The sequence below is a fragment of the Zingiber officinale genome, chromosome 4B (assembly GCF_018446385.1).
Source record: "Zingiber officinale cultivar Zhangliang chromosome 4B, Zo_v1.1, whole genome shotgun sequence".
NCBI classification, from domain to species: domain Eukaryota; kingdom Viridiplantae; phylum Streptophyta; class Magnoliopsida; order Zingiberales; family Zingiberaceae; genus Zingiber; species Zingiber officinale.
Window position 1 is genome coordinate 114,956,026 of NC_055993.1, and position 72,089 is coordinate 115,028,114.

At 40.5% G+C, this 72,089-nt stretch overlaps 3 protein-coding genes, 1 long non-coding RNA gene and 1 other non-coding gene across 9 annotated transcripts; all 5 read left to right on the plus strand.

Moving 5' to 3' along the window:
- The first annotated feature begins 3,937 nt into the window (after nucleotides 1-3,937).
- On the plus strand, nucleotides 3,938-4,423 carry LOC121978573 (probable calcium-binding protein CML29). Its single transcript, XM_042530901.1, has one exon. It carries the CDS (start codon nucleotides 3,938-3,940, stop codon nucleotides 4,421-4,423), a length of 486 nt encoding a protein of 161 aa, XP_042386835.1.
- Nucleotides 4,424-7,875: 3,452 nt separating this feature from the next.
- On the plus strand, nucleotides 7,876-8,470 carry LOC121977864. Its single transcript, XR_006111069.1, has 3 exons — nucleotides 7,876-7,995; nucleotides 8,149-8,214; nucleotides 8,310-8,470. It is a non-coding gene; the product is annotated as an uncharacterized LOC121977864 (long non-coding RNA).
- A 22,315-nt stretch (nucleotides 8,471-30,785) lies between these two features.
- LOC121978927 lies at nucleotides 30,786-30,891 on the plus strand. The gene has a single exon (XR_006111249.1). It is a non-coding gene; the product is annotated as a small nucleolar RNA R71 (small nucleolar RNA).
- A 5,666-nt stretch (nucleotides 30,892-36,557) lies between these two features.
- On the plus strand, nucleotides 36,558-39,592 carry LOC121976119 (2-succinylbenzoate--CoA ligase, chloroplastic/peroxisomal-like). 5 transcript variants are annotated; one of them, XM_042528123.1, is made up of 10 exons: nucleotides 36,560-36,815; nucleotides 36,895-36,967; nucleotides 37,041-37,215; nucleotides 37,289-37,387; nucleotides 37,691-37,788; nucleotides 38,000-38,193; nucleotides 38,333-38,460; nucleotides 38,550-38,947; nucleotides 39,021-39,229; nucleotides 39,347-39,592. In XM_042528123.1, the coding sequence occupies exons 1-10, from the start codon at nucleotides 36,616-36,618 to the stop codon at nucleotides 39,471-39,473; spliced, it is 1,701 nt and encodes a 566-aa protein (XP_042384057.1). In that variant the 5' UTR covers nucleotides 36,560-36,615; the 3' UTR covers nucleotides 39,474-39,592. The 5 variants fall into 5 exon arrangements, with proteins under 5 accessions (XP_042384056.1, XP_042384057.1, XP_042384060.1 ...); XM_042528124.1 differs by having other exon boundaries at nucleotides 36,747-36,815; nucleotides 37,037-37,215; XM_042528122.1 differs by having other exon boundaries at nucleotides 36,558-36,900.
- Nucleotides 39,593-43,801: 4,209 nt separating this feature from the next.
- On the plus strand, nucleotides 43,802-46,994 carry LOC121976120 (nitrate reductase [NADH]-like). Its single transcript, XM_042528127.1, has 4 exons — nucleotides 43,802-44,830; nucleotides 44,927-45,067; nucleotides 45,259-45,491; nucleotides 45,574-46,994. Exons 1-4 carry the CDS (start codon nucleotides 43,834-43,836, stop codon nucleotides 46,891-46,893), a joined length of 2,691 nt encoding a protein of 896 aa, XP_042384061.1. The 5' UTR covers nucleotides 43,802-43,833; the 3' UTR covers nucleotides 46,894-46,994.
- The last annotated feature ends 25,095 nt before the right edge of the window (nucleotides 46,995-72,089 follow it).

A 72,089-nucleotide genomic window follows, 5' to 3' on the forward strand; every position in this document is an offset into this window, starting at 1 on the left:
ATAACCATTGGGGAGGAGAATCGATGACATATTCAAGCACTCCATCGGCCACAAAACAACTACGGTGGAGCGAGTTCAGGGTATATTTTCTTGAGTTTAATTCAAATTTAAAGTGCATAAATCATAAATTATTTTTTTCCAACACAGCGGCTAAATAACTGGGACCTGAATGATGAAATGGAGATTTGCAGAATATTTAAAAAGAAATGTGGCGATCACATCAGACATGTGTTAAGTCACACCAAAAGTCGGGGAAAAAAACTAAACTTCATCACCGAAGAAAATTGGGAGAGGATCACCAATTTTTGGGCAATGGAGGAGAGTAAGCAAAGGAGTAACTTATCTATATCAAATTATTTCATTATTTGTAATAATGTTTTTTCAGACCAAAGAGATGGGGAGGAGTCCTCTTTCATTAATACTTTCTCCCGTACTTTTAGAAAAAAAGATAAGACTTGGAGTGGGGCAAGAGCAAAAGCAGTAAATGTTGGAATTTTTATTTATTTGATCTTAATATATGATTTATATTTTATTAGTTAAGTACCTTTGCTATCTTAATATTATATGTGATTCTATTATATCTAATTAATATCTTATGTGTTTTAAAAAATAGGAAAAATATGATGAACTCGAGCTAGCCCAAACATGCTCACAAGTTGGTGCCGATACTCAGGGGTCTGAGGACTCTGTTGACAATAATTTGAGTTTATAGTTGGAGGCCAGTGGAGGACCAAAAGGGGGACGGATATTGGGGATGCGTTCCTTGAGCATAACCCAAAGAATAGTTGGACCATCTTCCTCCTCATCAGCACTGACTACCCAAGTAAATAACTTGACTGAAGAGGTTAGCAATTTGAAGGAAATATTATCACAAAGAGACCAAGAAAGGGTGCAAAGAGATCTAGAAAGGGCGCAAATGGAGCAAGATATGAGAGAGTTGCGCTGACAACAAAATTTTATCATGCGACACCTTCAGTTGAGCTCCGCTCTAAGTCAGATTTCTCCGCATAATGATGATGATGATGGCGACGATGATAATGATGATAGTGGTGATGGTTGTTCATGATTTTAATTATGTATGATGATTATTTGTCTCATAATTAGTGTTTTAAACATTAATCCATGGCTTGTTAACTTTTCTAATTTTTATTTTAATCAATATTGTTAATTTATTTTTAACAAGGTTGGTGAAGCGAAATATATGTCGGAGAAAAAAAGTAAGTATTAAATAACATTTTATACTTTTAATTTTAGTTATTTATTTATTTTTTTATCAGTTGCATTTACAAAGTTAAATAAGGGTATCATTCTTTTTATAAATTTGTTGAAATTTGATACTACTGTATTATTAGTTCAAATTCCAAATTATGATTAGAGTTTGCCTACCAACCAAGTAACCATAAGTATTAAAAGACTAATATCAACTAATTGGTCTTGACTAGTTTGTGTTTTCTTCATTTGAGACATTTTTCATATAATAGGAATTTTAAGAATACATCTCATGCTCTCCATGTCAGATGAAAATAGTATATTTGTAGCTATTGTTTAATATGATGATTTTTTTTTATATCATAACAATTTGATATAGTAAAATAGATTGTATCATATTTAGGATACTTGTAGTTAGCTTCAAGGTATTACAAAGAATCTGCAAGCAAACTAATTATGAGCATATTAGAATTTAAGTAATTATCTTTCTGGTTACAAATAATCTAGTATATTTGTTTGTTTTTTATGCAGGAAAAAATATTTGATGGGGAAGAAAGCTTTTGTGGCACAAGAAGATGAGTTGATGTAATTTAATTGTTTTTTTTTAATTTAAATCCTTGTTTAACTTCTTGGATTGTTGGACTTGTATAACTTTTGGAGTGTTAAACTTGTATAATATTTTGGAGTAGCTTGAAGAAAAAAAAACTTCTATATCTTGTTAAGACCTTTGAATTTGTTGTATCAAATCAATTTGATTTGATTTCAATTATTAATAGATGTATGTGAAATAGGATGTGATATTGTTAATTAGGATGTGATGTATGTGAAAATAGGATGTGATATTGTTAATTAGGATGTGTTGAATGTATATGTTTATTTGAATTTGTTGTATATATGTATGTATGGATTGAACTGCAGGAATAAATTGTTGCTAAATTTTTTTTGGGATTTAGGAACGAATTTGGCAACGAAAAAAATTTGTCGCCAAATTATCGTAACTACTATACAACGATAATTTCGCAACAAAATAATTTCCGTTCCAAATTTTGTCCCAAATTCTAAGACGATTTGACAGATTCGTCCTAGAATTTGTGACGAATCCATAGATTCGTCCCAAAATTTAGGACGAATCCACGGATTCATCCCAGAATTTGGGATGAAAAATGGGACAAAAATTATTTATTTAAGAATGAATTTGGCAACGAAAACAATTTGTCACCAAATTATAGTAATTATAATTTCGCAACAAAATAATTTTTTTCCAAATTTCATCCCAAATTCTGGGACGAATCTGTGGATTGGTTCCAGAATCTGGGACGAATCCACAGATTCGTTCCAAATCTGGGACGAATCCACAGATTCGTTCCAGAATCGGGGACGAATCTGAACGAATTTGGTAACGAAAATAATTTATCGCCAATTTTCATAATTATAATTTCGTAACAAAATAATTTTTGTTCCAAATTTTGTCACAGAATTTGGGACCAAATTTGGAAAAAAAATTATTTTGTTTCGTTGCAAAATTTTGTAGCCAAATTAGAGACAAACTTGGCAACCAAAACAAATTTGGGACAAAAATATTATAATTCGTTGCTAAATTTGCAACAAAACATATATTTGTCCCAAAATAGTTTACAATTTGACGACAAATTTGGGACAAAAATATTATTTGTCGCCAATTTCATCCCCAAATTCGTTGCCAAATTTGCAACGGAAAATTTTTCGTTCCAAAAGTTGGCAACAAGATTTTTGGGACGAAAATTTTTCGTCCCAAAATTCGTCCCAAAATATGTTGTAACAAAATTTTTTTATAAATTCGTTCCTAAATTCATCCCAGAATACAGTATTTTTTGTAGTGTGAGAACAGACTTAGTGGAGATCATGAACACTTTAACTAATACTTCTAATAAATTAATAAATTGAGGAATGTATACGAGTTTAGATTAGGACAAAGAGTGCATGAAAGAGCAAGATGATTTTGGGTTAGGGCTTAAAAAGGATTGGGTAGCTGTAGAGTTTTCGAGAAGAGGAAAGGAGAAAAAAAAAAATCAAGGAGGGGGAGTCAGCCATGGATGGGACGTTGACAAGCTTGAGGTGTGGGGAGGAGTGGCTTGGATTGCTGTCAAAGCGGGAGACGATGGAGAACGGGGTTGGGGAAGGAGGAACCCTGAAATTAGCTAAAGACTCATACAAACTTTTAGGCCGTAATTAAAAAATTAAATACTTTATAACAAATTTATTCAGTATTTTGGTATATACCAAAATACCAAAAAGAGTAAAGTCCATATTGTTGCTGAAAAGTTTGGTACAATATAATATTATACCGAAAAGGCTACAATATAGTTCTGTATTAAAATTGTTGGTATATTGAATGTGAATAATATATATTGGTATGATATACATGGTATCAAAATTTTTGATATTTTTTTTGACTTCTAAATGTACAACCCTAGAGATAGCTCGGGCGATAAAGAGTGAAGGCTACCCGTTGGAACCCACGCGAAGTAGCGGCATCAACCCATATTCTCTATTTGATCACTATATATCTTGATAGAATTCATCAACTCTCAAAGGATAAGCAAGAATATTCCCCTTATCATTGTTGACAATAATTCCTTCATCTATCCTTTATGTCGACATAAAGCCGCCAAGAACATATTCACTTACTTGTGCAATATTTAACCCCATGAATTCACCATTCTTTCATAACCAACCTAGCTAACTAACAATGTCTCCTCCTCCTCCGGCGGCGCCATCAAATCTGGCTGGCGACATCGAGACGTTGGGCTACGTGAACAGCATGGTGGAGGCCTTCCGGGCCTTCGACGCAGACGACGATGGCTTGATCAACCGCGACGAGCTGAAGGGCATCATGGCGTCGTTGGGCAACAGCGCCAGCGCGTCTGAGGTGGCGGAGATGATGAAGCAGGGGGACGCGGACGGCGATGGGTTCCTGAGCCTGGAGGAATTCTTGGAACTGAACACCGCGGAGCTGGAGCTGGGGGACCTGGCGGGGCTGCTGCAGACGGCTGCGGCTGCGTGGGACGATGATGACGACGAGGGAGAGGTGACGGCGGCGGAGCTGTACCAGCTGCTGCTGGGCGGAGCCACCATGCAGGACTGCGTGGACATCATATCCAGCTTGGACGTCGATGGGGATGGAGCGGCCGACGTTGAGGATATCAAGATCATAGCGCAAGCCTTCCTCGACTAAATATACAGTGGATCCGAAGAACAATAAACCCTAATTAGTATTTACATACATGGAACTTATTCAAATATATAACTCTGAATGCAGTTATCAGAGACAGTCCGTACGTGTAGAATAAAAGTGATATCTACGTGGCTCATGTTCTTTTAAAAGCGTAGAAGGTTGAGGATGAGAAACTTAAATCCAAGTGCTGCTTTAATTTAAAGTTTAATGACGCGTATATGATTAAATATGTTAAAAAAGAGACAATGAAATTTGATTACAAACTTATGTAGTTATATTCCTAAGGAATTTATCAAATATATTTGAATATAAAGAGCTTTTTCTAAATGAAGAGAAAAAAAATTAATAAATCCAAGTTTCTCATTGGCCAATAGGATAAATCGGGAAGCATGTATGATGATCGACTTAAAAATCTAGCATCCTTTGATTGACCTCCTCATTTAGAGAAAATATTTCTACAAATAACGGATGACAACCTGGATGTCCTACCGCGGCCATAGCTATGGGGACAAAATGAAGAGGCTTATTTAGTTTGTGTGACCTTATACTTAATTTGTCAAATTTCTAATCAGTTTATATACAGACTTATTGGATAAGCACTAATCTCAAATATATTGAATTTAGACTTTTTTCTCTTTATTCTATCTCCACAAAACTCTTATTCTTATCAAGATTGTCACTTCTTTAAATTCTATTTCTATTCTATCATGAACTCTCATCAAGAATTGTCACTTTATCTTATAATATTCTATCAACACTTTTATCTCCATTAATAAAAATAAAGTTTAATTTCAACACCCCCTCTTACACTTAATTTTGTGACTCCAAGCAAATATCGCATCTTGATGAAGTCTTCAAATTTGAGAGACTTAGTAAAAATATCTGTAACTTGATCTTGAGACTTTATGTATTCCATTTGCATCTCTTTTCTTGTAATACATTCTCTGATATAGTGATAATGCGTATCGATGTGCTTGCTTCTATCATAGAAAATTGGATTCTTTGCTAGTGCTATTGCAGACTTATTATCAACTCAAATCTTGGTTACCTCTTCTTGAGGTAAACTTAGCTCATTCAATAAATTTTTTAGCCAAATAGCATGACAAACACACGAGGTCGCAACCACGTACTCCACTTCACAAGTAGAAAGTGTGATAATAGGTTGTTTCTTCGACATCTAAGTGAAAGTTGTATCTCCCATAAAGAACACAAATCCTCTAGTACTCTTTCTATCATCCATATCTCTACCCCAATTACTGTCGCTGTCACGCCCCAGAGGAGTCCCTGCCAAAGGAAATTCCGGCAGCATCTCCCCTGTACGGGTGACAATCTGAATCATTTCTATAGGATCGAAAAGAATTTAGATATCTCCACAATAGCATGATATTGTCCACTTTGGGCCTAAGCCCTCATGGTTTTGCTCTTGGGCTATACCCAAAAGGCCTCATGCTAATGGAGATATCTTTCTCTTATAAATCCATGATCTTTTCCATGTGTTTTCAATATGGGACTATGTTTGCAACCTTGCAACCCCAACAATCCCCCCCTCAAACAAAGGACCATGGGCTTCCCACGTCCGATCCTTGACCCACCAGGTCTTCCTGCCCCTCGGTCTACCCGACCTACTAGGACTTCCTGCCCCTCGGTCTACCCGACCTACTAGGACTTCCTGCCCCTCGGTCTACCCGACCTACTAGGACTTCCTGCCTGGTGTCTGGTCCTCTTGATCGAACATAGGAGCCCCCACTTTCTTTGTTCGAGGTCAATATTGTACTCACATGGTTCAATCAGACCATAGCTCTTGTGCACAGTCGGCGGTTAAACCTTCTGGCAGTTCGGGCTCTGATACCAATTGTAGGATCGAAAAGAATTTAGATATTTCCACAATAGCATGATATTGTCCACTTTGGGCCTAAGCCCTCATAGTTTTGCTCTTGGGCTATACCCAAAAGGCCTCATGCTAATGGAGATATCTTTCTCTTATAAACCCATGATCTTTTCCATGTGTTTTCAATATGGGACTATGTTTGCAACCTTGCAACCCCAACAATTTCTACATGCACAATATACCTCAGCCACAGGCGGCTGGAATATACACACAACCACGCAGTTTATATGCAAAACTAACAGCCAACTCGGCTGACCAGAACCAAACACAGCGGAAATACAATGGACACACATACAAACTAAAAACGAAGACTGCTAGCCAGCTAGACTTACACCACACAACAAAACAACACTACAGAAACAAAATCGGAGCACAAAGCTAAATACACTGATACATAAAACAAATAAAACATAAATAGAAACGGTAAGTCTTCTGATGTGACGTGGGAACCAGCAGACAGGATACTCCAAGCGACTCCATAAACAACCTGGTACCTGAAAAAGATAGTATCCATAGGGGTGAGTTCAACAACTCAGCAGATACCTAGTTGACATGTATAGTAAACTATAACAAATAGTAATAACTATGGAGTACAGTCTCCTAGACAAAAGCTGGAAGTGCACAATAGAAAAGGGCTGAAAAGAACTGTACTCACCAGGGCCTCCTATCAGAATAGTCAGGTCGTCAGACCGAGAGTATCATGAATCATGTATACATGTCAAACATATGCATCCATCCAAATGCAGCATATAAGTGCAACAAACACAATCAGTAAATACATCAATGCATATGATGCCAATGACATGGTCACCCTTGACGCTAGTCAGTCATCTCACACACAATGGTGAGACCGAGTGGGTATGGCTGTGACAACCGTGCACTCTGCCGTCACTGCTCCTGATGAGTGACCGAGTGGACGGGATGCTGTCGGAGTACACCTATCCTCCTACCCCAAATCATAAATGGGGGAGCTCAATGCTCTCATCTCTCGGTACACAATGACGGGGAAGAATCTCTGCCGGCTACCACGCTGCGTCGCACTACCCATGAGCCGACCAACGGAGCCAAACAAAGTCCAACCGTCTGCCGGCTACCACGTTGCCACACTAAACCAATGGATCCTAACAGAGCAGAACCGTCTGCCGGCTACCACGCTGAGTCACCGAACCAGCGGAGCCAAATAGCAGAACTGCCACACACCTGTCTGATATGCCACTAACCCATGAGTGGTGGTGTGCGCAGATCCATGTAACTGGCGATGTGCTCAACAATAATGGAGCTGACAATCGCGCAGCATGCAATCATGCGAATGATGCATGACAATACATATCAAATATAACAATAAATCTAACTTAAACCTTTGCTTAAAAATCAAAATCTAGGGTCACATAGATTATTCCAACAGAATCATCAATGTCTCATTCTCAATGTCAAATCTTCTCCAAGGAATAATCTGACAACTACTTCTTCGTAGATTAGACTGTTAAGAAACTGACTCATACAGTAAAAAATTACTACCACTAGGTTAACTAGATTCAGGCATCTCTTGATTTGTTAGTAGACACTAGTTCCTATTCTCCTTGGAAAATGATTTAAGCCTATTCTGTTTGATCAGATTACGATTATTGGAGATAAGGTTGAAGAGAAAAAGCTTGTTATTTCAGATCTACAAAAGAAATCTCAGGTGCTTTAGTTCTGATAACTTAGTGATGTCATGAAGCTGTCAATTTATCTTTTCCTAAATTTATATATTTATTTTTTGATTTACCAGTCGAATCTACTTTAAATTACTTGCCTAATCAATTTATTGCCTGATCAATACTCTTCCCAAGAACAGAAACTAGAGGATGCTGTGGCGGCTGCTAAGAAGCTCACTTCTCAGCGGCAGTCGATGCTAATAAAGGTAAATTTTTTTAATCCTATTGTCCATATTTGAAACTTCTCCACTTATTTTTTTGATTTAACAAATGGGAGAATCTTTTTATGACTTGATTCCAGCTGCAGAGTTGCTATCTTCGATCTCAAGACTTTGCTGACAGACTCAAGAGCTCTGAGCAGGAACTCCAGGCTAGTTTTTCTTGGATCACCATCTTTTCAAACTTTTCAAGAACAGAATTTTCGTCACGGACTTGAGCTTATTATAGATAAACAGAAATAGGAAATTATCAGAAAAATATTGGAAGTTTAGAAATTAATGAACTACAGATAAAAGAACAGCTTAGTTATCTCAATTGGTTAGTTGTTTTTACAAGTGGATAAAGGCATAAAGCCAGTAAAAGGTATGGAATCTTGTACATGCTAATTGGTATTCTCATGTTCATTCCACACTGTTAACAGAAGACTCTACTTGGAGTTGAAAAGTTCCAACTTCTACAGAGTAGGGAGTTAATAAATTCTAACTTCTAGATTTTCTGCTATTAACAGAATACCCCTGTAGATCTACATGGAGTTAATAAGTTCTGTGTCCAGATTTTCTACCATTCATTACCCCCTGTTCACTTGGAAAGAAAGTAGGGAGGATAGAAAAGTTATTTTGAGGTAAAACAGATTTAAGGAATTTTGATTACTAATTACTTGGAGAGTAAGTAAACCGGAAGATCATAACATTTGACTTTCTTTCCAAAACTTTATTGTTTAAATTTTCTTACCCACCATAAATTGAAATGGTATGAGAAAAAACCAATATATAAAATTTAGAAGAGTCATCTACTAGAGTGGAAGCCTGGAAGGGGTAAGGGGGTGAAGGGCGATCAAAGAAAATATTAGTCAATATAATAAAAAAAATTAATTAATTTGAATATTCATTGGTGCTATTGCTTTGCATAGATCTCAATGGAGGGATAAGAAGGAGGCGTACAACGTTTCCGAGGGAAGAGAAATTAGAGCAGAAGGTTGCTCGAGAAGGCTAGAAGATGAGTTCGGGTGAGCCCTATTCTAGATGACCAAAATCACCCAAGCGAGCAGAACTGGAGCAAGAGCACGAACCTAAAAGTCAATAGGATGTTGACTCATGGTCCAGGCGCCTTGCCCTGGGGGGCTGTATCGGCACTGTTCGGGCACCAGAACCATTCCAGATGCCCGTAATAAAAAGTTTATCAAAACACACGTTATTGCGATCCGGTACAACGTGGATAAAATTCTATCCACGTCTAGGTACCTAGAACCCTTCCAGACACCCCAATCAGGGCTATAAATACAGTCCTAATTCCATAAACTAAAGAGAACACTTATAATCGATCCTATTTGAGTTAGCTTTGTAGTTGTGAACTTTGACTGCTATAAGAGGCTTCTCCACCTGAAGGAAATATTAGTGAACTTTCAATCGTCTTGGATTAGCAATCCTCTGATTACAAACTAAGTAAATTGTTGTGCCTCTTTTTCTTGTCCATTAATCATTTTCTTTTTATACAAGTGCTTTATTTCTAAAGTTTCGAGAAAGGTGTTTATTTTTATTGTGCATGGCTATTCACCCCCCTCTTGTCGGTCTCAAGGGACCAATAATTGGTATCAGAGCAAGAATGCTTTAGAAGGACTAACCGTTGACTAAAGCACAAGAGATGGCTGGCTAAGTGTCTACCCACCGAAGTTCGAGGGGGAATTTGCAAAGTAGAAGAAAAAGATGGAGGTATTCTTTAAGACGGATTTTGATTTATTAATAATTATGAAATTTAGTTTTGTAGCATCAGAGGGCAAAGAAGAATATCAATGGACGAAAAAGGAGCAAGTCGACTTCGTGGCAATCGACAAAGTAGAGTTTCATCTGCTTAGCGTTTTACCACCTCAAGAAGTCAACCGGATCGGAGCTTATGAGTCAACCAAGGAGTTTTGGAAGAAATTCCTGGAATGACACGAAGGGACCTCGGAGTCAAAACTAGCGAGACAGGATCTGCTCTAAAACGAGATCAGCAACCTTCGATTAGAAGAAGGCGAAACCATTGCACACCTTCACTCAAGGATCAAGGAACTCATCATCGGACTCACGAATCTTGAAGAAAAGGTAACCAACCGAGATTCTCTACGGTACGCGCTTAACGCCTTTCCTAGGACTTCTGAATGGGTATCCTTAGTAGATGCATATTACAAGAGGTAAGTACTTTAGAAGAGTTATTTTCTATATTTAAAGTTCATGAAACTAGATGTGCAGATCTGAAGAAGGAGCCAAAGTACAAGATTATCTTAAAAGAAAAAAATGGATGAATTGGAATCCGAAACTTCTCTTGATGATGACGAAATGACATTCATGGTAAGGAAATTTAAAAAGTTATTTAAAACTAATAAATTTAATCAAGTGTAGGATAAAAGAAGAAGAAGAAAGGTAAGATGTTACCACTGCAATGAAGAAAGGCATGTGAAAGATAACTGTCCTAAATTAAAGAGCAAGGACAAGGACAAGAGCAAGGACAAACGCCCATTCCAGACAAAGCATTTAAATCTAAAGACAACATGGGACGAAAGGTCTTCGAGTCAGAGATCGAAGCCATCGTCGGACTTCCACTAGTGGCAAGTCACCAAGAAGATGAAGATGGAGCAAGCTCATCCGAAATGAGTATCGAAAGCATCGATGAAGGAGGAGTAACATTAGAAGGAAGTAGCACTTCAGGGGGAGCTTTAGATTACGGGATCGACAAGGTAAGTTAAGTACGGTCTCTACCTCCTAATAAATTATTTCAATTTATAAAAATATTATCAAAAATGCCTATAAATTAGAAAAAGGAAATGAAGAGTTAAAATTAAACTTAGCAATATCTTGTCGACTAAAGGATTTCGACAACATAAAAATTAAAAATTAAAAATAGAAATAAAGAATCTAAAGAATTCTGCATGTTCGAATATAGCTATTTCTAACTTTAAAAATTATCAAGGACTAAATTGACACTTTAGATATCATAAGGGCCAAATAAAAAACTTATCAACAAAATATATCCCTAAGAAATTTTTGATTAACCCAATTGGAAGGAATCTATGTTGGGTTCCAAAATCATACTTAAATTGAAAAATCATTATGCATATTTTATTTTTAATTTGATTTCATATTCTTGCTTAGAATTATCAAATAAATTGTTCTACGTAATTTTATTTAGAAATTAATTAAAATCAATTTTTTTAGAAAGAAAATTTTATTACTCATCTATAGAAAAAATTTAAAGTTTTTTAACCGTTGTATTATTTTTCTATAAATATTTTAATAAAATTTTTATTCTTCGAATTAAAAATATCTTGCAGTATTATTTTTTGCAAAATTTATTTTTCTATAAAATTATATCCTTTTCTCTATCTATTTTTTTTAAAAAAATTTTTTTGACCATTGGTGAATTTTCTATGAATTATTTATCCAAATATAAATTGTTAACATTAAAATTTTTTGAAAAATTCAATTCTTTAAAATTTATTTTTTTTGAAAAATTACTTACTATTATACATTCTTAGAAAATATTTTCACTATTTTTTGAAGTTAATAACTATTTTTAATTATTTTTTTTGAAAATATGTATTTATGTCGAAAATAATTTATTTTCACTTAAAATAATTTTGATCTTTTGTAAAAAAATTTATATATGCTTTAAATATGTTTATTCAACCGTTATAAAGCTTTCAGAAATATTGAAATCTAAAAAATATTTTTTAAATTATCTTTTTTTAAAAGAAATTATAAATTTAAAAAAATATGTCTTTATCCAAAATTTAAAAGTTCAGTTTTTTAGATATTAGTCCACGTTTTTTTTATCCCTTGGTCGTTACTTTTTCAAAGTTTTATTCTTACTTTACTCCTATTTTTAATATGATCAAAGGGGGAGAATTAAAGGTTAAGTCTACGGGAGGGTAACATTGATTTTTTTTTTTTTTTTGCATATTATTAAACATTACAAAAGTTATACTTATTACCTTACTGTTATTTATGTTTGATTTATCTTAACTTAAACTTGGGTTGCTCACATAAAAGGGGAGAGATTGTAAGTACCCCATGGTAGTTTTGATGTGATCAACCAAGTCAAGTTAGGTCATGTTGTGTTTTGATATCCTTGTGTCTAAGTGTGCAGGAACTTAGGAGAATAGAAAGTCGAGCGAAAGACGCAGCTAACAAGAAGGACGACACGAGAGAGAGTCAACGGGCTTAGTGTGTCCGAGGGACAAGGCGCTGCGGAAGAGTACGTTGGCGGAGAAAAAGGAGGTGCGTAGCGTTTCCGAGGGATGAGAAGCCGGAGCAGAAGGTTGCTCGAGAAGGTCGAAAGATGGGTTCGAGTGTGCCCTATTCTGAATGGCCGAAATCACCCAAGCGAGCAGAACCAGAGCAAGAGCCCCGACCAAAAAGTCAATAGGATGTTGACTCGTGGTCCGAGCGCCCGAATCACTTGGGCCTCACCCTGGGGTGCTGTATCAGCACCGATCATGCGCCCGGAACCATTCTAAGTGTCCGGAACAGAAAGTTTATCGAAACACACGCTATCATGTGACAAAAAGGTGAAATCGCTTGTCCCCAACGCCCCCACCGCACCCGACCCTAGGCCATCACGAGGGAGGTAAATCACAGTAGCCGAGAGGGCAAGTGGTGGTGGGGTGAGTTGCACAGGGTCTAGGGATTTACGCTCCGACAGCCTTGCAGTTCGACCCCGTGATCTCATGTGGCAATCATGCCACCACTTACCACACACTATCATGATCCGATGCGATGTGGATAAAATTCTATCCACGTCCAGGCGCCTAGAACCCTTCCAGGCTCCCCGATTAGAGTTATAAATATAGCCTTGATCCCAGAAGCTAAAGAGAACACTTATAATTTGTTGGTGCAGCCCCAGCTTCTCATCAAGGGCGCTGATACTAATTGTAAGTACTCCATGGTAGTTTTAATATGATCAACCAAGTCAGATTAGGTCATGTTATGTTTTGATGCCTTGTGTCTAAGTGTGCAAGAACTTAGGAGCACAGGAAGTTGAGCGAAAGATGCAGCCAGTAAGAAATATGGCACAAAAGAGATTCGACAGACTCGATGCGTCCAAGGGACGAAGTGTTGCGGAAGAGTATGTTGGTGAACGAGAAGGGAGTGGACGACATTTTCGAGGGATGAGAAGCCGGAGCGGAAGCTTGCTCGAGGAGAAGGCCGGAAGATGGGTCTGGGTGAGTCCAATTCTGGATGGCTAAAATCACCCAGGCGATCGACGTTACGGAAGAGCCAATGGGGAGCTGTGGAGCTGCTGGAGGTACCCTCAATGTGGTTGGAGGCGCCTCCAAGCCTTTCTATCGGAAGACACCTTCAACCCTTTGAAGGCGCCTTAGACTGAGCAAAATTAATTATTAGCGAAGATAAAACCTTATCATCGCTTGCCTCGTTAGAGGCGCCTTGCACCTTATTGGAGGCACCTTGCACCTTATTGGAGGCGCCTTTCAGCCTCAGATAAGGTTTTTCAGGGGCTATAAAAAGACCTCTGGACCTAAGAAATAAAGAACAATACTTGTGTTGGTATCCCAAGATGGTTTTGATGTGATCAACCAAGTCAGGTTAGGTCCTGTTGGTGTTTAACCCTGCGTCTAAGTGTGTAGGAGTTTAGGAGCACAGGAAGTCGATCAAAAGACGCAGCTAGTGAGAAGGACGGTACAGGAGAGATCCGACGGGCTTGGTGCGTTCGAGGGGTGAGCTGCTGCGGAAGAGTACACGGGCGAATGAGAAGGAGGCACATGACGTTTCCGAGGGACGAGAAGCCAGAGCGGAAGTTTGCTCGAAGGTTGGAAGTTGGGTTCGGGTGAACCCTATTCCAAAAGGACGAGATCACTCAAGTGGAGTCAGAGCCAGAGGTGAAGACCCGGACCTAAGTGAGTGGAGTCGGAGCAAGAACCCAGAACAAATAAGTTAACAAGTTGTTAACTTGGGTTCGGGCACCTGGACCTTAAATCTTATCCGGATCACATCAAATGCGATCTGTTGCAACGGAGAAAAAGTTTTATCCCCCTCCAAGCACCAAGAACTCTTCCAGGCGCCCTGATCAGGGCTATAAATACAGCCCTGGTCCTAGAAGCTAAACACAAGTGAAAAAGAGAGAAACAACATTTGTAATCGTTTACTTGTCCATTTAGCTTCGTGATTGTAAGCTTTGATTGCTGTAAGAGGATTCTCTGCCCGAAGGAGACAATATTGAGCTTTTCATCATCCTTGGATTAACAACCTCTCCGGTTGTAACCAAGTAAATAGTTGTGCCTTTTCTTTTCTCTATTTAGTTTTTATTTGTTTTATACAAGTGTTAATATTAGTAAAGTTATAAGTCGAGAAAGGATTTTTTTTTTGTTTTCTTATTGTGCAGGCTATTCACCCTGCTCTAGCTGGCTGCCCGCGATCCAGCAAGTGGTATCAGAGCGAGGTCGCTTTAGGAGGACTAATCGCCAAATGAAGCACATGAGATGATCGGACCGACCATCTACCCACCAAAATTCGAGGGGGAATTCATAAGCCGGAAGAAAAGGATGGAGGTATTTTTTAAGACAGATTTTGATTTACTCTTGATAATAGAATTTGGTTTTGTAGCACCCGAAGGAAAAGAAAAACACCAATGGACCAAGAAGGAGCAAGATGACTTCTTAAGGATCAAGGAGCTCATCACCAGACTCACGAATCTTGATGAAAAGGTAAGCAACCGAGATTCGCTAAGGTACGTGCTTAATGCATTCCCTAGAAATATTGAATGGATATCATTAGTAGATGCTTATTATATATCTAATAAACTAGTACTTTAGAACAATTATTTTCAACTTTTGAAGTCCATGAAATAAAATGTGTAGATCTGAAGAAGGAGCCAAAGCACAACATTGCCTTTAAGGCAAAGATGGATGAACAAGATTTAGAATCTTCTCTCGATGACGATGAAACAACACTGATGGTAAGTAAATTTAAAAAATTATTTAAATCTAAGCAATTTAATCAAGTGCAGGGTAGAAGAAAAAGAAGGATAAGATACTACCACTACGATGAAGAAGGGCATGTAAAAGACATCTGCCCTAAATTGAAGAACAAAGACAAGAGCAAAAACAAGAAGCCAACCCAAATGAATAAGTACAAGAACCTAAAAGCGACGTGGGATGAAACGTCATCCGAATCAGAGATCGAAGCAATCGCCGAACTTCCACTAGTAGCAAGTCACCAAGAAGATGAAGACGAAGCAAGCTCATCCGAAATGAGCATCGAGAGCATCAATCAAGGGGGAGCGACAACAGAAGAAAGCTGCACTTCAGGGGAAGCTTCAAATTGTGGGGTCAACAAGGTAAGTCAGGTATGATCTCTTCCCCCTGACAAGTTATTTAAGTTTGTTAAATTATTATCAAAGAATTGTTGTATGTTAGAAAAAGAAATTAAAATGTTAAAATCAACTTTTGCCATTTCTTGTCGATTAGAAGATTTCGATAAGTTGAAATTAGAAAATGAAAAATTGAATAAAGAAATAGAAAAATTGAAACATTATACATGCTCAAATGTTCAACAAACTCAAAATTATAATGGACTAAGTTGGTATCTTAGATATCATAGGGGCCAAATCAAAAAATTATCAATAAAATATATTTCTAAGAAATTTCTGATTAACCCAGTTGGAAGGAATCTATATTGGGTTCCAAAATTTTGCATAAATTAAAATTGGACTTAGAGCTTTCAGAGAGGAAATTAAATGTTTAATTTCTTTAAGAAGCTTTGTCTATAAAGTGGTTGTTGTTCCAATAACCAAGAATGTCTAGTGCCTCGCCATAATATCAAACTAGAAGAAAGTGAAACAGTTGCACACCTTCACTCAAGGATCAAAGAGCTCATCACCGGACTCACGAATCTTGGTGAAAAAGTAAGCAACCGAGATTCGCTAAGGTACGCGCTTAATGCATTCCCTAGAAATACTGAATGGGCATCATTAGGAGATGCCTATTATATATCTAAGGATCTAGAAACTAGTACTTTAGAAGAATTATTTTCAACTTTTGAAGTCCATGAAACAAGATGTGTAGATCTGAAGAAGGTGCCAAAGCGCAACATTGCTTTTAAGGCAAAGATGGACGAACAAGATTCAGAATCTTCTCTCGATGATGACAAAATGACACTGATGGTAAGTATATTTAAAAAAATATTTAAATCTAAGAAATTTAATCAAGTGCAGGGTAGAAGAAAAAGAAGGATAAGATGCTACCACTGTAATGAAGAAGGGCACATAAAAGACAACTGCCCTAAATTAAAGAACAAGGACAAGAGCAAGAACAAGAAGTCATCCCAAATAAACAAGTACAAGAATCTAAAAGCGACGTGGGATGAAACATCATCCGAATCAGAGATCGAAGCAATCGTCGGACATGCACTAGTAGCAAGTCACCAAGAAGATGAAGACGAAGCAAGCTCGTTCGAAATGAGCATCGAGAGCATTAATCAAGGGGGAGCGACAACGGAAGAAAGTTGCACTTTAGGGGGAGCTTTAGATTGCGAGGTCGACAAGGTAAGTCAGGTACAATCTCTTCCCCTTGACAAATTATTTAAGTTTGTTAAATTATTATCAAAGAATTGCTGTATGTTAGAAAAAGAAAATAAAACGTTAAAATCAACTTTAGCCATTTCTTGTCGATTAGAAGATTTCGATAAGTTGAAATTAGAAAATGAAAAATTGAATAAAGAAATAGAAAAATTGAAATATCATACATGCTCAAATGTTCAACAAACTCGAAATTATGATGGACTAAGCTGGTATCTTAGATATCATAGGGGACAAATCAGAAAATTATCAACAAAATATATTCCTAAGAAATTTCTGATTAACCTAGTTGGAAGGAACCTATATTGGGTTCTAAAATCTTGAATAAATTAAAATTGGACTTAGGGCTTTCAGAAAGAAAATTAAATGTTTAATTTCTTTAAGAGGTTTTGTCTAGAAAATGCTTATTGCTTCAATAACCAAGAAGGCCTAGTGTCTCGCCACAGCTTGGAAGTCAATTACTGAAATTAATGTTTAATTGGTTAACTATTAAGCATTTATTAGATAATGCTTTTAATGTTTGTCAAAATTCCACAAGAAATTAGTTATATTTTTTTTTTTACTTATCACTCATCAATAAAAAATTAAATTATGAATTGTTTATCTCACATGATGTTTTTAAATTTTTTCGTAAACAGTTAGAGAATTTTCAAGTCCCTGTTAAAAATTCTTCTTGCAAAACATTTCAAAGTTTTTTTAAAACTCAGAGTTGTTTTTAAAACTTTCATATTTTTTAAGTAACCCTTAGACTTTTTATCATTGTTAAGTAGAATTTTTTTAATACCCTATTTTTAATGTGCTCAATTAATACAGATTAAGTCTAGGGGGAGGGTAATATTTCAAATTTTAATTTTTGCACTTAATTTTTGTACTTGCATTTTTTAAAATTATAACTACTATTTATTTACCCTAACTTAACTTAGATTTGATCACATCAAAAAGGAAAATATTGTTGGTACCCCAAGGTGATTTTGATGTGATCAGCCAAGTCAAGTTAGGTCATGTTGGTGTTTAACCCTGTGTCTAAGTGTGCATGAGCTTAGAAGCATAAGAAATCGAGCAAAAGACGCTGCTAGTGAGAAGGACAACACGGGAGAGAGCCAACGGGCTTAGTGCATTTGAGGGACAAGGTGTTGCGGAAGAGTACACGGGCGGACGAGAAGGAGGCGCGCGGCATTTCTGGGGGACGAGAAGTTGGAGCGAAAGCTTGCTCGAAGGAAAAAAGTTGAGTTCGGATGAACCCTATTCTGAAAGGCCGAGATCACCCAAGTGGAGCCGAAGTCGGAGCGGAAGATCTAGACCTAAGCGAGTGGAGCCTGAGCAAGAATCCAAACCAAACAAGTTAACAAGTTGTTAACTTGGGTCCAGGTGCCTGGACTGAATCCAGATGCCTGGACTTGGTTTGGGTGCTCAGACCTTGAATCTTATCTAGATCACGTCAAACGCGATCTATTATAGCGGGGATAAAGTTTTATTCCCCTCCAGATGCCTGGAACCCTTCTAGGTGCCCCGACCAAGGCTATAAATATAGCCCTGGTCCCAGAAGCTAAACACAAGTGAAAAAGAGAGAAACAACACTTGTAATCTTTTACTTGTCCATTTAGTTTCGTGATTGTGAGTTTTGATTGTTGTAAGAGGCTTCTCTACCTGAAGGAGACAAAATTGAGCTTTTCATCATCCTTGGATTAATAACCTCTCCAGTTCTAACCAAATAAATAGTTGTGCCTCTTCTTTTCTCTATTTAGTTTTTATTTGTTTTATACAAGTGTTAATATTGGTAAAGTTATAGGTTGAGAAAGGATTTTTTTTGTTTTCTTATTGTGCAGGCTATTCACCCCCCTCTAGCCAGTCGCATGAGATCCAACAACTTATAATAGATTCTAATTGAGTTTAGCTTTGTAATTGAGTGCTTCAACTGCTGTAAGAGGCTTCTCTGTTTGAAGGATACTTTTAGTGAGCTTTACTTGCCTTGGATTAACAACCACCTATGTTGTAATCAAGTAAACGATCTGCCTCTTTCTTTCTTTAATTAAGTTTCTTTTATGCAAGTATTTCTTAATTTAGCTTGAAAAGACGAGAAATGTTTTATTTTTATTTTAGGCTATTCACCCCCCTCCCTCTAGCCGGTTGTCAAAGGACCAATAATTAGTATCAGAGCTTTGGGATCAAACGTTGCACACACCCTTCTCATCCACCAGTGTAATCTTTCGCAGCACCTCGTCCCTCTGATACACTGAGCCCGTCGGCTCCTTTCCCGTGTTATCCTTCTCACTAGCCACGTCTTCCACTCAACTTCTTGTATTCCTAAGCTCCTGCACACTTAGATACAAGGATCAAACACACACAGGACCTATCTTAACTTGGTTGACCACATCAAAACTACCACGGGGTACTTATAATCCCCCCTTTTTGATGTGCATCAATCCAAGTTCAAGTTAGGGTTGAAAATACAACAACATAACTTATGTAAAGAAGTTACAATTCAAATCAAATATTGTAATGAATTAAGCAATAAAATTCGTAATGAATTAAGAAATAAAATTCTTACTCCCCCTTAACTTGTACTTACTTCTCTTCCTTTAATCACATCAAAATAAAATTTGGGAAAAATAAAATAAACGGTTAGAAAATTTGAAATATTTAGAAATTTTTTGTAAGCTAACAAGTTTTAGATATAATTTTTAAAAATATTCTATCTTTAATAATTATTCTTCTATTTTGAAAATAATTTAGAAATTCGTTATCTATTTCAGAAATTTTTTGTCAGACTTAAATAGAATAAGTTTATATATATATATATATATATATTTAAAATATCATTTTTCAAAAAAAAAACAAACTCAATGGAAAAAATTTTGAGAATATTTTCATTTTGTACAGATAAAATTTTGAGAAAAAAAAATTTGACCAGAACAAAAATGATTAATTTTATCGATAAGAATAAATCAGGTAAATTAAATTTCTAGCATGTATTACTTTGTCTAATAAGATAAAGATAATTTAGGTATGCAAACAAAAATTTATTTAATTATCTAAGTAATATTTAGGAACCCAAAATAAATTATGTTCTATTAGGTTAACCAAATATTTTCTAGGAATTAATGGTCTTTCCATTTTTATAATTTGGCCCTTATGGTATTTAAAATATTAGTTAAGCTTTCGATAATATTTGTAATTTCTTTCTAGAGCATGTAAAGAATTTGAGCATGAATTGTCTTTTTCTAGCCATTCTATTTTATCTTTTAATTTATCATTTTCAAATTTTAATTTATCAAAGTCTTCCAAACGACATACATTTATTAAAGTCAATTTTAACTTTGCATTCTCTTTTTCTAAATCCACCATATTTTTATAAAGTATTTTAATGAATTTAAATAATTCCTCAGGAGGTCGGGAACGTATCTTACTTACTGTTACTATTTCATTGTTTGATACTCCTCCTCGTTGCTACTTTCTTCCGAAGACTCTCCCCCTTTATCAATAATTATCTTAGATGAGCTTTCTTTGTCTTTAGGTAGGTATTTGGCTATAAATGTTGTTCCGGTAATTTCCTCGGTCTTGGGTTCTTCGAATGATGACTCAGTGTCCATCAAGGAATTAGATTCGGTTTCTTTTGGTTCTTCATAGAGCTACAAGAACTTTCCCCAAGTTCTTTTGCACTTTTGTAGTTGCCAATTCTATGAGTTTCTCAACCAGTAGTATGCTTATAATGTGAAATTCAGTCTTACTGTTTGCCATAAATTCGTCGCACTGCTTTCTAGTCCAGAGGTGTTCTTCGAGTTATTCTCCATTCGTGTTCTTTGGTATTTTAAAACCATATTTCATTATTAATAAAATATTAAAATCTATCTTAAAGAATACCTCCATTCGTCGCTTCCAAAATGCAAACTCCCCCTCAAACACTGGTGGGTGGATGCTAGGTCCGTCCATTATCTTTGTACTTCAGTCGGCGGTTAGTCCTTCTGAAGCGGTTGGACTCTGATACCAAAGTATTGGTGCAATGAGGTCAGCAAGAGGGGGGTGAATTGTCTATAAAATAAAAATACCCCCTTTCTTCTTCTTTTGAAGACTTAGATTAGTAGCATAAGTTAATTAATAGAAAACAATTGACATAAAGAAATAACAACTTAAAAGAGTAGGTAAAAGTCTAGGATTTACTTGGTTATAACCTAAATGGTTGTTAATACAAGTTAGATAAAAGCTCACTAAAATTCTCCTTCGTTGAAGGTGGAGAAGCCTTTTAGACACGTTGACAGCTTAGAAATGACTAGGAAAGTTAATACAAAAGTTGTTGTTCGGTTATACTTTCTTTCCTAAGTCCACGGGTCTTTTTATAACCTCTGGAAAATCTTATCCGAGGTTGGAAGGTGCCTCCAACAAGGTGGAAGGCGCCTCTAGCGAGGCAAGTGAAGATAAAGTTTTATCTTCACTAACGGTTAATTATGCCCAGTCTAAGGCGCCTTCAAAGGATTGAGGTGTCTTCCATGGGTGGTTAAAGGTGCCTTCAACCTTGTTGAAGGTGCCTTCCCATAGCAAGGCACGGAGGCACCTCCAACCACATTGAGGGCGCCTGCAACAGCTCTACAGCTCTCTGTTTGCTCTTCCGTTGCTTCGATCGCTAGGGTGATATCGTCCATCTGGAATTGGGCTCACCTGGACCCATCTTTCAGTCTTCTCCTCGAGCAGGCTTCCTCCCCGGCTTCTCATCCCTCGAACATCGCGTACATCCTTCTCATTCATCGGTGTACTCTTCCACAGCACTTTGCCCCTTGGATGCACTGAGTCCGTCGACTCCTTTCCTGTGTCATCCTTCTCGCTAGCTGCATCTTCTGCTCGACTCTTTGTATTCCTAAGCTCCTACATACTTAGACACAAGGATCAAACACACACAGGACCTAACTTAACTTGGTTCGCCACATCAAAACTACCATGGGGTACTTACATAATCGATCCTAATTGAGTTTAGCTTTGTAGTTATGAGCTTTGACTGCTATAAGAGGCTTCTCCACTTGAAGGAGACATTAGTGAGCTTTCAAACATCTTGGATTAGCAATCCCCTAATTGCAAACCAAGTAAATTGTTGTGCCTCTTTTTCTTGTCTTTTAATTAGTTTCTTTATATACAAGTGCTTTATTTTCAAAGTTCTGAGAAAGGTGTTTATTTTTATTGTGCGGGGCTATTCACCCCTCTCTTGCTAGCCGCAAGGGACCAACATATCCTCCTCCTCTATTGCATATAGAGGAATTATATTATCAACTCTACCTCAAGTTGGGAACTCAGTTTCGAGAAAAGTAGCATCTCTTGATTTTATTTCAGAGATGATTCCATCTTGTCGCTCACCAATGAAGACATAACCCTTAGAAGTTTTAGAATACCTTATAGAGATACACTTCTTACCTCTGAGTCCTAATTTTTCATATTCGTGAGTCTTATCATAAATGTAGGCAACTGACCACCAAGGTTTCAGATTTCTTAAATTCGACTTTCTGCTAGTCCGACGTTCATATGAGGTAGATGAAACTGACTTTGAAGACACTTTCTTAAATATATAGGTCACAACTAATAATGTATCTTCCCAATAGGAGATCAGTAAATTAGTCTGCACCATCATAGACCTAACCATTTTAAGAAGAGTTCTATTTCTTATTTCAGCAACCTCATTTTGCTGTGGAGTTTTAGGGATAGTTAGCAGTCTAATAATCCCTTTATCATTACACATTATTTTGAATTGATCAGATAAATATTCACCTCTATGGTCATTGTGCAAGGTTTTAACCTTACATTTCAATTGATTCTCAACTTCGTTCAAATAACTATTGAAGCAATCTAATGCTTCAGATTTGTGAGAAATTAAATACACATGACCAAAACATGAGAAGTCATCAATAAATGTAATGAAATAAGAACTCCCATTTCTAGCCTTCACATTTATTGGACCACAAATATCCAAATAAATTAACTACAATGGTGATTCAGCTCTAATAGTCTTACCAAATGATTTCTTAGTTGCCTTTCCAACAAGACAATGCTCACATATAGACAAGTTAATCTTAGTATGAGTGCCTAGAAGTCTCTCTTTAATTAATCTATTCATTCGTTCTTTCTTATATATCCTAGTCTAGCATGCCAAATTTCATCATTAACATCAGCATTACTAGTAAGAGCAATGTCTAAAAAATAACCATTATTATTATTTGGTTCTACATCAAGAACCATAAAATCATTTGTTATATAACTACGCCCAATTAACACAGAGTTAATGTAAAGTTCCACACAACGACTATAAAAATTTACACAATATCCTAAATCAAGAAGACAAGTGACGGAAACCAGATTCTGTCAAATCTCAGGAGCATACAGGACATCATGTAGAAATAAGGTACGTCCACCATGTAGGTTGAGCTTGCAAGTGTCAATTCCTTTGGCTTCAATTCTTTCATTATTTCCCACATATATCCATTTGTTGCCAACTGGTACCCAACGGTATACCACAATTGTAGCTCGATCACGAGCTACATGGTTCGTTACTCTTGAATCTACAATCCACAAAGGATAAGAATCAGCTAACAACACTATACTTGTAACATGATGCTCATGGAAAGAAGATAAAGATGGATCTACCTTTTTAGACTTAGTACAATCTTGAGCAAAATGACCCTTCTTGCCACAGTTATAACAAATCAACTTGCTCTTAGGTTTTTGTCCATATTTATTTCCTTTCTTCTTGATTTAGTTTTTCGCAGCAACAACACTAGCCTCCTTTCCTTTTCCCTTTTCTTTCTTAAACCATCTTTTTTTATTCTTGAAATCCAAAACTTCAGCTATAAATGCTTGACTAGAAATCCTTGCGGATTTAATCCTTACGGATTAAATCCGTAAGGATTATTTCTATATGACATGAGACATCAGTAAAAGTCTTGATACTCTCACTGTGGGTAAGGTTCTGTTTCATCATTGCCCAAGAATCAGGAGGGGAACGGATTACTGCTTGAACCTATTTTTTATCGGTCAACTCATGACCAACAATCTTAAGCTCTCGTATCATATTACCCATTTCCCTCAGATGTTGGGTCATGGTAACATTTGAATGCTTTTTATAGTTGTCAAACTTAATTATTAGTTGACAAAACTTACTGAGACTTACTCCATTGTACTTCTCTTTAAGGGCTGCCTAGACAACATGAGTCGATGGTAATGGCTCATACTCAAATACCAAGTCACCCACTATTTAACTAATCAATATTCCCATAGCAGTGGAGTCCTTCCTTTTCCATTCCTTATAGGCATCAAGGTTACGTCTGTGTTGTGCTGTAGAACCATTAGTCGATTCTTCTGTCACGCTCCGCAAGTGTACTAAAATGTCGCAAGTAATATAAAAGATTATCGTATCGAATAAGCACTAGAAATGTCTCAATGCGAATTAGCTAAACAACTATCCAATCGTTTCAAATGCAAAGTGAAGGTAAACAAATCTAATATTATAGATCAGCAAACAAGAGTTTAGTGTTTTGGGTTATGATAAAGAGAGATTCTAGGAGTTTCGGTTTCTTTGTAAGATTTCTTGAATGTAAATGGTTCACCAATTCTTATCCCTCAATTGCCAAACACTTGTAGAAAGTTGTCGGTTCTCTCTTGCAATAGATAACCGGCTAAGGACTGAGAAATGTATCTAAATATGATCAATTAGACGTGAACATACGTTGTCCTTACACAGAAGCGCACCTATTACTATGCCTTCCTCGGATATCAACACAGAAGCCCACAACTTATTAATCTATCAAGATACAAGAAACTAATCACAAAATCCATCTTACTCTCTTGAATATTCCTATTTCCTCTTCAAGATTATCTCTCAAACGTCCTTACACGGGCTTGCACCTGTCACGTGGATCCCTCGGATGATCGAGTGAGAGTTTATCTTTACAAAGTCCACAAGAAATCCAAACAATCAATCAAGAATGAGAATTAAGCACAAATCACCATTAATCATTCAAGATCTAATTGATACAAGCAAGACAATGTCATTGAAACAAGAAAATGGCAAATCCATAAGAGATTACATCAATCCATCATACAAATACTCCCTTAATCCTAGAATACAAGATCTACTCCATGAATCGAGGAAGAATATCCGAAGAAATGAAGATTACAAGCATTTCTTAAATCCCCAATCCAAGAAACCAAGAAAAGGGGGAAAGAGAAAACTTATCTACGAAGAAGCCTCATCTTCGGATCCAATCCTCGCTCCGGAGTCGAAATCGTCAAGAACTCCCTTAGAATCGCCCAGAAATCCTCCCAAGAATGGGAGGAAACCACCAAATCTTGCCTTCTCCCAAAGGGGGAGAGATCCCCTTTCAATTCATGAAGGAGGGTTTAAATAGAGGAGAGAATTGGGCGCCACACGGCCCCGTGACACGGCCGTGTGAGATTCACACGGCCACGTCCAGTTCCTTCTCTGCCAAAGCTGCACGACCGTGTGACTCACACGGCCAGGACCCTTCTGCTCTCTAGAAATGCTACACAGCCGTGTGGTTCACACGGCCACAGCCTGCTTGGTCTCTGGAAACCTCACACGGCCGTGTAGATCCACACGGCCATGTAAGGCTTCTGCTCTGGTTGGCTTCAAATCTTGACACGGCCGTGTGAGGTTCACACGACCATGTCATCTTCCTCTTCTGTTGGTGCCAAACTCCACACGGCCCGAGCTCCATACCAGTGCAAGGCCGTGTGAGGTACACGGTCTGGTGCTTTCTCCCTTTGTTTCCTCCAAGGCTTGCCTGAAGATGTAGATTATTCACCAAATCGACTCCTGTGTACAGAAAATGCACAAAAAACAGATCTCCGAACCAAAAGAGTAAATATGCTAAAAGGAAAGCTGGAAGTATAAAAATGCATAGATCAAGCATGCTCAAAGTATGTAAATGTGCGTAAAAATATGCATAAAAGAGTATATAATCTACGCACATCACACCCCCAGACTTAAACCTTTGCTTGTCCTCAAGCAAAATGCCGCAGTCTAAATTCATATGTTCTACAACACATTCATAAAACCTAGTGCACTTTCCTAACTCTATCAAAAAGTTTCATTAACAAGCATGATCATGGAAACAAGTAAAGTATGGTTCAAGCATAAGAATCTTGTGCACAGTGTAAAAGTAACTCAACACCCTTCAAGTTTCAATCCATGTCCTAGTCAAGTCGTCATCAAATTTGAATTCCTAGTGTTTCCAGTGAAAGACAAGTAACCAGTGATAGGCACTTACTCATCATTCACTTGGTTCATATTTCTCAACTAACCCAAGGTCTCAAAGGTGTGCTCAATCTCAAGGGAAGCTAAGCAGTCATTTCCCCAGTAACCTAACTCGGTCTCAAAGGGGTGACTTGCTAGATTCCACTCATGACAACTGTTTTTTATATCCCTTATTTTTTTTTTTAATAAGTGCTTGCATTGTGCAAAACTTATTCACAAATATACTTTTAGCACACATGTTGGGATATTTTGATTTTTCCAAATGAGCTTTAATGATTTGAGCTTCATCCAGTAACCAAAATGAAAGTTGAGAAATCACCATGGAAACCAAGTACTAAGCAAACAAGATGAATCATGACTATTTCAATGACATCAACTATTCAAGCATCAAGCACAAGTGTAGTGAAGATAAAATCCTTAAGGTTGAACCAAAACTAAAACTCATCACCATAAGATTCTCAACTTATTAATGCTTCCCAAGATAGAAAAAAGAACTACACAAAGTTTACTACTAGCATCATTCGAACACCATGAATCAAGACAATAATCGTGCTAACATTTCACTTGAATCCAAGAAAGCATATAAGTGAAGATTAATGTTCTCAATTTTTTTTTTTTTGCCATGATTATTTCAAAAACAAATTTCAAAAACAAGCAAAAAAAACAACAAGAACCAACATGAAAAACTAACAAAAACTAAAAACTGAAAATGAAAACCAAACTAAACAGTACATGACACCCCCCCAGACTTAAACTTTTCATCGTCCCGATGAAATCAATATGGTGGAGGAGGTGGAGGTGGACGAGGGAAAGGAGGTCTACGACGTGGTTGGCCAATAGGAAAACTAGGAAAACCTGGAATCTCACCCAAAGATTTATGATACTCATATAAAGCATCTACTTGTTGGCTAGTAAGCATCATGCTCTGCATAAAATCTCTCATCCTAGCCTGATCAGTATCATAATCCTGCACAAACTCAGCCACTTGACCTTGAAAATTTCTCGTAAACTGAAAATGATTTTGTACCTCCCTAAACTGATCATCAGATAAAGAGAAGCGCCCCTCCAACATTTTTCGTTGGGAATCTTGCTTCTCATGAAGTGATTCTAGAGACGTACGAAAATCTGAAAAATCAAACCTAGAAGATCCCGTGCCATATGCAAAAGAATGCCTAGCGGGCTCCATAAAACTAGAAGGCTGCGGGTGTCCATATGACGAGGGCTCATGATGTGGCTCAGTGTCTCCAGGTATAGAAGGGTTATCCTCGAAATCTAACTCAGAAATTACCCAATTAGTCGGGTTACGAATAGTAGTTCGTTCAGGAAAAGGAAGGGGTAAAGGAGAACCACTCCTCCTAGGAAACGCGAAATCATTCTCATCCCGAACGATCATTTTCATAGCAAGACATGCATCAATGTCAATCATGTCATTACCATGAATTATTTTCAACCCATCAACATCAAGATTTAAATTATAAGCTACTTGGGTAATCAAACCACCAAAAACAATTGATCCCGATGATGCCCTAGCAGATCTTAATAAGGTTTGAATAAAATGAAAACCAGAATCAAATTCAACCTTATAAAGCATAGCCCATAAAGCATAAAGCTCTATCTTTTTAACCACCTCATCACTCTCTTCTCTACCAAAAATAGTTTTACCCATGACTCTATGTAGATACCTAAAGATGGGGTTTTGCATATGGGAGGCCTTAGCTCTTGAAGGCTCATAAGGTTGATCCAACCCAGTTATTGCATTCCAAAAATGATTCCAATTAAACCTTGGATCAAACCTACGAGGGCTACCGGTGGTTAATCCAAAACAAGAATTAAAGTCACTAAATGCCCATAGAAATTCTTGATTCATTAGTCTAAAAGAGATTTTTCCAAAATAATCATCTTCATTAGTAAAATGGACATCCAATGAACTTAAAAATTCCAAAACAAGACGAGGATATGTAGGCAAATGTGTGTACATAATATCACTCCAATCCAAAAACCTAATCATCAAATCTACATCTTCCCTAATTCCAAGCATATCAAGAACAGTTGGGTCCATATATCTAGTACACACTATCTTTCTATTGACAAGAATTGCAAATCTAGTTACTTGATCATCATTTCTAAACACAATATTGAATTCATTGTCATTACCTTCGTTGCGTGAAGTCCTTTTGCCTTTGCCCTTCACTGGTTGTTTTCCTTTGTCCCTTGATGGCTCCTTCTCTTTGTCTCCACTGGATCCACCACCTCCTTTGCGAAGTTTCTTCAAAATATTGGACATCTTGATGAGTTAAGATAGGGGAAGAATTATCTAGAGTTGGAAAAATGGAACTCAAAGAACAAAACTTCAAAAACAAAGATCTTAGGTTAGGAGAACAAAAAGTCCAAGTCTTAGAGAGGAGGAGAATCGGATCTAAGAGATCTTGAGAGATTAGAGAGGAGTTTTTAAGAGATTGGGAGAGAAAGATATGTTTTGGAGAGTTGGGGGTGTGTGGAACACGGCCAAGATCTGGCCGTGTAAGGTAGAAAGAAGACTTTAATAACTCTCCTACACGGTCGTGCAGATCCACACGGCCTCCTCCTCTTCCCTCTTTGGATTCTTCGCACGGCCGTGTCTGGGACACGGCCTCTCCATCCTTCTTCTCGGGATTCTTTACACGGCCGTGTCTGGGACACGGCCTATACCTTTTTCTCCTCGGAAGATCCCACACGGCCGTGTCTGGATGACACGGCCCAAGCACTTCCCTTCTCTGTAACCTTTACCTGGCCGTGTATAGCACACGGTCTGGCTCTGTTTTGCACCTAACCTGAAAACAAAATCAAAAGAATGCATCAAACTAAAAGAAATTAAAATACAAATCAAAACTAACTAAAAGAACCCTTGGGTTGCCTCCCAAGAAGCGCTTGTTTAAGGTCTTTAGCTCGACCAAACTTGATCATTCACTTCTTTTCCTCGCCCTTGGAGGACAGATATACTTTTCGTTTTTGTTGGGAGATCTTCTCCCAACATCTTCCACCACATTGTCTCCTTCGTTTGGTGGCCTTCCATGAGGATGGAAATTCCATTCCTCAAGTTTATAAATGCTTGTCCTGCTACAAGCATTTAAAAGAGACGAGACATGGTTAGAGATATTAGATAGATCATATTCCAACCTTTCCTTACCAATTACCAAAGAAAGCTTATGATTTTTGACATCAATTATAGCTCCAGCTGAAGCAAGGAAAGGTCTTCCTAATATGATAGGAATCCTGAGGTCCTCTTCCATGTCCAACACGACAAAATCTGTGGGAATAACATTCCCATCCACCTCTACTGGCACATCTTCTATAATACCCAAAGGGTACCAGCAGGAATGATCAACAAGTTGAAGTGCCATAGTAGTAAGTTTAATGTTTTTGAGACCTAATTTATTACAAATCGAATAGGGAATGAGGCTAACACTTGCCCCCAAATCACAAAAAGCTTTTTCAAAAAATTCTTTTCCTATGTTGCAAGGAATATAAAAGCTCCCTGGGTCCTTTAGTTTTGGGGAAGTGTTCTTCTCCAAAATAGCACTACATTCCTCACTAAGCGCAATTGTCTCAACCTCTCCCCTTCTTCTCTTGTTTGACATGAGATCCTTCAGGAATTTGGAAAATCTAGGCATTTGAAGAATAGCATCAATAAGAGGTACCTCTACACAAATTTCCTTAACTTTTTCTAAAAACTTGCCAAATTCTTCATCTTTCTTGAGCATTGTAAGTCTCTGAGGAAAAGGGACAGCTTTGCTCTGATGGTTCAGTGGAAGAGTCTCTTCAACCTCAATGGTACTCTCCTCATTAGCTTGAATCTGATTTGGTATAAGAGGAGAGAGCTCTTCTTCTTTTTGTATCCCTTTTGAAGCGGTCACTTGGGAGTCTCCCAAGATCCGTCCGCTCCTAAGCTCAATTCTATTGCAATGCTCCATAGGATTCACATCAGGTTTTCCTGAAAGTTGTCCTGGTGCTCTGGATGATGAAGAAGCTAGTTGGGCAATTTGACTATCCTGGATCTTTTAATGCTTATCAGAATTATCCATTCTCTGAATGAGCTTTGCTAAATCTTGCTTCATTTCATTCTGACTTGAGATAATTTCTTCAAGCATCTTTTCAATATTTGACTTTGGTAAGCCTTGAGAAGATAGATGTTGAAAATTTTGTTGCCCAGCTTGAAAATTTGGTCTTACCCCCATAGATGGTCCTTGATCTTGATTATTTCTGTAAGAAAAATTGGGATGGCTCTTCCATCCAGGGTTATAAGTATTTGAGTATGGGTTGTTCTGCCTTTGATTGTAACTCATGATTGCATCACATTGTTCCAGTTGATTGATTTGTGCAGTGATAGCTCCCAATGGACATGAGTCATTTGAATGCTCTGAACTCCCACATACTTCACAAGATGTACTAATAGCATTGACCATATTAGCACTAGTCCCCATATTTTCAAATTTCTTTGTAAGAGCGTCCAATTTTGCAGACAAAAGAGTGACTGCATCTACATCAAACTTCCCTGATGCTTTAATTGTTGGGTTTACAGAAGAATAGCCACCACTTCTTTCATTTGCCCATTGATGATGATTTTGTGCTACACTGTCAATAATTTCTTCAGCTTCATCTAAACTTTTATTCATAAGTGCCCCTCCAGCAGCTGAATCAAGGGACACTTTGGTATGATAGTTGATACCATTGTAAAAAGTGTGCAACACTAACCATCTTTCCAACCCATGATGTGGGCATTGTCTGAGCATACTATTATATCTATCCCATGCTTCAAAAAGAGATTCTGAGTCAGTTTGCTTGAAGCTTGCAATTAAATTCCTCATATGAGCTGTTTTGCTGGTGGATAGAATTTATCAAGAAACTGTTGCTCACACTGCTCCCAAGTGGTGATGCTATTAGGGGCCAAAGAATTCAGCCATTGCTTTGCCCTATCTCTTAAGGGAAACCCAAATAATAACAATCTAACTGCTTCTAAAGGAACTCCATTCATTTTCATGGTACCACATATTTCATAAAAGACCTCTAAGTGTTGATTGGAGTCTTCATGAGGTCCTCCACCAAATTGGTTCTGCTGCACCATAGATATAATTGCGGGTTTGATCTCAAAGTTATTAGCTTCCACTGGAGGTTTTGAAATACTAGATCGAAAACCTCTTGCATAAGGTGCTGCATAATCCTTGAGTGGTCTATTCGCCATGTTCAAATGTTCCTGTTCTTCAATTTGCCTTTGCAGAATTCTTCTTTTATGGAAAGTTCTGTCAATCTCAGGGTCAAAAGGAAAGAATTCCCCTGCAAAGTTAGATCTTCGCATACACAAGAACAAGACAGCAAATGACAATTCAACAGAAAAAGAAAAATAAAAGAATCAAAAATACAGAATTGAATTTGTACAAAAAGAATTAACAAGAAGTAAAAGTTATACAAGAAAGTAAAAACAAAAATCTAATGATTAGTTACAACTATGCAATATGAAAGGAAAACAAATGTTATGTTTAGTCTAACTCAATTGATAATTCCTAATGTTATAGCGCAGTCCCCGGCAACGGCGCCAAAAACTTGTCACGCTCCGCAAGTGTACGGAAATGTCGCAAGTAATATAAAAGATTATCGTATCCACAGGGACTGGAATAAGCACTAGAAATGTCTCAATGCGAATTAGCTAAACAACTATCCAATCGTTTCAAATGCAAAGTGAAGGTAAACAAATCTAATATTATAGATCAGCAAACAAGAGTTTAGTGTTTTGGGTTATGATAAAGGGAGATTCTAGGAGTTTCGATTTCTTTGTAAGATTTCTTGAATGTAAATGGTTCACCAATTCTTATCCCTCAATTGCCAAACACTTGTAGAAAGTTGTCGTTTCTCTCTTGCAATAGATAACCGGCTAAGGACTGAGAAATGTATCTAAATATGATCAATTAGACGTGAACCTACATTGTCCTTACACAGAAGCGCACCTATTACTATGCCTTCCTCGGATATCAACACAGAAGCCCACAACTTATTAATCTATCAAGATACAAGAAACTAATCACAAAATCCATCCTACTCTCTTGAATATTCCTATTTCCTCTTCAAGATTATCTCTCAAACGTCCTTACACGGGCTTGCACCTGTCACGTGGATCCCTCGGATGATCGAGTGAGAGTTTATCTTTACAAAGTCCACAAGAAATCCAAACAATCAATCAAGAATGAGAATTAAGCACAAATCACCATTAATCATTCAAGATCTAATTGATACAAGCAAGACAATGTCATTGAAACAAGAAAATGGCAAATCCATAAGAGATTACATCAATCCATCATACAAATACTCCCTTAATCCTAGAATACAAGATCTACTCCATGAATCGAGGAAGAATATCCGAAGAAATGAAGATTACAAGCATTTCTTAAATCCCCAATCCAAGAAACCAAGAAAAGGGGGAAAGAGAAAACTTATCTACGAAGAAGCCTCATCTTCGGATCCAATCCTCGCTCCGGAGTCGAAATTGTCAAGAACTCCCTTATAATCGCCCAGAAATCCTCCCAAGAATGGGAGGAAACCACCAAATCTTGCCTTCTCCCAAAGGGGGAGGGTTTAAATAGAGGAGGGAATTGGGCGCCACACGGTCCCGTGACACGGCCGTGTGAGATTCACACGGCCACGTCCAATTCCTTCTCTGCCAAAGCTGCACGGCCGTGTGACTCACACGGCCAGGACCCTTCTGCTCTCTAGAAATGCTACACGGCCGTGTGGTTCACACGGCCACAGCCTGCTTGGTCTCTGGAAACCTCACACGGCCGTGTAGATCCACACGGCCATGTAAGGCTTCTGCTCTGGTTGGCTTCAAATCTTGACACGGCCGTGTGAGGTTCACACGGCCATGTCATCTTCCTCTTCTGTTGGTGCCAAACTCCACACGGCCCGAGTTCCATACCAGTGCAAGGTCGTGTGAGGTACACGGTCTGGTACTTTCTCCCTTTGTTTCCTCCAAGGCTTGCCCGAAGATGTAGATTCTTCACCAAATCGACTCCTGTGTACAGAAAATGCACAAAAAGCATATCTCCGAACCAAAAGAGTAAATATGCTAAAAGGAAAGCTGGAAGTATAAAAATGCATAGATCAAGCATGCTCAAAGTATATAAATGTGCGTAAAAACATGCATAAAAGAGTATATAATCTACGCACATCATCTTCCATGAACTGATTTACAGCTTCTAGAACTTCTTGTTCCTCAAGAACATATTGTATCTTGATATACCAGATTTTGTGGTTATTGCCATATAATTTCTCTTCCTTATTGAGTTCAACTATGATGTTCTTAGTTGCCATAATCTACATATATTTATTTATTATTTCAATGTATTTCATATGTATGTAATTAATTACTGATTCAATGTAAATTAGAATTCATTTATAAAATCAAGTGATAATTATGTTTCCATTTATTATTTGTATGTACCAATCCAATCAATATTGATAAATTATATTACGCATACCCAATCTAATGAACTAATCATATATATATGAATTAGTCATAAATCAAATGAACTAATTATTTTTACATGAACTAATCATTGAATATGAACTAATCATATAATATGAACTAATCATAAATGAACTAATAATTTTCATATGAATTAATCATTGAATATGAACAAATCATATAATATGAACTAATCATTTTTACATAAACTAACCATTGGATATGAATAAATAATAAAATATGAACTAATCATAACTATTTTCCTTTTTCATAGAATATAACACTATTTGTACAAAACAACAGTTTCCACTGCATTATTTTAAGAAAAACTAAATGGGCTAAAATTGTTCATATATAATGAAACAGAACACTAATAACATAGATAAGCTAGCACCACTCCCACTAGAAAATATACTAGTGTAGTGCAACACTATCCTATTCGAGCCGGACTCGACGATGGCAAGATCAGCCTCAGAATCATCCTTTAGATGCATATTTAGATTCATTTCTAGATCTTCCACACACTCTTTTGGATCTTCTTCTGATTCTTCATGATCTTCCTCCCCAGATTCTTCGAGGTCCATTTCTGGATCCTCCACAAATTCTTCGAGGTCGCCTCTGTGGGATCTAGTTCTGGATCCTCCTCAAATTCTTTGAGGTCCATTTCTTCATGATTTAGATCATCTTCTGATTCTTCATAATCCCATGCCAAATGAAGTAGATCCCTACACATCTCTGAATATGAGATGTGCTATTCAGAGCGATCTAGTAGCTAGTATGCTATATCAAGAAAATGCTCCGGTAGTGACTCGAGCAGAGCCCATCTTTTGTGTTCATCCAAGACTGGATAACCTTCTCGCTCGAGTTTCTAGAATATCCGATCGAGCCAACCAATAAGCCATCCAACTTTGTGATATGGGTCATATTCTAGCTCCTTGATCTCCTCCCAAAGCTCATGTTGTCGTTCATAGTGATCAATCATCGTGTATATTGTTCTTGGTATCTGAAATTAAAAAAATGATGTCAATATAAAATTGACAAACCAGTAACAAAACTGATCATATTCAATTCTAATTATAACAAATATATACAGAATACATAAGTTAATAAGAAAAATAAATTTTCTTTATTTGGGGAGTTTCAATTGACTGATACATTAGATCTGTTGACCAGTTTCTACGTTCAGTCTATTTTCTAATCAAAATTAATCTAATTGGAAAGAGATGTCTTATCTATATTTGTTTTGGTTATATCTAACTCATTTCATCAAATCTTGACCCATTAGGTAATTTGACTCATATGATCAAATCTGATTTATTAGAATAAATTCGGTCTGATTTGATTAGCCCAACTCATGTAATCAAACCATCCTAATTAATTCAATAATAAATTGATTTGGTTAAACCAACCAATGGTCTGAACCAGACCTTAGTATTATTGAATCAAACCGGTCTAGTTAAATCAACCAATGATTGGAACCAGACCTAAATTTAATTAAGCTAAACTTAATTTGATATGATTTATTTCAAATGAACTAGATTGGTTAGGATTGGACTATTAGGCAGTTATACAAATTCAAATAAAATAAGTATAATTAATTTAAAAAACATAAATATTATATTTTTTTAATTAATTTAAAAAAACTCTCTGTTTGAAAAAGAGAAAAATAACTTTCCTTTTTTAAATAACGTGAGAACGTTGTGATTTTTCTTTCTTTTGATTTAATAAAATCAAATATTTTCACTAATTTTGATGGAGGAACAATAATATATACTATTTTCTTCATCAGTATATTTTTTCATCAGTGTGATCGATTAAAATCTGTTTTAATCGATTAGCTTAATTAATTACACAGTTTTTTTTTTTGTGGATATGTTTTAATCGATTAGTTTAATCAATTAAACTTCTTCTTCTCGTCTCTACTGTAGTAGCGACACTCACTTCTTCTGTCGCGACGAACACTGTTGCCACGACTGTCGATTGTCGATCTCTCGACGTGGTCACCGGCACTCTCCAGCCTCGGAAGCTGATAGCCAGCATCCTCTCGGGGCTCGACAATGATGGGAGATCACGACCAAGTCATGATCTTGCCTAGTGACCCAGTCGTGATCTTACCTGGCGACGGTGGTAGAGACAGCAGGGAACATGAATAATATTTTTTTAACAGAAAAGATAAGTTTCATGCATTTTTAGAATTAATGCATTGATCTAATACCATTGTTGCCTCTAATAGTATGAAATATAAAATAAAACTCATAGTGATCCCTCGAGATGATCTTGATCTTTGCTTGATGTTGGAAGAAAAATCATGAATGAAACCGGAAAGTTTTTCAAATTTCACGAGCTAGATTCCTCTCAATAGATGTTCTCCTTGCACCTTTGCCCACGATCAACTCCAATCCCATATCTTTGTGATTGCTCTTAGACGCTATGTAAAGAGGAAAATCCATTGATTTGTAACCGATTCTATAATGACACATAGGAGGAAGATGAAGGTGAATGAATATCTCTTTATCTTCCTAACGTTACAACTACTGCGATGTCCAACCGCAAGAACACTAGCAATTATGTGTTAGGTTAAAACTACTATCACATCTGAGAGACATGAAACTTTTCTCATGGTAAAAGTCATCAATTTTATAAGCATAATGTCTCTTATATAGTCAATTGAAAGGTGGGTACATCAAGCGCATAGAACTAAAAAAAAAATCTCTCTAAAATTAATTTTTCACTTGTGATCTTGATATACAGCATACTGCATCCAATGATAATCTAACATAATTGTTCACTGACACATTATTTATCATAAATCTTATAAAACGATTAACAAGATACATGTGTTTAATAGTAAGTGTACTCTGTTTCCTTCACTGACGTCATCCCATTACATAGCATCCAAACGAATCTAATATTATTTTTTGGAGTTTTAAAAACGTTTTTAATTAAATTCCACGTGGACTTTCTAATTACGTACTGCTTATCCATGGAATCTAGATAGATAGCGTTGCTTATCTTTAAAGCATTCATGTCACGGCCGGAAGCAGAGGGGAGGATCCTCCCACAGTGGCTCGATCGCCAATGGACACCTACTCGAGAAGCCACGTCTGTCTCTGTCTCCGCCGCCTCGAGGCCATCCGGGGCCACGCTCCGGTAACCATCGCCGGAGCCCGGCGTAAGACCGGCAGCAAGTTCGTGGAGGGCGTCCACTCCCTCGCCCGTGCTCTGGCCGACTCCGGCATCGCCAGAGGGGACGTCGTCGCCATAGCCGCCCTTAACAGGTGCGAACCGATTCTCCACCGTACCTTAAGAACGAGCGACTCCCATGACACTCACAGTCGTACGTTTCTTGCTTCACAGCGACTGGTACGTACAGTTGTTCCTCGCCATTACCTACATTGGGGCCATTGTCGCCCCTCTCAATCACCGTTGGGTGAGTTAAATATTAACTTGAAGAATCACGTTTCCTGAGCTTCCTAATAAAGCAATTTCTTGGTTGAAGGTAGAGTTTTGAAGAGGCAAGGGTGGCGATGAAACTCGTAAACCCCAAAATGTTAGTGGTGGATGAACACTGCAATCGATGGGCTCTCCAGCTCCAAGAAGAGGAGAAGAACTTGCCATCTATAAATCTATATCTTCATATCGGAGAGTCTCCATCAACATTCAGCTGCAACCATAACTGTGAGTTAAAATTTTCGACAATGTTCTCAACAGATCGAAATTGTATGCCCCTCAATCACCAATTGATTTGCAGATTTGACTATTGAAATGGTTCGAGGATTTGTCGAAGCTTCACCGATGCCCGATCCAATATTTGCACCAGGGGACATTGCACTTATATGCTTTACATCAGGTGTCTCTGCCTTTTAGAGCAACAAGGACTTTCACTTAATTTTCCAGCTTCTGTTTGTAAATTGAAGTGTAAATTCAAACATTCTGCTGGGAAAGAAGTCCCTATAATGAATTAGGGACCACAAATTGGCATTTGAAACATGATAAATGTACAAACAATGTGGATATCAATTCCATTAACTGAAACTACACTTCTTAGTGAAAATTAACTCTGCCATTTACATTGATGAAAATTAGAAGACTTCTTTGTCTCAATTAATGTGGTTGTTTCATACTGATATCTGAAAGTTTTTAACATACACAGGAACAACTGGAAAGCCAAAAGGTGTTGCGATAAGCCACACTGCGATAATTGTTCAATCGCTAGCGAAGATTTCTATCATTGGTTATGGTGAGGATGATGTATGCTTCCTTTTTGAGACACAGTTGTGATCTTCATTTAATATTAAATCAGCATAATACTACTTTAAATGCTTTTGCCTATTGGATTTACAAAGTGATGTATTGCAGAAAATGTAGTTCTTTCTACTATCTATGTACCTCAGATCATGTTTTACTTTACGATATTCTCAATTTATTCATGCATAAGAATAAATTTTTGATGTACATTCAGGTTTATCTACACACAGCTCCTTTGTGTCACATTGGTGGAATATCTTCTTGCCTGGCAATGCTATGGGCAGGTGGTTGCCATATCTTAATACCCAAATTCGACGCAAGGCTAACGTTTGAAGCAATAAAAGAATTCAAGGTGACTTCGTTTATCACAGTTCCTGCAATGATGGCTGATTTAGTTGCATATGAAAGGTAAACATGCACTTGTGAGGAACATACAAACCTAGCAGGCTTGGATTGTTCCTCCTCTTTTTTATCTACATTCTTTTTGAAATAAGAAGATCAATTTTATTTTCTTTTGGCGACATAACTCTTTTGAATTGAATGTCAGAAAGTTTAACTTGTCAAGCAATGGAGAAACTGTGAGCAAAGTTCTCAATGGGGGTGGTGGCCTTCCACAAGAGCTTGTAAGAGGCGCTAATCGAATATTCCCTCTTGCCAAGATCTTTTCTGCTTATGGTACCTGACTATGTATCCTATAGTCCTTTAAATCTTCAACTCTATTACTTCAGCTTCTCATATACTATGTCATGATTCTTTGCGAACAGGAATGACCGAGGCTTGTTCTTCGTTGACGTTTATGACCCTCTGTGATCCCACAGATAAAAGAAATGGGATATCTTTTCATGAAGAAACCACCAATGGCACTCTGGTGAGACAACTAGGAGGAGTCTGTGTTGGAAAGCCTGCTTCTCATGTCCAAATTAAGATATCTAGTAGCAATGGCAGCACTTGTGATCCCTTTGTTGGAAATATAATGACAAGAGGCTTGCATGTTATGGCTGGGTATTGGAACCACAAGGAGCTGATCACATTGGATTTTGACAAGAAAGGATGGCTTGAAACAGGAGACATTGGCTGGTTCGACTGCCATGGTAATCTCTGGCTCATTGGTCGTAAAAAGGCTTGTATTAAGTCTGGAGGAGAGAATGTGTATCCTGAAGAGGTATTTTTCTTTCCATCATATCCTATTGATCTTCTCTTACTCAGTTAATCATTCGGTTACGGTATCGGTATAGGTGGAAGCTGTGATATCTGAACACCCTGGAATCTCCAGAGTTGTAGTGGTTGGTGTTCCTGACATCCGCCTCAACGAGAAACTTGTTGCTTGCTTGAACATAAAGGAAGGCTGGAAATGGGTTGATCGGAATTCTAAGTATGCGGCGGAGGAGAAACAAGTGTCGGATGAGATCATCCAGTATCATTGCAGGCATAAAAATTTAACCAGGTCTTTGTACACTCCCTTAGCTCATTGATATTGAATTTCAACTAAGAAGGAAGCAAAGTTGTTTCATTCCACCAGTATCTTTAACTGAATTATGCTGCTCTCTTGACTTCATTGCAGGTTCAAGATACCGAAAATCTACATGCTTTGGAGAAAGCCTTTTCCTTTGACTACCACAGGGAAGTTGAGAAGGGATGAAGTGAGAAAGGACTTACTGTCCCTTGTGCAATTACCAAGCAATCTATGAGTAGAAACTAGGTGTACACCATTCTATGTGCTATGTGGGATGCTGATTTATGAGGGAGGCCATTCATTTACAAATGTATGCTAAACATTTTTTGATAATAGTAATAATACTAATATAAAGCAAGTGCATACTATAAGAATAGAAATGATGATTGCTATGTTTCGATGAGTCGAATGGTTGAAAAATTATTGAAAATTTGGTTTAACAACCAATTAGATTGAGTAGGGATATGAATGGTTTATTTTGCAAGTCAATTATCAAAAGTAAATTACTCAAGTGAATGCATGTGCGACCGAGGAAATCAAGAATATTCTTGTTTAGTTCAAATCAATTACGATAACAAAATTAGCACTAGCTTGTGTGAGAGTATGATCCACGTACATAAATATATAAGCACTGACTCGATCGGGTGAAGGAGAAAATCAAATCATGGTGCCAAAAGATGGTTCACTAGTTGGCCCCTACTTAAATTGGACAAACTAACCTATGTAGTCAAGGAACAATGGGCTACAACTTACAACTTGTGGCCTAAGGAATGAGTCTCCCTTTTGGTTGCCTAAGAGGAAAAGGTTGTAATCAATCTCTATTCTCTAGTAAATTGGTAAGGCGCAACCTCTTACCTCTCTCATATGGAGGAAAGTGTCATTTGACACTATTCATCCCTTTGGGTGGATTTGGTTTTGGTTTTTGTTGTTCATTTTTCAATAATTTAAATGTCTTCTTTGTTTTTTAGAGTTAATTGAAGGAATGCAACTCTTCTGTATACCAATTCAATTTATCTTTTCATTCCTATAAAGGAAATCTCATTCAAACTCCTTGAATCATGTTATTAACCTCTTCTATCGAATTCTTTTCCTCTCTTCTTTGTTGTATGAGTTCCAAGGGGTTGAACATTTACTAAGTCTCAAAATTTAAAATGCTTTTAGTTTAAGATTAAAGTCGATGCATATTAGAAGATAATTATCAATAAATTGCAAGTATATGAGCAAGACAATATCATCTTAGAGAGAATTTAACTCTCCTCAATAAAATGGTGATGAGAGCAAGAGTTTCAATAAGAAACACATAAAGAGAATGTTTCAGGATCCAAAGAAGTCAACGAAAATCTAATGGTATGTCTAAATCAGTGTTGCATGTTTTGAATGTAATAGGAAGGGTTGAAGTGTCCAAAGATCCACAAATAAGAAGAAGAACACACTCAAGGTCACTTAAAATGAATCCTCATTATGGGAGTCATTGGAAGAGGAGCTTTAAAAGGTGACTAAGACATGACTTTCATGGTCATGGGGAGGAGAGCTCAAGTGAGGAAGAAGAGAAAGGTTGAAGTTGTGAGAAAGGATTATCATCTATCGATAATGAGGTGACCACTCCCAAATTAAACAAATTAAAGAAAAATATTACATGTTAAATTAGTTCATTGTTTAGGTTCAAGGACAAAGAAAAATCACTCCAAAAAGAGCTTAGTGTTGTTAAGGAGGAGACTTCTTCAACTTTTATTTGCAAGGGTAAAGAAGGAGGCTCTTCTCACATTGAGAAATTGAGAAAGAGAATTGTTAGAATTTATCTTCTTTTGATGGGCTCACATGTAATTTGTAACATGTGGATGCATGCCATTAAAGATACTAAACTCCTTAAGTGATCTAATTACTGGTTATAGGGTTTGGGTTAAATGGATGTAAGATTTATGTGTAAAATCCATAACTCATACTATTATTATCTATGGACTAATGCAATTTCATTGTATATATTGGGTTTGCTCTCTATTAGATTAGGTATTTTGACAGATCTCTTTATTCCCCATCGGTGAATAAACTATGGCACTGTCAACCTAACTCCTTCGGAAGATCAACCCTCTTGTTTGCTATTCTTCTCCACAAGATTTTGGGATCTCGAGGACAACGTATTGAGACAAAGACTCTTCTTCTGCATTTAGGTCCATTGTCATTTTCAATTTGGTTTAATTATTCTTCTATAATTCTTGATGAGACTAGATCCTTGTCTTTGTTTTTTTCTTGTATGTTTTAGAATTCATGAGGTTTAAGGAAACATAATATCTATCACGAATGTCTCCTTAAAATTGCAAATAGACGAAGGTATTTCTCTTCCAAACTATCCAAAATTCATAAATGAACCTCTATTGTGCTCCTTATAACCTATTGAGTCATTCTATGTCATTAGATCTATTGTTTATATCTAAGGAGGCCATGCAACATTTTTTTTTTGTCAAAATTGATATATTGACTTAAATTGGTTGAATTCACAAATGAGTCATCTATTTTGTCTTTGCAGCCTCAAATTTGCAAGTGCCTACAATGCAAGTTAGTACACAATGAAATATATGAAATCCAAACACGAAACACAACACAACGTAAACACTTAACCTTTTACATGGTATGGAACTTCTGGTTCTTACTTGACCTACGAATTGTCAATGAATCACTCCTAGATTTTTTTTTATATATATATTTTGGATGTCTTTTAGAGATAGAGAAACTTCTTATAATCTTGCTTACAATAAAATAAAGACAAGACAAGATAGGAGTAATATAATGAAATTACATCAATGGGGGAAAAAATACAAGATGTGTTTAAATTTCATAAATGAGTAGTTTATGTGTTCTCTAGAGTATCAAGAGTCATTCTATGCTCTCACTTGTTATGTTTGTGTCTAAGGTGATCATGTAATAATTTTGGTCAAAATTGTTGTATGATTTTGTACTTGTCAAATTTCACAAATAAGTATTCTTTTATATATCCTCTTTGGGACCTCTTCAATCGTGTTGTATCTTCAATTTATCATTTTTACCAATTTGAGTCTATATGGCAGGTTGGTAGCATAGCTTTATTGTTGCAGTCCTAAATGAATTCTTTGTAACAGATTGAGAAAGTCTAGTTGAATGCAAAACAATATGCTAAAAAAATTTAGGTTCCTTAATCTTTTTTCTAATGTTGTCAAATCTTTCATTTGGGCATTTTTTTCATCAAATATTCTTGTTGTGCTTTTTATCATTTCCACCAATTGTCTTTTTAACCTCAGGCAAAATTTATAAAAGACTAATTCATATTCAAAATGTAAAAATTATCAAATGAAAACATTCAATGATTCTACATAAGGAATATAATAAAGGATTCATTTGAAGAAATTTGATAATTTTAATGCACAAAAGTACGTACTATAATAATTCAATTTGCCTAAAATTATCGAATAAAATTATAGAATTACTAAAGAAGCTCCAATGAGCATAAATGTCTAATTATTGTGAATAGAATCGAAACTGCTTTTATGACAATTAATTATAGACAACTTAATATAAATAGAAAAAATAATAATAATAAAAATATCCCTATAGTTACAATTTAAGAAAAATAATTTTAATTTTACATGCAGTCTAACAAATTTTGTTTACATTTTCTGCATGTAAAGTTTTATTTAGTTCAATCCCTAATGTAAACATCCTTGCCTAATTATCTCTCATATTTTGTAAGTATAAAAAGTTCAAAAATGAATATAATTTTTAAATTCAGCACTTTAAACTATAATCAGAATATATTTTCTATCAAATTGAGCATATTTTTTTGCCGTATAATATAATTTCTACTAAATTCAACATCATTTAAATAGAATTTAGTATATTTTTCATTCAATTGAGCATATTTTTTTTTAAAAAAATCTAGTATATTTTTCATCCAATTAAAGTGGTAAAATACTCGTGCTGAATTTAATAGAAAATATATTATATTCTAATTTAATATACTAAATTATACTTATTTTTAGATTTTTTATATTTAAAAAATATAAGAAATAATTAAATTAATTAATATCCATTATATTTAATTAGGGAGTGGAAATATAATTTTTAGAATATGAAGACTATATATAAAGTTTAACTTATAATTAGGAAGTACAAAGACATTTTCCCTTAAATCATTCAGCTGATAAATTAGTGAATCGTTTAATCGAATACTTTTTAGGCAAGATAATAATAGTATTTGTGGTTGGATACGTATGAGTCATGACCCATATTTTCAGAAAAAAATATCTATTACTTTTGGCTCTAGTTTTAATCTTTAGTTATAAGTTGATAATTATTTTTTATTTTACGGTACTTAAAAAAACGATTCATTTGAGGGGCCCACTTTTAATGATAAAATCAATAATTTAGTTTTTTTTTTTAAAAAACATGTCTGAATCCCAAACGTATTCAATCAGCCTTCAGTCTCTCCCCAACCTGTGTGACCCCGAGCAGTTACCGCCTCCACACGATCCCCCCTCTGCCTTCCCCTTCTGTCAAAAGCTCGCCCTTTCCCCTGCGCGGGTATATAAACCTCCTTCCATGCCCAACTCAAGACCGCACTTCTCATGGCGACATTTGTAGACAAGCGCCAGTTTAGCCGCCTCGATTCCCACAACGCCCTTGCCAAGTCGTATCCCGATTCCACCAGCCGACTCCGCACCTTCCCATCTCCCTTCTTCCCTCCTCTCCCCTCTGTTTACCGAGCTCACGGCGACGAGGACGAGGGCGACGATGAAGAGGAGGTCGTCGACTGGAAGAAGCTCTACGACACGAGTTCCCACCTCGAGGTGGAGCCCTCGACCCGCGACCCCCGCGACGAGGGCACGGCCGACGCCTGGATCCCGCGCAACCCTTCGCTGATCCGCCTCACCGGCAAGCACCCCTTCAACTGCGAGCCGCCGCTCGCGCGCCTTATGCACCACGGCTTCGTTACGCCCGTCCCGCTCCACTACGTCCGCAACCACGGCGCCGTTCCCCGCGGCGACTGGGCCACCTGGACCGTCGAGGTCACCGGCCTCGTCCGCCGCCCGCTGCTGCTGACCATGGACGACCTCGTCCGCGATTTCGCTCCCGTCGAGATCCCCGTCACGCTCGTGTGCGCGGGCAACCGGCGCAAGGAGCAGAACATGGTCAGCCAGACCATCGGCTTCAACTGGGGCCCTGCCGCCGTCTCCACCACCGTATGGCGCGGCGCGCGCCTCCGCGATGTGCTCCGCCGGTCCGGCGTCATGGGCCGCAAGGACGGCGCGGTCTTCGTCTGCTTCGAGGGCGCCGAAGACCTTCCCGCCGGCGGCGGTTCCAAGTACGGCACGTGCCTCCGGAGGGAGGTGGCGATGGACCCCTCGCGCGATGTGATGCTCGCCTACATGCAGAACGGCGAGGCGCTGACGCCGGACCACGGTTTCCCCGTCCGCGTCATCATCCCGGGTTTCATCGGTGGCCGCATGGTCAAATGGCTCAAGCGCATCATCGTCGCCCCGCAGGAGTTCGATAGCTATTACCATTTCAGGGACAACCGCGTCCTCCCTCCCCACGTCGACGCCGAACTAGCCAACGCCGAAGGTGCGTTTCGCGCGTTCGATGCCCCTCTCATGATATCACAGTTATTGTTCGACTAAATGTCTGAGCTAACCAATACCTTCCGCCATTGGAGCGCAGCTTGGTGGTACAAGCCAGAGCACATCATCAATGAATTGAACATCAACTCGGTGATCACGACGCCGGGCCACGACGAGATACTGCCCATCAACGCCCACACGACGCAGAGGCCGTATTACATGAAAGGTTACGCCTACTCAGGTGAGCTCCAACCCTCCTTTGGATTCTCCTTCTTCGCCCCTGAATTTAAGAAGACGATCATTTGCTATTTGTACTGATCATAATCCCATTGTTTAATTTCTGCATTTTATGATGTATGTATTTTATTATGAAACGAAAAGAAGGGGGCCGGTGAAGGGATTTGTGACTTCTCTCTGTTCTCTGTCAAACAGGTGGAGGAAGGAAGGTGACACGAGTGGAGGTGACGCTCGATGGCGGCGACACATGGCTGGTGTGCGATCTTGACCACCCCGAGAAGCCAAACAAGTATGGCAAATATTGGTGCTGGTGCTTCTGGTCGGTGGAGCTGGAGGTGCTGCAACTGCTGACTGCCAAGGAGATCGCCGTTCGGGCATGGGACGAGTCCCACAATACCCAGCCGGAGAAGCTAATTTGGAACCTTATGGTATGCGCACGTGCCGATGAAGTGGCCAATTGCGTCGATTTTATGGTCGATTTAGGCTTCGATTCTGACGGCGGTGATGCAGGGGATGATGAACAACTGCTGGTTCAAGGTGAAGGTCAACGTGTGTCGGCCTCACAAGGGCGAGATCGGGCTGATGTTCGAGCATCCGACGCAGCCGGGGAACCAATCCGGCGGGTGGATGGTGCGGCAGAAGCACATCGAGACGGCAGAGGCACCGTCGCAGAAGCTGAAGAAGAGCACCTCCACCCCTTTCATGAACACGGCCACCAAGCAGTATACCATGTCGGAGGTCCGCAAGCACGCGTCGCGCGACTCCGCGTGGATCGTCGTCCACGGTCATGTGTACGACTGCACGGCCTTTGTCAAGGAGCACCCGGGCGGCGCCGACAGCATCCTTATCAACGCCGGCGCCGACTGCACCGAGGAGTTCGACGCCATCCATTCCGACAAGGCCAAGGCGCTCCTCGACGTCTACCGCATCGGCGAGCTCATTCTCACTGGCTACGTCTCCGACGCATCCGTCCACGGAGCGTCCGAGCTCTCTCACCTCGCCACCATCCGCGAGGCCGTGCGCGCGCCGCCTGCCCTCGTTAACCCCCGCGAGAAGGTCAAGTGCACGCTCGTCTCCAAGAAGTCCATCTCCCACGACGTCCGCAAATTCCGCTTTGAGCTCCCGTCGACTGACCAAGTTCTGGGCCTTCCCGTCGGAAAGCACATCTTCCTCTGTGACACCATCGACGACAAGCTCTGCATGCGGGCCTACACACCGACGAGCCCAGTGGACGAGCTCGGCCACTTCGAGCTAGTCGTCAAGATCTACTTCAAGGGCGAGCACCCTAAATTTGCCAACGGCGGGCTCATGTCCCAACATTTGGATTCCCTCCCTATCGGCGCCGTCTTGGACGTCAAAGGCCCGCTCGGTCACATCCAGTATACTGGCTGCGGTAACTTCCTGATAGACGGCAGCAAGAGGCCGACTGTGCGGCGGCTGGCGATGATTGCCGGCGGAACGGGGATCACGCCGATGTACCAAGTGATTCAGACGGTTTTGCAGGACCCGGAGGACCCGACGGAGATGCACCTGGTGTACGCGAACCGGTCGGAGGAGGACATATTGCTGTGGGAGGAGCTGGAGGAATGGGCGCGGCTGCGGCCGGAACAGTTCAAAGTGTGGTACGTGATCAACGAGGCCAAGCGGGAGGGGTGGCGTTACAGCACGGGATTCATCACGGAGAGCATCCTGAGGGAGCACATTCCGATGGGCGGAGCCAATGAGACGCTGGCGTTGGCTTGCGGGCCGCCGCCGATGATCCAATTTGCGGTGGTACCCAATTTGGAGAAGCTGAAGTATGATACGGCCAATTCGCTACTGGTATTTTGATTAATGAACAGATCTACGACATGTACAAATTCTTCTCTAAAATCATTTAAGGAATCGAAATGGGAGGAGGAATCAATCAAATTACAAACTGTTAATTGATCGCTTACCTTCTCTTTAATAAGGAAAGAAATTCAGTAGGTGGTCTTATTGTTCGACATATATCACCTTGGGTCTTTATTTTTGGAAGATATGTATACTCTCGGAATGGATAATTGGCTAGTGATCTGGGATCAAATCTCAATTAGTAATAGGGTAATTTCCTCTTCATATATTATGGGGTTTTTTTTTTAAGAAGATATGTGTCCTCTCGAGATGGATGGTGGTGTTACTATCTTGAGATTTAGGATTAAATTTTAGTCAGTAGTCGGATGTCTATTCTCTCTATGTATTATTCAACTGTCCTTAATAATGGCTTTGTGGTCGCGTGAGATGTTTGCTTGCATGAGGCAACCTCACGGGGCCACCACATGTTAATGCGTGAGGCACCTCATGTGTGCGGTCGTCGTATGCGGTTACATAGGGCCATCGTCCGTGGTTGTGTCGGGCCATCATCCGTGTTCATGTAGGGCCATCGTTTAGGGTCATCGTCTACGGTTGAGTAAGGTTGTCGTCTGTGGCCATGTAGGGCTACATCTGGAGTTGTCGTCCATAATTGTGTAGGGCTGCTATTGGCGGTCGTGCAGAGCCATGGTCCGGGGCCACCATCTGTATCACATAGGTCTGTCATTTGCGAGTTCAGATCCTCTAGTTCGTAATCCTTGGTCCTCTCCTGATCTCTTCCGTAATTTGCACGTCGGATCACCACTGAAATCCAGCCAAAATTGACTGTGATTTCCCCTGGATTCACGTTCCCACCTAGCTCATAGTTTGGATTGTGTCAGACAGTTGGAAGTTACCGGTGGTTGGGCAGATTGTATGGCACCAATCAGGGGACGGTCCGCCCACCACCAGCGGCCTCTGGTTGCCTTGCTCAACTCAAACTATAACCTAAGTGGGAAAGTAATCCAAGAGAGATTGCAGTCAATTTTGATCAAATTCTGACTACGATCCGATGTGCAAATTATAGAAGGAACACAGAAGAGACCAAAGATTACGGACAAGAGAATCTGATCTTATCATTTGCGATCGTGTGAGATTAATAAGTTGGGAGAAATTCAATTGCACAATTGGAAGGGAGAAAATCACTAATTGAGAGACATTTGGATGAATCTTCTCAAATTATTTTCTGAATAAGTAGATTCAGCTCAAACCATAGAAAAGAACAGAAATCGTTTGGGTAAAACTAAAATTTTAAAGGTATTTATTTATTTATCATCATTTATGTCTGAATCATGTTAAATTGTCATTGAACAGTCGAATTGTGATTTATTTATTTGTTTCTAAGTTAAGTGGGACAACCCACTTGCATAGGAAAGCTACGCCATTGTCAAACCAAAGTCGGTATGAGTCATTTTACATGTACAACAATTGATTTCAGTGGAGAAATCAATTGACAGATGATCACGGAAATAAATCCCGACCTAAAAACTATATAGCTTTTATAGAAGAAGAGTTTCATGGAAATTTTTGCTATGAAATTTTGAGAGTTTTGAAGGAGAATGCTGCATTTTCATATCAAGGAAATGTAAAAGCATTTAAAGCCAAGTTTTCATTTATAATATTTGTATATTTGTTTTGTGTTGTATTTTTTATGTAAGAATAGGTGTTCTTTAATAAGTTTCTCCAGAAAATCTCTGACAAAGAGAAAGTTAAATATGGATTATTGCTAGAACTAGATCGTGGAATAGGAACCGGATGTTCTAAACCATATAATTGGTTTGTGTTCATGATTGTTTCTGTTCTTGCATTTGATTCATGTTAATTTTTCTGATACACACTAACCTATTGTAGAGGAGTATACGAGAATGTTCGAGCGAAGAGAATCACTGTTCACCACCTTCTAGCGATATCAACCATCCCAACATTCCAAACCATGAATGAAGTTCCTTTGTATTTGGATGGTAGTGTTAGTGCGGTTAACATTAACAATCTAACTCAGGTTTTGATGAATGATAAAGTAGGTTAAGTTAGGGGGCATTTGATTTAGGGGAATAGGAGTGGGGAATGAGAATGAGAATCATTGATTGTCATTGTTAATGTTTGGATTATAAGAATAGGAATACAAATAAGGGAATGAATCCTTGAAATTGGGTAATAACTCATTCTCATGTACCTCCCCTTCAATGAGTCATTACCTTATTTCCATCAATCAAAATATTCTCTTATTCAAAAAATACCCTTGACCTAAAACTAAAATTTACTCCCTTAATATCAAATATCAAAATATATTTATTTATTTTTTCTTTCATATCACTTCTCTCTCCTTGTTCTCTCTCATCATATTTTCTCTCTTATCATTTTATCACACACTTTCTCTCTCCTTATCTCTCCTATCACACTCTCTTTTCTCTTTTTCTCATTACATTTTCTCTCTCATCATACTTTCTCTCTCCTCAATTTCTTCCACGCACTCTCTTCCTTCTTTTTTTTTCATCATACTTTCGCTCTCATCATATTTTCTCTCTCTTCAATCTCTTTCATCACACTCTATTTTCTCTTTTTTTTCTCATTACACTTTTGCTCTCATCACACTTTCTCTCTCCTCAATCTCTCTTGTCACACTCCCTCCTTTTTTTTCCTTAACACACTTTCTCTCTCACATACTTTCTCCCTCATCATACTTTCTCTCTCCTCAATTTCTCCCATCACACTCACTGGTCTCTTTTTTTCTCATCACACTTTCTCTTTCATCATATTTTCTCTCTCACCATACTTTCTCTCTCATCACACTCTCTCTCCTTATTTTTTTCTCATTACACTTTCTCTCTCTTCATCCTCTCCCATCATACTTTCTTTCACATCATATTTTCTCTCTCATCATAATCTCTCCTATCACACTCTCTTTTCTCATTTTCTATCGTCACACTCTCTCTCTTCATTCTCTCTCATCATACTTTCTCTCTCTTTATTCTCTCTCATCACACTTTCTCTCTCATCATTTTCTTTCAGCATATTTTTCTCTCACATCTAATTTTTTCTCTTATTTTCTTGTAAGGGTAAAAAAGGAAATTTTGATTTATTCCGATAGAAAATATGCAACTAACCAAACATTGCTTTTAAGAGTGATATCCATGCTCATACACATTCTCATTCCACAATACAATGATTCCTATTCCTAGGAAAGAACCAAACACCCCCTTAGTTTCATTGTGATCTAACACTTTAACTAAGTGTGCAGAAGAAGCCCAGACTGGTCGACGAGCTGATCGGATGTCTGGCACGAAGCCCAGCTAGTTCGACGGGTCGATCGGATAGCTGACACGAAGTCCAGACGGGTCGAAGGGCTGACTGGACGTCTGACACGAAGTCCAGATGGGTCGAAGGGCTGACCGGACGTCTGACACGAAGTCCAGACGGGTCGAAGGGCTGCCGGATGTCTGGCAGGTAAGTTAAGGTAAGTCACTGGAGGGGAGTGACTGTGACGACGCGTTCCCAGGAAGGGAACTTAGGCACCGATCCAACTTAGAACCATTTTGAAACTCTAAGTTGAGATCTTGACTAGATTCCGGTCTCGATGAGACGGGATCTCATTAATACTCTGTTTGATTATTATAATTGTGCTAACACTTTGTTTTGTAGGGTAATATAATTTGCATTATGTTCCAGACTAACATTTTCTTGCAGGAAGTTGAAGCTGCTAGAAAATGGGGTACGGGCGGTCGGAGTGCAAATTATATCACCTTGTCGCTTCGCCGCATGGAGCTCTCTGGTTGGCTGGGTTATGTCAGAGTCTAGGCGCCCGGAAGGGATCCGGGCGGCCGGAGCCTCCTATATAAGGAGGGTGAGCCCTGGAGTAAAGAACAATTCACTACAACGTCATGCAACGCTTGCTCTGCCGTGCTGTGCTCTTGTAACGCTGAAGCTTCTTCGACAACGCGCTATTTTATTTTTCTTAAATATTGTTGGTACTTCATTCTTTTTTAGCATTCCTGTACTTTCACCGTGTAAGAACTTTTCGAATGTTTAGTGGATTGTCCAACGAAAGCACTCGACGAGTGCGGGCCTTGGAGTAGGAGTCGACCAAAGCTCCGAACCAAGTAAAAAATTACTTATGTTAGCATTGTTCTGTTTTCGATTCTTTCTTTCTGCTACGTACTCGATTTTCTACTCGAATTTCTAAATCGCTATTCATCCCCCACCCCCACCCCAGTGAATTACTCGATCCAACAGGTAGTTCCACCCCACTTTACTTTTAACATTTCACTGATCATGATTGTTCAAAGAAGGAACTAGAGAAAAAACAAGGAACATTAGCCAAAAGTCATCTCCTCAATCTAATCTTCTATTTTATCAACTTTTATTTTATATTTTCTTGTTTACATATTATTTTTTTCTACTAAGTAGTGCATCTAAACTATCAGTACCATCATTAATTAATTATGTAGATGACTTTAAAATTTTAAATAGATATGATTGGTGTAAGATTTTTTATGACTATATGATCCCTCCGATGGAAGCCATTGATGTGATTCTCTCACTAAGGCCCAAGTGATGTGCGAAAACTATAAGTGCACGATTGTCATCAAGTAATAAAAATATTGATCCCACATGGACTATAAAATTGAGTACTAGTCAAAATCACAAAGTAGGTTATATAGAAAATCACAAATCATAAGAGTCAAGAAAGAAAGAAAATGAGTCAAGAGCACACGAGAAGTCGTAGGAGAAATCTGAATTTGAGAAAACGATTCTAGGATTTTGATTTCTCCACGATGACAGTTGACAGCTTAAATACTATTTACTTTCTTATCTCAATATTTATACACATGCAGGTAGTCTATCCCAAGGTATCGGTATAGATTTTTGAAATTATATTAGCATGTCTACCTAAATGTGTTGTCTATTTTCAAAGTAGCTTTACTAAAATGATCACTTTCTCCGAGAAGCTCCTGTCACAATGCCCCATGGTCCTTAAGGTATTATTCCTTAATTCATGATATTGAATCGGGGTAAATCCATTAGTCTCTGTGATAGCCAATGATGCCCTCGTGAGGTTTTGGACTACTTTCATAACCAACCTCTCACGTCTTGATATTTATGAGTTGGAGATTTTAGTTCACCTTTCAGTCCTTCCCCGCGTCTTGTGGGATATGAAGATGCATGGTTAGTATCATAATCATGTATATGCAATAAAGTCAAATCATGGATAAACATATCATGTGATAAAAAAAGATAAATAAATATAGAGAATGAATGTCAACTGCTGGGGTTGTAAGGTTGCAAACAAAGTCCTACATTGGGAACACATAGAAAGGATCATGGATTTAAAAGAAGATATCTTTATTGGTATGAAGTCTTTTGAATAAAGCCCAAAAAGAAAACTATAAGGACTTAGGCCCAAAGTAGGCAATATTATACGATTGTGGAGATATTTAAATTTTTTTGGTCATAACAATTGGTATTAGAGCCTGGACTGCCAAAAGGTCTAACCGCCAAATGTGCACAAAAGCTATAGTCTAATCGAGCTATATGAGTAGAATATTGATCTCGAACAAAAGAAGTGGGGGCTCCCGTGTCCAGATCAAGAGCACCAGATACCAGACAGAGAAGTCCTAATTGTGGCTAGGTAAGGAAGACCTAGAAAGTTAGTTGAATTGAGAGGCGAGGAAGTCTTAGTAAGTCGGGTGGACCGAGGGACGGGAAGACCTAATAAGTCAGTTGGATTGAGGGCAAAGAAGTCCTAGTAGATCAGTTGGATCAAGGGACAAGAAGACTTGATGGGTCGAGAATCAGATGTCAAACATATAGGCTTTCCTCTTGAAGGGGGTTTATGATCTTTTGTTTGAGGGGGAGATTGTTGGGGTTGTAAGGTTGCAAACAAAGTGTCACATTGGAAACACATGGAAAAGATCATGAGTTTAAAAGAGAAAGATATCTTCATTTGTATGAAACCTTTTGGATAGAATTCAAAAAGAAAATCATGAGGACTTAAGTCTAAAGTGAATAATATCATACCATTAATGGAGATATTTCAATTCTTTTGGTCTTAACATCACCAATACATTAGGCTATTCCCTCATCCTAGAATCTAAAGTACTACTCAATGGAGATGGGGTTACAACCGAGAATTAGAGAAGACATCCTACAACTAAAATCAAAGAGGAAAGAGAAGAGAAAACTTAGTCGTGGTGTCATCGATGTCTTCGGAAGAATCTCCAAGCTTTAGGATGGATGGAAACTTTGATGGCTCCTTGGTGTGGCTCTTTTAGGATTCCTTGTCATGGCTAAAACCCTCCTCCCTCAAACAAGAGCCTTCTAGGCAATTATATAGCCCTTGGAACCATTTAAAATAGAGGTAGATACCAAAAATACCGAGACACCACAGATTGCACCATGGTTATGTTGGGAGGCACGGCTAGGCCGTGTCGCTCAATGGGGCTGAAGTCGAGGGTTGAGCACGACCATGCCAACGGGCATGACTAGATCATGTCCGGCACTGTGAAGAAGAACACGGTCGTGCCTTGGGCATGACCTGGGTGTGTCAGGGTCTGAGAGGTCCAACACGATCATTCGGGGCACTATACGAGCATGTCGAGTTCTAACTTCATCCTCTTCGCAACTGAATGAGATACAACCATGCCTGGGGGCATGACCAACCCATGTTAGGTGCTGTAGTTCTTGTTTTTGCTTCATTCTTCATCTATCTTCAGGTAGAGAAATACGTCTGTATCATAAGACACTGTCAGAGTATGTTCCTTGATTTGAATTTACATTCCAAGGATTTTAGACTCTGATTTGACTTCAATTTCATGTCTTGTCAATTAAAAAGCAAGAGTACTCTAAAAAAAAGGAGTGAACATAATAATAATATAAAAAGATGTAAGTATACATGATATGCTCATGAGATGAAATAAAATGCATGCAAAATAATACTAAAAATTATGCATGAAATATACACATCAAATATCCCCAAACTTGAACTTTTATTTATCCTTAAGCAAAACATGCAATCTAAATCTATATGTATAAGCAATGCATCATAATTCATAACAAATAAGTCTAGTCCTATATAGTTCTCACTTATAAGCAAAGATAACCAAATTATCCTAATGTGGCTTAACTAAAAGTTTTCCATGCCTAATGCAAAAAGTGGCTTAACTCTTTCTAGTCTCAACCTCCAATTCTAGCCAAGTTGTAATTTAACCGTGTTCCTAATGCTTCCGACAATCAGCACTTACCTGCCACATGCAAAGTCCATCCCCTCCCTCCAAAGTACTCTGCACCATCTACATACGATCGCAAAGGATTACTCAGGATCAAAAGAAACCTGGTAAGTATTTCTCCAGTAATCTAATTCAGTCTCAAAGGGGTACCATATCGATTTTAACTCATGATAACTATTTTTTTATCCCATATTCTTTATTTTTCTTTTCTTTTTTAAGTGCAATGCTCAAGAAACTCTCTTTTTTCACAAATTGTTTTCTCTTTTTTTTCTTGAGATTTTGATTTTTCCCAATGAGTATTGATCCAGCGGATAGAACAGGGGGCCCCCGTTGTAACGGGTCGACGCCACGTGGAAGTCAAAGGGTTAGGTGGACCGGGCGTCCGACCGGACAAAGATGGGCCAACCTCCCGGCCGGACGGATAGGAGTCGAGAGCTGGCGCTCAGTGGAACAGTAGCAAAGAGCCGAGCGGAAGGCCTAAGAGAGGGTGATATACTACTAACAGTCCCTACATAACGCCCCATCGAAAATATCCCCAACATGTCGATGTCAACGGCAGTCCGGACGTGAGGGGAGGGCCGTCCGGCCGACGCATGAGATGAGGGTCGTCCGGCCGGTGCGTGAACTCCCCGTTCGGCCGAGCGGACGGACGTCCCGACCTGTGGTGGGTAGAGAAGGACAAGAACATCTTCCGACAGCTGTCAAGTCCTATGGCTAGACCATGCTCCAAGTCTGACAACGAGGTGTTCTATTGTCCCATCAAGGACATACTTGGACTGTAGCAGTATGACGTCAGGTAAGCTTTCTGACAGACACATACCGAGGTATGGGCTGCGGACACGCATGTGCCTCGGTGGACATGCAGGAGCTCTTTCACCGCTCTATATAAAGAGCCGCATACTTCGCCGGAGGTACGCGAAAAAAGACTTTGGGAGCCACTTTTTACACTACTTGCTTGCTTGACTTGAGCGTCGGAGGGTCGCCGCCGGGAACCCCTTCCCGGCCCGACTTCTGTGCAGGTTCGCCGGAGGTTCGTGCAACCAGTCGAAGATCCACGTCAGCAACCGGGGAGCGCCACATGCCCAGCGTCCGTTGATTCAGCGTTCGGACAGGATCAATTTGGCGCCGTCTGTGGGAACGCTCCTGCATCCGAACAGAAACAATGGACGAGACTGGACGAAAACACACGGTAACGCTCTCCACGGAGGAACTCGACGCTCTGATCGAGTTGCGGGCCGCCAAGCTTGTGGAGCAAAAACAGAAGGCAACAGCCAACGTCTGCGTCTGGTGGCCGAGCGGAAGCACCTCAAGCCACCGTTGCATTCCACCGGGCCCTATTCCGCACCCCCGAAGCTGCACCCACTCATAGAGATCGGGGATATTCTTCGGATGAAATGCCGAGACGAGATGACAAAAAAGGAAAAGCCCCTCGAGCGGACTCATCGCCCGAACGGATTAATCGCCAATTTTCAGAGACTATTCTACGAGACCCTCTGCCCAAGCACTACGCGCCTCCGACGATCAGCGAATACAATGGAACCACCGATCCGAACGATCATTTGGGCAAGTTTGATAACACGGCAACCCTGCATCAATACATAGATGGGGTGAAGTGTCGGGTTTTCCTCACCACCCTATCTGGATCGGCTCAACGATGGTTTCAAAGGCTGTCGGACGGATCCATCACCAACTTCAAGGACTTCCGGACGGCCTTCCTCCATCATTTTGCAAGCAGTCGGCGCTATCAAAAAACCAGCGTTAGTCTGTTCGCCATCAAACAAGAAGCCCGTGAATCGCTCCAAGCTTACATCCAGCGGTTCAACAAAGTGGCCATGGATATTCCAACGACCACCTCGGAGACCATGATGAATGCCTTCACACAAGGCCTCGTGGATGGAGATTTCTTCCGATCGCTCATTCGGAAGCCACCCTGAGACTATGACCACATGCTACACCGGGCCAACGAATACATCAACGTGGAGGAAGCGCAAGCGGCCAGGAAAAAAGAAACTCCAACCGAGCGGTCCCCTCCTGCCGAGCGGAAACAGCACGTCGCTCATCATCCGCCCAGAGGACCGAGGGCCGAAGCAATCCGCTCCCCCCATGCCAGGTCTCACGTGCAAGAAGTAGTTGCCGCCCGGCCCAAGCCAAAGAAGAAATGGACCCCGATGTTCTGCTCCTTCCACGGGACGGATACGCACAACACAAGGGATTGTCGAAGTCTTCCCTTCGTGGCTCATCCCGTTCCCCGGAATGGCGGCCAACGGTCTCCCTCAGTCGACAGGCGACAAAGAACTCATGAGGCCGATCGGACGCGAGCCGATAGGCGACAGCAACAGACTCCCGATCGGCATCGCTCTCCAAGGCAGGAGAATCACCGAACGTCAAGAGAACGGTCTCGACCATCCGCTCGGGAGGAAGAAAATAGAAGTAATACTTCCCGAGGCGAGATCAACATTATCGCTGGCGGGCCGACCGGAGGAGACTCCAACCGAGCAAGAAAGGCGAGCGTCCGGCAGCTCCAGATCCATGCAGTCGACTGTAGCCAAGAGCGGGCGAGTGGACCCGAAATCAGTTTTGGGCCTGGGGACTTTGAAGGAGTTGAAGTGCCCCACGACGACGCTCTGCTCATCAAAGCGGTAATAGCCAACTACAGTATTCACCGCGTTTTTGTTGACACAGGAAGCTCGGTCAACATAATATTCAAAAAGGCATTCGATCAACTTCAAATTGACCGTGCCGAGCTGCTGCCCATGACAACCCCCCTCTACGGGTTTACGGGCAATGAAGTCCTTCCGGTCGGACAAATCCGGATGGCTATTTCATTGGGAGAAGAGCCGCTCAGAAGGACGCGTACAGCAAACTTCGTGGTGGTCGACTCTCCCTCCTCATACAACATCATTCTGGGACGACCGGCGCTCAGTGAGTTCTGAGCGGCCGTCTCTACCTTCCACCAGAAGATCAAGTTCCCCGTCGAAGACAAAGTGGGAGAAGTACGGGGAGACCAACTGGCGGCTCGGCGATGCTACGTCGAAATGGTCCGAGCCGAAGCAAATTCCGCTCGGAAGTCGCCACGGATCGAGGTGAATGCTATAACTGAAAAACCTCCCTCTCTAGTTTATGAAGAAAAAGACTAAGTGCAGATACACCCGACCCGATCAGAGGCCACGACATTCATCGCATCCGACCTGGAGGCGAATCAGAAGGAGGAGGTGATCCAATACCTCCGGAGAAACCATGATGTCTTCGTCTGGTCGACACATGAGATGCCCGGAATTTCACCAAGTATAGCGCAGCATGAGCTACACGTCCGACCGGACGCACGGCCAGTAAAGCAAAAAAAAAGGGACTTCAGCGCCGAGCAGAATTCCGTCATCCGAGCGGAGGTGGAAAAACTCTTGGAGGCCGGCCATATCCGCGAGGTGCAGTTCCCGAGCTGGCTGGCCAACGTAGTATTAGTCTCCAAGCCGGGCAACAAGTGGAGAGTATGTATAGATTTTCGGGATCTCAACAAAGCTTGCCCGAAAGACTTTTATCCTCTGCCCCGGATAGATCAGCTAGTGGACTCTACGGCCGGCTACGAATTAATATGTATGCTCGACGCTTACCAAGACTATCATCAAGTGCCGCTCGCCCGTGAAGATCAAGAAAAAGTCAGCTTCGTGACGGCCGATGGCACCTACTGCTATAATGTGATGCCGTTCGGATTAAAGAACGCGGGAGCCACTTATCAACGTTTGATGAACAAAGTGTTCAAAAAGCAGATCGGGCGGAATCTGGAAGTTTATGTGGACGACATTCTCATCAAGTTCGTCCGAGCGGCCGATCTCTTCAAAGACATGGAGGAAACCTTCCGGACGCTACGCAAATATGGAGTCAAGCTAAATCCCCCGAAGTGCCTGTTCGGAGCAAAAGGAGGGCGTTTCTTGGGGTACATAGTGACCGAGCGGGGCATCGAAGCGAATCCCAGCAAGGTGAAAGCTCTACAAGACATGCCGCCTCCAAGAAATACAAGGGAAGTGCAGCGTTTGACCGGTCGGATAACTGCTCTGTCCAGATTCATCTCCAAAACCGCCGACCGGAGCCTTCCTTTTTTCAAAATCTTGCGCAAGGCCAATAAGTTTCATTGGGACGAAGAATGCGATCGGGCGTTCGAAGATTTGAAGGCATATCTGAGCTCTCTCCCGGTATTAGCCAAGCCGACTGCGGGTGAGCCCCTTTATATATACTTGTCTTCAACCAAGCAAGCAATTGGCTCGACACTAGTGAGGGCGAGCGGAGAAGAGCCTGTGTATTTACTTAGTCATATTTTAAAAGATGTTGAATCTCGCTACACTGGACTCGAGAAGCTGGCTTTCGCTCTGGTTCTCGCCGCTCGGTGCCTTCGTCCATACTTCCTGGCGCATACCATTATTGTCAAAACCAATAGCCCGCTCGGCCGTGTATTATTGAATCCAGAAGCGTCCGGGCGGCTCATCAAATGGACGACGGAGTTAAGCGAATTTGACATCTAGTACCAGCCCCGCTCGGCAATCAAAGCGCAGTCCTTGGCAGATTTTGTGACTGAGGTGCAGAATTCAGAGCCAGAAGCTATGTGGAAAATATTTGTGGACGGATCATCCACTCGGCTCAGAAGCGGGATTGGAATACTGTTGCTCTCCCCACAAAAAGAAAAGATGCACTTATCCGTCCAACTGAATTATAAAGCTACAAACAACGAAGCAGAGTATGAGGCCCTCATAGCCGGCTTGCAGGCAGCGCGGCACGTGGGTGCCGGTCGGGTAACGCTTCATTCAGATTCTCAGCTGGCTGCTCAGCAACTCTCTGGTACCTTTGAAATCAACAGCGCTCGGCTCAAACTCTACGCTGAAGCCTTTGAGAAGCTTAAAGCCAATTTTAGAGGAGTCATTGTTCGGAAGATACCCCGATCGGAGAACCAAGCGGCCGATGAGTTGGCCAAACTTGCGAGCTCAATAACGCCGATCGCCCTTCAGCAGCCAATTGAACAAGTATTGTTGGTGGCGCACGTCGACCGTATGGAAGGCCTTACGTTTCCGAGCGACTGGAGGACACCCATCACGGAGTTTCTGCGCTCGGGCGCCACACCGTCCGATCAGAATGAAGCTCAGCTGCTAAGGAGGAGAGCCGGTCGGTTCACACTCATCGGCGATCGGCTTTACAAGAAATCTTTCTCACGACCGCTGTTGAAGTGCGTGAGCTCGGAGGACTCGGCTTACATCCTCCAAGAAGTACATCAAGGATCCTGCGGAGGACATCCGGGAGGACGATCGCTGGCTAAGAAGATCCTGTTGGTCAGGTACTTCTGGCCGACCTTACAAGCAGACGCCGCTCGGACCGTGTCGACGTGCCTTTCGTGCCAGAAATACCACAACTCCTATCACCGACCGGCAGAGGAAATGAAGGCATCAACAGTCTCATGTCCGTTCGACCAGTGGGGAATGGATATCGTTGGTCCATTTCCTATGGCGACCGGACAGCGGAAGTTTCTACTAGTGGCGGTCGATTATTTTTCCAAGTGGGTGGAGGCCGAGCCGCTAGCCAGGATCACCGAACAAATGGTCAAAAAGTTCATATGGCAGCACATCATCTGTCGGTTCGGCATCCCTCGCCGACTGATTTCCGACAACGGACGGCAGTTCACAGGAAAATTGCTTGAAAATTGGTGCAAAAGCTATGGCATCGAGCAACACTTCACATCTGTAGCCTATCCCCAAAGCAATGGTCAAGCCGAAGTAGCCAATCGGGAAATTCTTCGCATTCTGCACGCTCGGCTAGACCATTTGGGAGGAAGTTAGGTGGATGAAGTGTCGGGCGTCCTATGGGCCCTCAGAACGACTCCAAAAGAAGGAACGGGAGTCACGCCTTTTCATCTGGTATACGGCGGCAAAGCGGTGATTCCCGTCGAAGTTAGTGTCGAATCCGTCCGGATCCAGGATTACGATGAGGGCAACGCCGAGCGGAGGAACATGGAGCTGGATTTGGTTGATGAAGACCGAGCCAAGGCGTCCGTCCGGCTGATGGCGTACCGTCAACGGATGAAGCAAAACTACAACAGGCGCGTAATCCCCAGATCATTCCAGGTCGGCGACCTTGTCTGGAAGAAAGTCAAGCCGGTCGGCGACATCGGCAAGCTTGAAGCTCCGTGGCCGGGTCCCTTCAAAATCATCGAAAAGCTCGGCTCGGGCGCTTACTATTTGGAGGATGAAGACGGACGACAGCTGGACCGACCTTGGAGCGCAAATCATCTCCAGCCTTATCGAGCTGGGTGAAAGGTGCACTGATGTAATTCATTTTTGTGTATATTCTAGTCGCCCATGTCCTTGTAATGCAGGAAGCAGAAATGAATTAAAAGGATGGCTAGTATGCCCGCCGAGCGGCTGTGTTAAAGATTAGCCGTTAAGACCGTCGAGCTTCGACGTTAAATATCGAGAGACGAGCCGGCATCTATAAACCCTCCGAGCGGAAGACCGTCGAACTCCGACGTTAAATAACGAGAGACGAGCTGGCGTCTATAAACGTCCGAGCGGAAGACCGTCGAGCTCCGACGTTAAATATCGAGAGACGAGCCGGCATCTATAAACCCTCCGAGCGGAAGACCGTCGAGCTCCGACGTTAAATATCGAGAGACAAGCCGGCGTCTATAAACGTCCGAGCGGAAGACCGTCGAGCTCCGACGTTAAATATCGAGAGACGAGCCGGCGTCTATAAACGTCCGAAGCGGAAGACCGCCGAGCTCCGGCGTTAAATATCGAGACGAGCGGCGTCTATAAACTTCCGGCGGAAGACCGCCGAGCTCCGGCGTTAAATATCGAGAGGCCGGGCGCCTATAAACCCTCCGAGCGGAAGACCGTCGAGCTCGGCGTTAAATATCGAGACGAGCCGACGCCTATAAACCCTCCGGCGGAAGACCGTCGAGCCCGACGTTAAATATCGAGAGACGAGGCGTCTATAAGCGTCCGAGTGGAAGACCGTCGAGCTCCAACGTTAAATATCGAGACGAGCCGCGTCTATAAACCCTCCGAGCGAAGATCGCTCGAGCTCGACGTTAAATATCGAGAGACGGCGTCTATAAACCCTCCGGACGGACGTCGAGCTCGACGTTAAATATCGAGAGCGAGCCGGCGTCTATAAACGCCGAGCGGAAGACCGTCGAGCTCGACGTTAAATATCGAGACGAGCCGGCGTCTAACGTCCGAGCGGAAGACCGCCGAGCTCGGCGTTAAATATCGAGACGAGCCGGCGTCTAAACGTCCGAGCGGAAGACCGTCGAGCTCCGGCGTTAAATATCGAGACGAGCCGGCGTTTATAAACCCTCCGGCGGAAGACCGTCGAGCTCCGGCGTTAAATATCGAGACGAGCCGACGCCTATAAACCCTCCGGCGGAAGACCGCCGAGCTCGACGCTAAATATCGAGACGAGCGCCTATAAACGTCCGGCGGAAGACCGCCGAGCTCCGGCGTTAAAAATCGAGACGAGCGGCGTCTATAAACGCCCGAGCGGAAGACCGCCAAGCTCCGACGTTAAATATCGAGACGAGCCGGCGTCTATAAACGTCCGGCGGAAGACCGTCGAGCTCCGACGTTAAATATCGAGACGAGTGGCGTCTATAAACCCTCCGGCGGAAGACCGTCGGGCTCCGGCGTTAAATATCGAGACGAGCCGGCATCTATAAACGTCGGCGGAAGACCGTCGAGCTCCGGCGTTAAATATCGAGAGATGAGTCGGCGTCTATAAACGTCCGGGCGGAAGACCGTCGAGCTCCGACGTTAAATATCGAGAGACGAGCCGCATCTATAAACGTCCGAGCGGAAGACCGTCGAGCGACGGCGTTAAATATCGAGAGACGAGCCGCGTCTATAAACGTCGCGGAAGACCGTCGAGCTCGACGTTAAATATCGAGAGACGAGCGCGTCTATAAAACCTCCGAGCGGAAGACCGCCGAGCTCGACGTTAAATATCGAGATGAGCCGGCGCCTATAAACGCTCCGGGCGGAAGACCGCCGAGCTCCGACGTTAAATATCGAGAGACGAGCCGACGCCTATAAACCTCTCGGCGGAAGACCGTCGAGCTCCGACGTTAAATATCGAGAGACGGCATCTATAAACCCTCCGAGCGGAAGACCGCTGAGCTCAGGACGTTAAATATCGAGAGACGAGCGGGCATAAACGTCCGGCGGAAGACCGTCGAGCTCCGGCGTTAAATATCGAGAGAGCGGTGTCTATAAACGTCCGGCGGAAGACCGTCGAGCTCCGGCGTTAAATATCGAGACGAGCCGGCGTCTATAAACTTCCGGCGGAAGACCGCCGAGCTCCGACGTTAAATATCGAGAGACGGCGTCTATAAACCCTCCGGCGGAAGACCGTCGAGCTCCGACGTTAATCGAAGACGAGCCGGCTCTATTAACCCCCCGAGCGGAAGACCGTCGAGCTCCGACGTTAAATATCGAGAGACGAGCCGACGTCTATAAACCCTCCGAGCGGAAGACCGTCGAGCTCCTACGTTAAATATCGAGAGACGAGCCGGCGTCTATAAACGTCCGAGCGGAAGACCGTCGAGCTCCGACGTTAAATATAGAGAGACGAGCCGGCATCTATAAGCGTCCGAGCGGAAGACCGTCGAGCTCCGACGAGCTCCGACGTTAAATATCGAGAGACGAGCCGGCATCTATAAACGTCCGAGCGGATAGCCTTCCACGCGATACATCCCTGCGGTGAGAGCCGACCGACGACAGAGCCTGTTCTTTAAGGCCAACATACGGCCGAGCGGCTCGCTTAGCAAAATTAGATGAAAAACACCCTTTGAGGCAAGGTGCAAATCAAAAGATGGTTAATGAGAATTAAAGATGGAAGCGCACAAACGACTAACGCGCGCTCGCCGAGCGGCGATGCAGTCGCATGACGAAAGACGTTTGTTTTTAATCGGCTGAAGCTCATGTTAGAGTACGAAGCCGAGCGGAGGAGTTTCAAAGAACACTTTAAACATGAAAGAAAAATTTCTTACCAAAACAAAAGTTGCAAAGAAGGAAAGATGATCTATTTACGCCGAACGCTGGGCAAACGACAGAAGTTACAGCAAAAGTAAAGTTTTGCCGAACGGCGAAGATACAAAAAAGTTGATAAAAAACACTCCTCACGCGTCAAAATCAAAAAGAGCATCAGGAATGGCGCCCATCACGGTAGCCAGATCCTCTGGTGGGACGGTCAGCTCGGCGGGAAGGTGGCCTTTAGTCTTCAAGTAATCCACCGCCGCCTTGATCGCTTCTTCGAAAGTAAGGGAGATCTTATCAGTAAACTTCTCTCCGAAGTTGTCCGAGCGGACAAATGCCTTTCTCACTTCGTCAGAGCGGGCCGACTCCCCATCCTGATACTCTTTGAGCGCGGCTCGGGAAGCATCATTGGAAGCATGGAGATCCTTCAAATCTCCTTCAAATTTAAGCAGATCGGCCGAGCGGCTCTTCTTCTCGGTGGCCAGAAGGGCATCCAGCTCCTTGACGCGCTGCTCTAACCCCCGGTTCTCTACCTTCATCATATCCATGTCCTCAATGGCTTTGAGTTTCCGGGCGGTTGCGGTCTTCACTTCCTTGTCCCGCTGCTTGACCAAGGCTTCGAGGCGGGCCACTTCACTCGTCAAGCCGGAGGATTTACCCCGTTCGGCTTCCAGCAACCTTTTAGCCTTCTCCAGAGCGGCCGTCGATTGTCTGCTGTCCCCCGCGGCCTTGAGCTTTTTCAGCTCATCCTCTAGTTCGGCCAGTCGATCGCTGATGGCAATCTGCTCCACCCAGTTCTGCGAACGGATATGAACAAGTTAGGAACCCGAGCTCAAAATAATTAACAAAGCAAGAGAGCATACCCCGGTCGCTTGTTGTAAATTGCTGTCGGCTAGCTGACTGGGAGTCATCATTGCGATCCTGAGCCGAGCATCCTCCCAAGCTTTGGCTAGGGGACCTGTGAGTGTTATTTGCTGCTCAGGGACCACAGGCCGACCAGCGGCCGCCATGTATTCTTCCGACGGGAGGCGCAGGACAGTTATTATCAATTTCGGGCCGCTCGGATCACCTTTAGAAGCAGTAGCCTTACCAGACGGCTCACCGGTGGAGGAAGAAGGACGGTCGCCCAACCGCCTAATACGTCGCAGTGTTCTTGTAGGACTGGAGGGCGGCACCTCAGAGATTGCCCTTGGAGAGCCGAGCGGCGTCGGGGTACTCTCGATAGAGACCGTCCCGGATAACACTGGAGCTTCGTAGCCCCGCTCGGATTGTGGTTCATCGGATGGACTTGGTTGAGAGGGTGCCTCCGGCTGTTTGCGCTTCCAAGTTGCCAGAGGAACGTCGTCTGCCGAACGACCCTCTACCTCGGCTTGAGCCGAGGGTTCTATGTCGCTCGTGGGCTCGTCGTGAGAAGCAGGGGCGTCTAAAGCTTCAGGGACAGCTGGTGTCCCCTCACCTTCTTCGCTGGCCGGACCAGCTGAAGTCGAGCCCCGCTCGGCGACCTCCCTATCCTTTACCGCCTCAATATTGGCGGCCTTCAACTTGAGCTTTTCGGTTGCCTTTGCGCGCCACATGACTTCAGCTGCAGAAGCAAAAAATAAATCAGTTAGAACAAAACAAACGGGAAGATAAGGGAACTTACTCATGCTGCAGGGCAAATCGGCCGTGGTAGAAGACAAGCCGAATATATGCATTACTCCCGGAAGGAGCAGCTTGTCGATGTGATAGCGCTGGCCGACCAGCCGATCGGCTGCATGAAGGTAGGCCGCATCGCCTCTAAACTTGCCGAGCTCGGGTTGCGCTGGCATCGCCGTCTGCCATTTGACGCGGAAGGTCGGCGGCTCGGAGAAACGCACATAGAAAAAGTGCTCCTTCCAATGTTTGTTGGAGCTCGGCATGTTATCAAATAGAACGAAGTCTATCCTAGATTGAAAAACAAAAGTTCCCCACTCGGTCTGCTTGGGGTAGTAGAAGTAATGGAAAACTTTGGGGTCTAGGGGAATACCGTTCAGTTTGAATAGAATTATCACCCCGCTCAGCAGCCTTACGGAATTCGGAACTAGTTGGCCGAGCGGGATGCGGAAATAGTTGCAGACTTGCAAGAAAAACTTATGGGGTGGAAAACGTAGCCCGCCCAAAAATTGGTCTCGGAAAAAAAGAACGGTGTCGGGCGGCAGTTCATGAGGCCGATCGGGCGGTGTAGCTAATACTATGTGGTGGTCGGAAGGAATATCGTAAGTCCGAGCGAGACGCAACGCGTCCTCCTCGTCAAAACGGCTCTCCATGGTCGTGTACCATAGACCAAGAGTGTCGCCGGTCGACTGCGAGGTGCTAGTCATGGTCGAAAAACAAGAATGCGGGACCAAAAGGGAAGGTTCGATCAAGGAATGGAGGGAAACCGACTGAAGGAAACGATTAACAGAAAGAAGAAAACGTAGGGAGCGAGAAAAAGGGTCTTACAAGAAAAAGATATGATCGACTGAGGCCTGGGGGTTGCTGAAGAGTTGAGAGGCAAGGTCGTCGGAGAAGAAAACGAATAGAGAGGCACCGGAGGAGGATGAAGCAAAAATGCGGCGGAAAAGGAGTCGCGGCCTTTATATCGCCGCCCGGGAGCAACCTCCACCGTCCGATCCAGGTCGTGAAGAACGAGGCCATCATCCAGCCGTTCATTTCAAACAGCGGCTGTCCCATCGGAAGTGACGCCACCGCCATACGCTGACAAACGCATGATCGCCACGTGTCAGCAGGATAATGGTCGCATTTAATGAACGCCCCTTACCGTGCGCAACACACGTGATGGACAGTAGGGGAGAGCATTGGGCATGGACTCCAAGAGAATACAAGGCACGGATAAGATACCGCCGAGCGGATGAGCATCCCTAAGCCTGGCCGAGCGGATTATGGTAGTGGTCGTTACTCAGTCAGATCGGCAGTCCAGTCAGTCAGACTTCGCCTCCTTCGACTAGACTTGAAGGGGAGGCAAGTGATCCGGCGGATAGAACAGGGGGCCCCCGTTGTAACGGGTCGACGCCACGTGGAAGTCAAAGGGTTAGGTGGACCGGGCGTCCGACCGGACAAAGATGGGCCAACCTCCCGGCCGGACGGATAGGAGTCGAGAGCCGGCGCTCAGTGGAACAGTAGCAAAGAGCCGAGCGGAAGGCCTAAGAGAGGGTGATATACTGCTAACAGTCCCTACATAGCGCCCCATCGAAAATATCCCCAACATGTCGATGTCAACGGCAGTCCGGACGTGAGGGGAGGGCCGTCCGGCCGACGCATGAGATGAGGGTCGTCCGGCCGGCGCGTGAACTCCCCGTCCGGCCGGGCGGACGGACGTCCCGACCTGTGGTGGGTAGAGAAGGACAAGAACATCTTCCGACAGCTGTCAAGTCCTATGGCTAGACCATGCTCCAAGTCTGACAACGAGGTGTTCTGTTGTCCCATCAAGGACATACTTGGACTGTAGCAGTATGACGTCAGGTAAGCTTTCTGACAGACACATACCGAGGTATGGGCTGCGGACACGCATGCGCCTCGGTGGACATGCAGGAGCTCTTTCACCGCTCTATATAAAGAGCTGCATACTTCGCCAGAGGTACGCGAAAAAAGACTTTGGGAGCCACTTTTTACACTACTTGCTTGCCTGACTTGAGCGTCGGAGGGTCGCCGCCGGGAACCCATTCCCGGCCCGACTTCTGTGCAGGTTCGTCGGAGGTTCGTGCAACCAGTCGAAGATCCACGTCAGCAACCGGGGAGCGCCACGTGCCCAGCGTCCGTTGATTCAGCGTTCGGACAGGATCAAGTATCATGATCCAAGTTTTTTCAATAATCAAAATGTAGTGAGGGACACCTAGAAAATAAAAGTACTTGTCTGATTCTATAAATCATAACTATTTTTAGATATATTAACTTCAAAATCAAGCATAACATGAATAGAGATCCTAAATAACTAGGCCAATATCAAAACTCTTACGGCAAATATATTGTTCAAGTCATCCACTAATGGAAGAAAATTGGTCGTTAAGCATACAAGTATACTATTACAAGAATATAAAGTCTATTATGCTAGAATTATGGTATAAGAAACAAATAAATAATGTATGATGACATGTAAGCATGTTATGATAATGCAACAAAATAAAAAATTGATGATGTAAAAGAAAGATAACAAAACTAAATTACTGAATCACGTTGTTTAAGTTTTATATTATCCAAATCACGTAGACAACTTTGAAAATATCTAAGTCCCATACTTGATACCCATTTTGTCCCTCCGTTTATTTGTTTCACTCATCGAGTTGATTGTTATAGTGTAACAATTAATTAAAAACTTTTTTTTACAAAAATAATTAAAAACCTTTTATGATTAAAAATTTACTGTTCTCAATACGGTGTATCGAATTGATGTTTGAGGGTACTAATATAATCAGAAGAATTAGACAAACTCATATGACCTGATTCATGTCATTTCAAGCTCTTTAATTAGGTCCATTAACCGATTTTAACCGAAACTAACTAGATTTAAAGAACTCGAAATGACATGGAACAAGGTCCTATGTGTTCATTTAGTTCTCATGATTATATTCATGTCCTCAAATATCAATTTGATATATCATATTGAGAATAGTGAATTTTTTAACACGGATTAGATTTTTTTTTTGACACATTCATGTTTAAAAAATTACTGCTCTCAATATGACATATGAAAATGATGTCTAAGGGTATGGATTTAATTAAAAACACTAGATAATTCTATATTTTTCCAAGCTCTCTCTGCTCATCAGTCAATTTTGATCGAAATCAATTAATGGACCTAGATAGTTCGGAATGACATGGAACAAGATCTTATATACTCGTCTAGTTCTTCTAATTATATTTATGCCCTCAAGCACCATTTCCATACACAATAATGAAAGTAATAATTTTTTAAATATAAATTAAAATTTTTAATCGATTACTATATGTTAGCGTACTATTAGCTCACCCTATTTATGTTGTGAAGAGCAAAAGTCTATTTTTTTTTTTTTTCCTATTTAGCCATTCTATGATAAGTAAATAGCACAAGAAAAACATGCATGATATGACATAATTAAGCATGAAAGTGTGCATGAGTCAAGTAAGTCAATCAAATAATAATCATTAATTTCTAATAATATATCAAATTCTTAATTTGATAAACTTCGTGTTAAGTATCAATCCATTTTGTCATATTTTATATTTTATTTAATGTTTTATTTTCTTTTAGTATGATTTTATTATTAGTTTTATAATTAAAAGGTATTTAATTATAATTAAGTTTATGAATTTTAAATTCTTGATTTAACTTAGGGGGTGTTTGGTTGATGGTTTTAGGAATGAAGGAATGGAATGATAGTAAAAAATGGTGTTTGGATTGGGGGTTTAGAAATGATAATTTGGGAATGATTTCTAGATTTATGGGAATCAACCAAACTTATATAACTATGTGGGTTTCATTTCCATTCCTATTCCCATTACACCTTACTATCAAACTCATATCCATAGTCATTCCAATCATTTAAACAAATGCCCCCTTAGACATATAATAGAAGTCCATATTTTGAGGTTTTGTGAATTTATTATTTATATTTTCTAATGTATTAATTTTATTTTTTAAAATTTTATTTTGCCTTTTCAAATTTCTTGTCTTTTCTTTAAAATTTAGAAATTTACTTTTAAAATTTGAAAACTTATCCTTGAAATTTAGACTTTGATTTTTAAAATTTAAAAACTTATTTTCTTGATTTTTAAAATTAAAAATTGAAAACTTATCTTTATGATTTTTAAAATTTGAAAACTTATTTTCATGTTTTTCAAAATTTAAATTCAGATTTTCAAAATTCTTAAAATTTGACATTTTATGTTTGAAAATTAATTTCTAATTTTTCAATTGTTAGATTTTCAAAACTGATTTTTCTTTTTTTGAATAGTTCTCATTGTTTAAATTCAACTTGTTTGAATTTTTCTTTGGATCTGAATTATTAATCAAATTTGAATTATTCAATTGAAGATTATCTTAATTAATTAAATTAAAATTATTATTGCTAAGATTTAAATTATTCAATTAAATATCTTGATTGTTCTGATCAAGATTTGGATTGAAGATCAATATTTGTGTCGTCTCATCAAAGTCATGATTTACTTGATCACAGTTTTGATTAAGTTTTAAACTATTATTTAAATTAATCTCATCATTATCCTTTTAAATTAAATTTGAATTAACTAAATTATTAGAATTATCTATTTCATCTCAATTTAAATGGCATAACTACCTAATTTATCATGCATATCAAAAATGACATTTTTCATAAATTTTAAATCTACTAACTTTGACCGCCCCTGGATTCAAGGACTTTTTCTTCTTCGAACATCATAGTATCCAGTCCACTTACATTTGAAGCACGTCATGTGGTCCTTCCTTTTTCAAACTCCTACCATTAGTTTTTCTTTTGCCACCGATTATGTTGATCTAGTCTAAATAGTAGAACATATACTTTTTGTAGCGCCCTTTATCCTTACACTTAAAATCCATAATACATAATTTTAAATTATTTTTAAAATACTTACCTTTTGTGTCCTCATTAGGACTCTCCCCCTTAACCCTTAGCGTCTCAAATTTGAGCTTGACTTGATCTCGATCTGATCGTCACTGGATCTTTCTTCTAGCCTTGAGGGTTTCTTATAGAACTCGATCACCTGAGTCCATAGGTCATGGACATTCTTCTACCTTCCTATTGGGTAAAATATTGATTAAAATTTTTATTATAGTCATTTTTACTTTTAAATTTAGAGATGACTTCTTTAATGCGATCTAATTGTTGAAGTCACCACTCAGTAGAAACCACTCCATTGTCGATCTCCAAATTTTGAAATAGTCTTGCTCATGCGGTGGAGGGTCGTAGATATTTGGCTCGAGCTTTTCTTGGTGCTCCATTTTTATATCTTAAAAAAAATTGATGATAAAGACAATAATGAAATTAAATTTACCTCTAGCCTGCTCCTCGAGCAGTTAGTCCAATGAAGAACTAGTCTGGCTATGATATCACTTGAGGGGGGAGAGGGATGGGGGTAACTAACACTCGTCGTTTTTCTTTCTTTTTGTCACTTTAGTGTCGTGTTCATTCTTATCAACATAGTTAGTCTAGCAAGGGAACATAAAGGACTTAAAATAAGACAAGGAACATAATTCACAACTCATGGCTGTTACATCCAAGGCTATGCACGGAATGCCATCACCAATGCTTTTCTCCATTCCAAATATCTTTCGGAGGCAGAGAAATCTCTTACAATATTAAGAAAAAAAATGATTAACCAGGCCGAGTAACGTCGAGCCTGGGGTGACCGGCCTGGTCCCACGAAAATTTCCTACCAGCCACCAAGATAAAATGAAAATGTATAAAATCTAATAAAAAATAAACTTGTAGATGCGGTCCAAAAACCCTAAATGTCGAGGAGAAGACGCTTCCTCGATCACACAAGAGGAGTTTTGAAGGCCTCTTTGAGCACATAGAACAAGAATATTGAGTTGAGAATTGATCAGGTAAATGTTGAGATTTCATCTTGATCCCTTTTATAGAGTGTGATCTATTTTTGGGATCGATTTAAAATCATGTTCGGTCGATCGAATCTTAGTCAAACTTGATCCAAAAGATCAAGCCTTATGATCTGGAGCTAGATAGAGCCTCATGTCTTGTCATTATCAGGTTCATTGGTTGATTAGAACTTTTTCAATCGACTGAACCAGATCCTGTCATGGAACCAAACTCAAACCCAAGTAGTCTCACCCGGACCTATCCGGTCGACGCCAATTTCTAGTTGACTGAATCGCCTTCCGATTGACTAAATGAGTTTTGGTTCGGTTTATACTAGATTCAGTTCGGTTCACTCTGGACTTGGTCCGATTGCATCTAATTACATCCGTCTACTCTCTAGCCTTATTTCCAACTCTAGATTTCTGCAAGACAAGTATACAAATACAAAGAAACAAGCCTAATCCTTTAATCTATCTAATCTAATAGGCTTACTTAGAGTTTACTCTTCAAAGACTTCTTATAATACTTAGGGTTCATTCCTCTAAGGTTTTTTTCTTTATCCAGAATCCACTCCTCCAAGTATTCTCACTACATAGGGTTCACTCTCCTATGATTTTTTTCTTTACTAAACATCTGATCATCTTTGACCTGCTTGGGTTTTACCTTTGCCTAACATTCAGTTCTCTAAACCTGTTAACATTTTTCCTTTGTCAGACATCTAATTAACCTTGGCCTGCCTAGAGTTTACCTTGCTAAGTATCCGGTCACCTTTGACCTGTTTAGATTTTTTCCTTTGCTAGTCATCCAATTAACCTTGACCTGATTAGACTTTCTCTTTGCTAGTCATCCGATCAATCTTCACCAATTTAAATTTTACCCTTGTCAAATATCCGATCACTCTTAACTTAATTAGACTTTCTCTTTTACTCGCTTCCAAATATTTAATCTACCTTAACTTGCCTAGCTTTTCTCACCAACTTGATCAACCTTGTCCATATTCACAAAAAGAAGAAGCTCAATAAGGTCGTAATGTTACCTTGCTAACTTTTGATTTTTTGCAATGTGCTATCCTCAGCTTTGACATCTAATATGACATTTTCCCAATGTATATCAATTTGACTTGCTTTCTCAGTACATGCATGTCTAGTTATTCAAGGTTAAGCTTTTCTCCATCTACATTAGATGTAGTGTAATCGGTGCAAATGTGTTTCATTCTGTAATTGTGGCTTGCCAACAACAAATCGTTCTGCTTAGTCAAGATACAGTAAGATTTCTAAAAAAATAGTGAGCCTTTAATTTAAAACACATTGGACAATAATCTTGGATAGATAGAGATATATTTTGAATGTAATTTATAACAAAATGTAAAAAAAAAA

What these genes read in the sequence shown, in the direction of transcription:
- LOC121978573 (XM_042530901.1), top strand. Translation starts at nt 3,938, where the DNA reads ATGTCTCCTCCTCCTCCGGCGGCGCCATCAAATCTGGCTGGCGACATC.
- LOC121976119 (XM_042528122.1), top strand. Translation starts at nt 36,616, where the DNA reads ATGGACACCTACTCGAGAAGCCACGTCTGTCTCTGTCTCCGCCGCCTC. An exon ending in TTCTTGCTTCACAGCGACTG is followed by an intron (nt 36,901 to 37,040) that starts GTACGTACAGTT and finishes GGTTGAAGGTAG; the next exon opens with AGTTTTGAAGAGGCAAGGGT. An exon ending in ACTTATATGCTTTACATCAG is followed by an intron (nt 37,388 to 37,690) that starts GTGTCTCTGCCT and finishes TAACATACACAG; the next exon opens with GAACAACTGGAAAGCCAAAA.
- LOC121976120 (XM_042528127.1), top strand. Translation starts at nt 43,834, where the DNA reads ATGGCGACATTTGTAGACAAGCGCCAGTTTAGCCGCCTCGATTCCCAC. An exon ending in CGAACTAGCCAACGCCGAAG is followed by an intron (nt 44,831 to 44,926) that starts GTGCGTTTCGCG and finishes ATTGGAGCGCAG; the next exon opens with CTTGGTGGTACAAGCCAGAG. An exon ending in AGCTAATTTGGAACCTTATG is followed by an intron (nt 45,492 to 45,573) that starts GTATGCGCACGT and finishes GCGGTGATGCAG; the next exon opens with GGGATGATGAACAACTGCTG.